Consider the following 60,889-nt stretch of genomic DNA (forward strand, 5'->3'; position numbering starts at 1 on the left):
TAGCTTTAAAACTGAGGGACTAGTTTGCGTAGAAACGGACAGACGGACAGACGGACGGACAGACGGACAGACGGACGGACAGACGGACATGGCTAGATCGACTCGGCTGGTGATGCTGATCAATAATATATATACTTTATAGGGTCGGAAACGTCTCCTTCACTGCGTTGCAAACTTCTGACTGAAATTATAATACCCTGCAAGGGTATAAAAACAATCCAGCGCCAAGTAATAGGTCAATTCGTTGTGATTGATTGAAATAAGGATCAGCGAGCGAAATGTTTTGCGGAATTCTCCATGATGTTGCATTTATATTGAATGAATTGATAATCCGGAATACTGTAAGTCACAACAGCTGCGAATGACGCTCGATAGCTGGCATCCCGTGATTGCGCAACAATATCGACTGTCTTATCAGAAATCATGGAAGACTCCTATCCTAGAAATCGAGGTTTGCGATTTTTTATGATTCAAATTTAGTTAACAGCTAAGCGAAAGGTTATGAAGTTTAGCTAAGAGACAGAATCTAAAATTGCTCGGCAAGGCATAAATGCTCCAATTCTATTTCTTACGTATATAATAGCAGTCGAAAGCAACACATAGTCAATCGGCATAGTATTTGAGGCTTTGGGTAGAGGGCTTGATAAGTGATGATCAGGATGAGATGATGCTTGAGAACATAATGCTGAAGTATATGGTAATGGCTGAGCGCTCGAGGATGGCTCGCATGATGGAGATGAAAATGAGATTGATGGTGCGGATGGGTTATGATTCATGTGTGTATCATATTCTTCCTTCAAAGTGAACGGACGTGTTTTTTTCTTGCGCTCCCGATTTGTGTAGAATTTGTCTATAAACCTCCGGGGTTTACTAACATTTAATATTTGGTGTTTCTAATAATTCCCGTTTACTTCGCGTGGGCATGCTACTTGTTTATTTTGTGCTATTTAATTCAATTTTAATTGCATTTTAGTTTGGGCTGCTGCGGTTGCTTTGCATTTTGCTCTTTTTGCATTCCCTTTTGTGCCTTTAGCGTTTGTTGTTGTTTGCGTTGCCGCGACAGCTATAAACGGTTCTACTCAGTGCTTATCTCTCGCTCTCCTGCTCTTTGCCCCCCCGCTCATTAAGTGCCGCTGCATTTAATCCCTTGCGCCCTCTCTTAAATAGTGGAAGTACAGTGGTAAGTCCTTATAATGTCCCATAATATGGTCTGCTTCGCCAAAAATTGTAAGAAAAATATTACTTACGGTGAACTCACCATCACCTGTTGGCTGTGAGACAATATAGTACATGCCATTGCATTGTGCCAGTGCATTGGCGTTGTTGAACGGACAGTAGATGACGTGGCCAAAAATATCGGCGTACGTTACTGCTGCGAGGCCTGCCGCGAGGTGGAGAGGGAAATGATGTCTTTTATGCGGCAAACCAGGGGTGGTTTTAAAGAGCTATTATTGAGTTTTCGCAAAACTCAAGATATGCTCTTGGCGCTGGATACTCAATTTAATAGCCTCAAGCTGTTAAATGAGTCTCCTAGACGCAAAAAAACCGCAACTGGTGGGCAGCATATTGGCGGATCCCAGCCACCAGTGATAGGCACTGCACAGCAGCCTCCCTCGACTCTGCCCCCGACCCCGGGACAAATTACAAGAATCCTGAGATCGAGCGCTAAAAAAGATTCGGTATCCGAATGCGTCGCGGGTGCGACCGTGCCCCCGGTGTTGCCCAGTTCCGTTTTGTCCACTGGGGGGTCCCAACTGTTGTCTCAGCCCTCTCAGAGCCCTAATCCCAGTCCCTGCCAGCCTATCAGGCCCGGACTATCGGCCGAAAGTGGTATGGTGGGTCAGCCTGTCGTGCCAAAATCCCTTTTGGCAATTCCACCTACGAAACAGTTATTTGTTTCGCGGCTTTCCCCTGATCAGACATCGGAAGATGTCATAGCTTTTATCCAAAGCAATGTAAAAGTCGTTAAAGAAAAAATTAAGGTGGAAAAATTTAAATTTTCTTATCCAAGGAACATTTCGTCTTTCAAGAGAAATGTTCCTGACGAAGTCTTTGGCACTCTATTCTCTGCCCAAACCTGGCCACAGTATGTGGTTGTCAAAGAGTTTGAAGGTAAGAAAAAAAAAAAGCGGCCTGTAGGAATTACTCTTCCTAGGCCAGATTTGCCCAATGCTCCTTCTACGTCCTTCAATTCCGTCCCAAAAAACTAACCAGTTCCCTTGGTATTTCCTATCAGAATGCAAGAGGCTTACGCAGTAAGCTTCCTAAATTGTATTCTGACAGCGTCGCATTTGCTTCCCAAGTTATTGTATTCACAGAAACCTGGTTAAAGCCGGAGATTCTGAGCTCCGAAGTTTTTCCAGCTGCGTTCACAGTATACCGGCTAGATCGGCCTATCAGACGTGGGGGAGGTGTCCTTATAGCGGTCGACTCCACTCTCACGGTCCTTTTTAAAATAAACTGTTCGGCTGGGGGGGGGAAGTCTTCCTTCAGTTTCCAGATAAGCACAAGAATTATTAGTCAAACAAATCACTCCCGCGCCGCAGTCGGAAACACCAAAGAAATCACCACCAAAATGAAGAGAAATACGAAAAAGTAGGAGGCCCGGGGGCGTGGTTACTCTCAGTGTTAAACGACCGTGGACGTGGTCTTCTTTATTTGATGTCGTAAAAGGAACTAATTTACAAGTTGGAGTGAGAGATCAGAACCGCCGATCGCCCAGAGTCGAAAGCCTCCGCTGGAAGAGCGAGAGAGCAAGCTGCGCAAGAGCGCAAGCTGAGAGCGAGAGCGCGCTGAGGAGCTTTGCAGAAGCGGGAGCGCTTCGGAGTCGCGCGGGGGGGAAACGAAAGCTCCTGACCTGAACATTCCGCCCCCCTTGCAATCACTATGGGTTGCAATAAAGTCTGCTCCTCATTACGGCGTGTGACAGGCCCCGGACAGGACCCATCCAAATACGGATCGGAGTGCGGACGCGCACGTGAGGCTCCACTTTGAAAACGAGGTCGAGCCGGACATGGGCGTTCGTTTTCGAGCCGACGGTGGCTGAACAGATCTGTTCAGCACCCACAAAGAAGTTGCCAGCGACGCGCCAATGCAGCTCATAGGCGTGCATGGGTCGATGAGCGCTGCTGTGTCGAACACTCGCGTCCCGGTGTCAATCCGCACCAGAGCGGTCGGGAGGAGGTTCACGCTGTGTCGCTGAAGCAATGTGGCCAGTGAAGGCCCTGTCGGAACTCCCTGCGTGGCGAATGCCGCGGTTCGTGGAGAGGCCGACGAATGCCGTGGAGAGGTCGAAGCGTGGTGAAGTGAGGTCGAAGCGTAGTGAGCAGAAGCTGGAGCGCGACGAGAGGGCGGCGTCAACTGACGCGAACGGCGTAAATACAGCTGCTGCTCCTGCATATGCAGCAGTGTGTGGTGCTCTCCGTTGCGGTGGACTCCGTGGCAGACTCGGCAACGGTAGGAATTTGTACCTCGTGTACGTCTGCTCTCCATTTCGACGGCGCTACGTAGACGTGGGAACATTGTTTATAATCTGGAGTAGGATACAAAAAAAACGAATTAGTATGGAGTCGAAAATATGACTTAGAACTAGCGACAGCAGCAAACTACGGAGTGAGGATACGGCTAGTTATTGAGATTTTTCGGAGGTCGTCACCCGACCACACGCCCTGATGAGGCCGTGAGGATCAAGGAAAGGATTCATGTTCTTAATAGAACTGGATGCTGGAATTGGCCGCTTTTGGCTTAGGCAGGCATATTCAAGCGCAAAGTATCTGCGCTGTGTTATAATAATTAGGAGTCGCTCAGCCGTGGAAATCTCTGTGTTGGATAGCTGCAGCTCGCCTGGAATAGGTCGTTTTTGCGAGCGCTGGATGAAGCGCTGAACATAGGCGAAAACTCGTAGTGCCTTATCGAGCTTGGAGAACCGCTCAAGCATGTCCTGCTCCGGGCATGCTAAATGGCAACGTATGGGTCGCTTCCCGATGTCACAATAGTGGAATCAGTCCATAGAAAAGATTCTATACGACCGAAAGGAATCTGAGGCAGAATTGCAGTCCACAAGTCTGACAGAAGGACGGCTCCACACAGTTCTAGACGCGGGAGCGAGACGGTTTTTACCGGAGCGACTTTGGTCTTTGACGTTAGAAGATTTGATGAAATGATTCCATCACGCTGGATGCGAACGTAAATCGCTGCGCCATAAGCCTTTTGGGAGGCATCGCAGAAACCATGGATTTGGACTTGTACACCTGGTTGAAAATGTACCCACCGCGGGATGCGAACTTGGTGGAGGAAACTGTAGCTCCGAAGGAAATCATGCCAGCGATGTAGTAGTTCTGCAGGAAGAAACTCATCCCATTCGACGCTGGCTAACCAGATATCCTGCATCAGGATTTTGGCCTGAACCACAAATGGGGAGAGCCACCCAGCTGGGTCGAACAATTTCGCGATTTGGGATAAGACGTCGCATTTCGAATAGTTTGCCTGAATGGTGACCTCTGTTGGGACGAAATAGAACTCATCCGTCGTAGCGTTCCACCGTTCTCCCAATGTCTTGGTGGTGCTGACCTCTTCGAGATCAAGAAAATCAGTCGAAAGTAGATGCTCTTTAGGAAGTGCTTTAAGGAGTGCACGTTCATTCGATGTCCACTTGCGGAGAGGGAATCCAGCTGAGTCCAGAGCTGCTTGCAGCTCCCGAATGGCTAAAATAGCTTCAGCTTCTGTATGGGCCCCTGCTAGCACATCGTCGACATACATATAATTTGAGATTATATGCGACGTCCGTGGATATTGGGCGTTGACATCGTCAGACAATTGTTGCAATGTTCGTAGGGCCAGGAAAGGGGCACAATTCACTCCAAACGTGACCGTCTGAAGCTCGAAGTCGGATATATCCCCTTGGCCATTTCGAAAGAGAATCCTCTGAAACGGAGTGTGCTCTTGGTTTAGGAGAATTTGCCGATACATCTTGGTGATGTCGGCATTGAAAACAAATTTAAACGTCCGCCACTTCAGGATTTGAAGAGTGAGATCGGACTGCAGTACTGGCCCTAGATACAGAATGTCATTAAGGCTGTTCCCATTGGAAGAAGGACTGGATGCGTTGAAAACTACGCGAACTTTCGTGGTCGCACTTTCGGGCTTAAATACTGCATGATGGGGGAGATAGAAATTTATCTTGTCGGTATTCGGAGGCACCGGCTTCATATGTCCAAGATCGATATATTCTTGGATCACTGAGTCATAAGTGTCTTTGAGAGCGGGCTCCTTCTTCAAGCGAGTCTCATTCCTCAGAAATTGTGCGAGTGCGGAACTCCTGGAATGCCCCAAGTCAATGTGCTCTGAATCTTTGAAGGGCAGGGATACTATATATTTCCCGTCGCAGGATCTGGTAGTTGTTCGGACGAAAAAGTCTTCACACAACTTGTCCGTCTCCTTTACCAGTCTACATGGAAGGTCCTCCACCTCCCAAAATTTTGTGAGAAGTGTTTCCATGGTTGCTTCGGACTCTATGGATTGGATTGGCAAGAATATGCCGTAGAATTCGAATGTTAGACTTAGTTGTGGTCAATACCGTCAACTAAAATCGCCGAAGTAGAAATGTGAGACGGTAAAAACGAAGCGAATATGGATGGCAAGAATATGCCGCAGAACTAGGATGGTAGATGGTAGATGGTAGAATTAATCAATCTCAGAATTAACCAATAAAATTCAAATCGTAGATTTATTTGCTCCCAATACCGTCAACAAAATCGAAGAAGTAGAAATGTGAGACGGTCAAAACGAAACGAATATGGATGGCAAGAATATGCCGTAGACCTCGGATGGTAGATGTTGGATGGTGGAATTAACCAATCTCAGAATTGCAAGTAAATAAACTGGAAAAAAATTTACTTGACGTAGAAGCGACGATAATCGTAAATATTTGTAGTGGAGCCAATATTAATTGGAGCAAATGCGACGAGAATGGAAAATTTATTTGTAGTGGAGCCAATATTAATTGGAGCAAATGCGACGAGAATGGAAAATTTATTTGTACAAATAACTAATTGGTGGACGGAAATGCCGAGTTGTTTATTATTTTATTATTAAAAAAAATATATATATATGGAGTACCGTTGACAATTGAGGATGTTTATCGCGTGCAAAACAACTTTAAAAAGTATTAAATGAGCAATTAATTCGTTAATTATTAACAAAAATTATTAATTGTATGGAAAAAAGTAATTCGATCGGAATGGTGGGATCGGAACACCTGACACCTTTTTTCTCAATTCAATGTTCGTTGTAAAGAATGTAAAGCTCTTGGTTATGTATGTATGTATGTATATAGCGCGCCAATAAAATGCAGAAAAAAGACGGACACTGGCTTATAAAATTTTGTTTTAATATTTTATTCTTTATTTATTATGGTTTATTTTCTTGGTTCTTTTTTCTTTTTTAAAAATGTTGTATGTCAATGTATGTGGAATGTATGTGCATATGTGTATGAGGATGAAAATATAATGTGTAATATATATATATTATATGGAGAAAATATATTCTGGATTTATAATATAATAATATGTATGTATATATATGGATGATAGCGGACTGTATTTTGACTATTAGCAATGTTTTATTATGGAATTTTATTTTCTATCGTGCTTAATAAAGTAAGCCGATATGTATGGACATATGTATGTAATTTTTATTCTTGTGTCGGAACCGTTTTGTACATTGATGTACGGATAAATGCCATTATGTAGAGGAAAGCGGACGAAAAAGAATATGGCGACGTTTAAAACGGAGACGGATTGAAAAAATTTGCCAATTTTATGGAATGGAAAATAGGAAATGGAAAATTCCTCCACTGCCGTTGTCAGGAAAACTCGCTCTTGGAGTCGACACGGAAATTAATCTTGCAGCAGAGTGACCGAAATTAATTGTTCGGACTACTGCTGAAGACCGGCAGTGAGGGGGCGACGGAATAATTCGTACTTATCTTTGGAAATATGAAATGCCGAGAACTGCTGGTGAAGCGGAGTTGGAAAATCGAAAATCCAAAAAATCCGGAAATCCAAAAATCCAAGATCCGGCTCGAAGGATCAAAATGTTCGGCTGGGGGGGGAAGTCTTCCTTCAGTTTCCAGATAAGCACAAGAATTATTAGTCAAACAAATCACTCCCGCGCCGCAGTCGGAAACACCAAAGAAATCACCACCAAAATGAAGAGAAATACGAAAAAGTAGGAGGCCCGGGGGCGTGGTTACTCTCAGTGTTAAACGACCGTGGACGTGGTCTTCTTTATTTGATGTCGTAAAAGGAACTAATTTACAAGTTGGAGTGAGAGATCAGAACCGCCGATCGCCCAGAGTCGAAAGCCTCCGCTGGAAGAGCGAGAGAGCAAGCTGCGCAAGAGCGCAAGCTGAGAGCGAGAGCGCGCTGAGGAGCTTTGCAGAAGCGGGAGCGCTTCGGAGTCGCGCGGGGGGGAAACGAAAGCTCCTGACCTGAACATAAACTATCTAATGTTCTTAGGGTTACATCTGGCGTACCGCAAGGGAGTCATTTGGGTCCCCTAATGTTTACATTATTTATCAATTATCTGCCCAAAGGTTTGACCAAATCCAGAGTACTACATATGTACGCTGACGACGTCAAACTTTGTGTGCAATATAACTACGCTTCTTGCCAGTCAGACTTCCAAACAGATCTTAAAAATTTTCAAATATGGTGCCGCGTGAACTTATTAAACTTAAATGGCTCTAAATGCAAGCTAATGACATTCTCCCGTGTCGTTCCTAAGCCTGCAACTTATACGCTGAACTGCTGCTCTTTGGAAAAAATTAATATAGTTGATAATTTGGCTGTCCGTCTGGATCCTAAGCTTGACTTTATCAATCTTATTTAGTGCATGGTGAATAAAGCCAGGGGTGTGCTTGGTTTCATTAAACGGTGGTCGAAGGAATTCAATGACCCCTATGTTACAAAATCTTTATATACTTCACTTGTTCGTCCTATCTTAGAATACGGATCCTGCGTTTGGAGCCCTCAGCATATAAGCATATAATCGGTTCAAAAGAACTTCTTACTTGTTGCTTTACGCGTTTTTAACTGGGATGCAAACCAGAGGTTACCGTCTTATTCTAGTAGACTCTTACTAATTAACTTACCCTCTTACCATGCTAGGTATTACATTATTATATAATTTAATCCGTGGTGACGTGAAAAGTGCTGACTTGCTGGGTCAGCTAAATTTTCACATACCAATAAGGAACACTTGATCCTTTTTACCATTAGTTTTGCCCCACTGTAGAACATCCTTTGAACTGCATGAACCCTTTAGAGTCCTCTGTGCGAATTATAACGATTTGTACACAATAATATCTAACGTTGATAGCCTCCCAAAACTAAAAACTTCAATCTTAACCTACTTACGCATGCAAGCAACCAATCCGGCAGTACGAAACTACTACTGTTTCCCCGCATCCTTTTTTTTAAGTCCTTCACGTTTACTAATTGCTAACAGAACAAGCACGTGCTTGGTGTCGCAAGTTCCACTTGATATTGTAATAGGCCGATACCTTAACGGCTACACCGATAGCTTAACACTGATACCGATACTTGTACACCGATACCTATTCTGTTAAGCCTATGTAAAATAACATGAGTCTGGAAGCGCATCGCTAATTCTTCCATTCTGTGTGTCGGCGTAAAAGGAAGAAGTCGTGTAATAAAGAAATCATAGTGAAAGTATTTTCTGTCTACCACAAATTCAGAAGTGGTCAAATCTACGCCATGAATGAAGCAAATTTAAACGCATTTTCGGTCATCCAGCTAAAAAGATGGCTTTCAGCGTTGGGTTTGTCAACCCAAGGTGCAAAAGCCGAGTTGATGGCCCGTCTAGGGCAAATACCGTTTGAAATTCGAGGCCAAGTACCAGACGAAGAAACCGGCCAGAATTTCGGAGAAGATGAGATGACGCCGCCGGCACTGGACTCCAGTTGGTCAACACCGATCCTGAAAATCCAGGGCAAGCGACGTCGCAGGAAGGCGCTTCCGAGAATGTTCCAGAGCATGACGAACTTCTTGGAATCATCGCGCAGCTGCGGGCAGCAATTATTGCACAGCAAAATGCGTTGCACCGAGCAGAAGAGCGCGGCGCCATACAGCAACAACAAATCGAGGAGCTCAACGCCATCCAACAAATACAAATGCAACAGCAAGAAGAGACACGCATCGACACACACACACAACAGCAAGAAGAGGCGCGCGACGCCATACAAATACAACAAGATCAGGCAGTCGGCAACAGCGGAAATTTGAGCGTCCCTGTGGACCCAATTGGAACTTTACTGAGTGGCAACACCGGCAATGTGAACGTCCCAGAATTCACCATCAGAAACGGACTATGTGGCAACGCCGACGACAACCAGGGAAAGAGACCATTTACCAGGGCTGGATCAGCGGCATCACTCTCTTATGCCAAGGAAGCTGCCATCGACTTCGAAGGAAATATTTGCGCACGCAACTGGGTGAATCACATTAAAAACATAGGACAGATCTACCATCTAAATGATGACTGCCTACGAATGTTACTCGTTACCAAATTAAGGGGGGGGTAAGGTTAATTCGGTGCAAAAAAGGACACTTTTTAAATTATTGTGGGGGAACGGCTAAAGTTAGCTTAATGAATTAAATACTATATAATAACACAACATTTGAATAATTTTTGATAAATTTTTTTTAGAAAAATATTTAGAGGTAGAGAAGTTATAGGGAATCTCCCAAATCGCCTCCAAAAAAAATTGTTTTGCGGTGTACATCCTAACAGTCCACAGGATCATCCGATCTAAAAAAATTATACCTCATTCATTAAAGGATAAGTGTCCCGAGGTATTCAGGAAGCGTTTTTTTTTTAGTTTTTTTGTGATTTTTTAGGAAATTTGAAAGTCAAAAACCCGATTTTTGACTAAAAAAAAAACGTTATTTCTTAATTTAAAAATATATAAAAATTAAAAATTAAAAAAAGGACGACGTGAACACCTGAGGAATTAGTTAAAGAATGTGTGTGCCAAATTTCAAATCGATCGGTCCAGTAGTTTTTCTGTAATCGTGTACACCGATTTGAAAAATTGAATTTTTCGGGAGAGCGCTTTAAACTTTGTGATTCCCATGCATTGAACACCAACCGACCTTCGTTCAACTCCGCATAACTTCGTCAATTTTACTCTGATCGATGTAAAACTTGGACACAATATTCTTAAGATGTTGAACTTTAAAAATAAAAAATAAAAAAAAATTTACGATAAAAAAAATTAAAACCTTACCCCCCCCTTAAAAGGCAATGCACAGCGTTGGCTACACGCCAACCCAACTCGAATGCTGGAGTCTTTCGACAGGCTGTGCGAGCAACTAATCGTTGTATTTGGAGAAACAGCGTCCAAGTCAGAGCTGCGTCGAAAGTTTGAGCAACGCAAATGGCAAAGGAACGAGCGTTTTACAATGTATTTCGAAGAGAAGGTAATGATGTCCCAAACCATCAACATGGATATGGAGGAGCTGCTGGAGCAACTCATCGAGGGAATACCGTCGGCGAGCTTGCGTGATCAAGCCCGCATCCAAAGGTTAGCCAATCCGGAGCAAATGCTACTAGCATTCGCCAATGTACGCCTTCCGCAACAAGCCGGAGTCTACGCACCGAAGAAGTCAATGTCGGCGGCGGCGGACGTCAACAACCTGCGCTGCAGGAACTGCAACTCTAAAGGCCATTTCGCCAAAGACTGCCGCAAGCCAGCAGGGCAACAATAGCAGAAACGTTCACGACTATATAAGACGGTTACAAATTTTTTTCGTTTCTTTCAATAATTTACCTATTGTTGCAGAATGTCTCATAGATTCAGGAAGCGCGATCTCATTCATTAAGCAGTCAAGAATTCCATGTGAAGTAGCATTAAAAGCAGTTGATCAAGTGTATCATGGGCTAAACAAAAGCCAACTTAAAGTTTTTGGAAAAACATTTTGTTTCATTTTAAAAGGAAAAATAAAGATTAAATTTGAGATGATTGTCGTCGCTAATGAATCAATGAGACACGATGTAGTTCTGGGAAGGGATTTTATGAATCAATATGGTCTGAGCATGAATCTAGACACCCTCAACATAAATAGAGATATTAATAATACGATTGAAGCACATGGGGAAAAGGATCAGCAACTAGCAACCGCCGTAGTAGCCAATTGCGACTCCAGCGAAACTGTATTAGAAAATGAAATTGTTATGAAAAAACTGTTAGGAAATTCAACTGTTATGGAAAATGAAACTGTTACGGAAAAATTTTTAGAAAATGAAACTGTTAGGGAAAAATTTTTAGAAAATGAAACTGTTAGGGAAAAATCTTTAGAAAATTAAACTGTTAGGGAAAAATTTTTTGAAAATGCGACTGTTACGGAAAAATCTTTAGAAAATGAAACTGTTAGGGAAAAATTTTTTGAAAATGCGACTGTTACGGAAAAATTTTTAGAAAATGAATCTACTGAAGAAAAATTATTAGAAAAGTCAACTATTATGGGAAAATTACTAGGAGGTGTAAATGTCGAAAGAAATTTTAGAGAACATGAAAGACATCACGGAAAAAGTGTAGAGAGCGATACTATTAATGAAAAAACAGAAATTTTAGCAGACGATTTTGAAACTGAGATGCTAAACATTAGCGTAGTTGATGATCAATTTTCAGACTACAACTGTGGGTGCGATGTAAGCTATGAAACGAAGTGCAAATTTATTAAGATGTTTGAAGAGTCATATGTTAACGCAAGGAGACCAGATACTCCGTTTACCAGATGCGAGATGAAAATTTGTTTAGAGAAATCCAAACCTTTCAGTTGCTCACCTAGGCGACTTTCTTTTAGTGAAAAGGAGCAGCTTCAGAAATTATTAGACGAATATTTAGACAAAGGCATAATAAGAAACAGTGATTCAGAATATGCTTCTCCCATTGTACTGGTCAAGAAAAAAACAGGAGATTTGCGTTTATGCATAGACTACCGAAAATTGAACAAAGTTTTGATAAAGGACAATTATCCGTTGCCCTTAATAGATGATCTTTTAGACAAGTTAGTGAACAAAAAAGTGTTTTCAAAGCTCGACTTAAAAAATGGATATTTTCACGTATTCGTTGGCGATGATTCAGTTAAATATACATCATTCGTAACTCCATTAGGGCAACTTGAATTTTTAAGGATGCCTATGGGTATCAAGAATGCATCAGCAGTATTTCAGCGCTTTGTAAACAAAATTTTTGCTGATTTAATACGCGAAAACAAGGTCATAGTATACATGTAGAGTTTGTATTATATAGTTTATTTAGATATATTAAGTAAGGCTGAGATGGATTACAAAAGTGTGGGAATAACATAAACTTTTAACAACTTTCTTTGATTTGACAACTGTAGGCGACTTTAGCAACTTTGACAACTGATATTTAACTTCATACGACTTTAGTAGCTTTCTTAACAATTTAATGAAATAACTCCGGAAAACACGACTGCTCCTTACGACTTCTCTCAGCGACTGCCTCTCTTCTCGTCGCGTCACTCTGCAACTCTCCCTCTTGGACTCGCTGCTCTCATGATCGGCTGATTGCCATTCGCAACGACGCAAAATGTGTACTCGCTGCCAGACTGTACCTCAATACCTTACACTCGGCCCTCCTGCTCATCTTCATCTGACCCAGATGAAGCCAACTCGTCGTCGTTATCGGCTATGTACCTCCATAGCTTCATGTTATCGCAGCTGGTACTTGTTAAGTTTGACCCTTCGACTTGGGCTGCTTTTCGAACGTCGTACCGGCCATTTCGCTTTATTTGGACGACTTCGTACGGTCCTAAATACGGACTAGCCAGCTTTCTTCCTGCGACAAATTGAGTCCTCTTGATTGCGACGAGATCACCCAACCTGTAGATATGAGCACGCTTGCGCTTTTTGTCGTAGTTTCGCTTATATACCTGCTGGGCCTCTTCGATGTTCTTTTTGGCTTCGTCTCGCATTTGTTGTCGCTCAAGATTAAACTGAGAAACAAACTCTTCATTGAGAATCTCTTGTAGACGCTCTTCTGCCTGGCTGTACATTTTTGTGCCAAACAATAGCTCAAACTGCGACAGCTTTGTTGAGGAGTTAACATGTGAGTTAATTGCCTTTTGCACCTGAGGCACATATTTGAACCACTTGCTAGGTTCTTCTGCGGATATTTTGGCGATGACAGCAAGAATCGATCTGTTAATACGCTCGACTTGGTCGTTTCCACGAGATACTCCTGTAGTAGAGCAAATGTGTTCCACTTTGTTGGTATTCAGCCACTCATCAAACGCTTCCGATGTAAAAGCCGAACCACGATCGCTGACAACTCGCTTTGGAAATCCAAATACGTTCGACCATTCATTGAACCTCCTGATGACCTCTTCCTGTCCTGTTGTTTTCGTCGGGTAGAGCCACACAAACTTGGCGAAGCCATCCACAATTGCCAGTATATATTTGTACTGCTTCGATGTGGCGTCCATTGGTCCCAAGTGGTCGATTTGTACTGTGTGCAACGGCATATCTCCTTTGGCAATGCAGTGTAAGAGCCCTTCTTGCTTTCCCAGCTTCTTACTGTAAATAATGCATTTAATACAGTTGGCTATAAACTCTGTTACCTTCCGCTCCAGGTGGGGGATCCAAAACTGCTGCTTTACGGAATGAACCGTTTTTTGAACTGCAAAGTGGTCGGCTTCGTGTGATTCTCCAATGACATCTCTTTCCATTGATTTCGGCACAACTATAAGATCGTTGCCTTCAACTGTTCGGTATAGAATATCGCCTTTCATCCAAATTCAATTTTAAGGAAAGACGTGATATATCTTCGTTTAAAATTACAATTTCTGACCAACTATTTTCAAAGGCTCTTGATCCTTCTGTGTGGCCTAAGCATGCAATTGTTCATGAATTCGAACACAAAAGTACTCCTCGTGCTCGCGGGCCTCAAACTCCCTCAACTAGGCCTCCAAAAAACTAATAGACTCTTTTGTTCTTCACTATCAGAATGTTCGTAGTTTACTTGGCAAGCTCAGTAGGCTGCACGTCAATAGTGTCTCTTTCGATGCCAATGTTATTGTCTTTACAGAAACATGGCTCAACTCCTCTGTGTCTGACTCTGAGATTTTTTCAGGGAACTATGCCATCTTTAGACGTGATCGTCCTATACGGACAGGCGGTGGTGTTCTCATTGCGGTTAAATCCGATCTGGTTTCCAATATCATTTCTAAAACTGACACTGATATAGAGTTTGTGGCGGTTCGCATCCAGGTTTACGATTATTCTATCTACGTTTCATGCTCGTATATTCCACCTAGGTCTGACACTGATATTTATATGCAGCATTTATCCTTAATTCAAGAAATTCATTCTTCCCTTGGTATTAATGACCACCTTATCGTCACGGGTGATTTTAATCTACCCTCCATTTCCTGGATGCCCTTACCTGATTCAAATGTTCTTGTTCCCACCTCACCCCACGATTTAATTCATGGTCTCATTGACCATTCATTGGGACAATTAAATTTTGTTAGGAACTGCAGTAATAACGTCTTAGACCTCATCTTTGTCTCTGAGTTTGCCAATGCCTACGTCACTAGAATTGACCCTCTTTCTAGTCCTGAGGACGCTTATCATCCCACTTTGGAGCTAACCCTCGAAGCCTCCACACCATTATTATTGTGTCCGGAAGCTGAGCCTGCAACGTTTCGTTGCTTTCGAAAAGCTAAGTTTACAGAAATGAACCACCACTTATCCTTAACGGATTGGACTTTCTTGAACTCCACAGAGGATCCCTCAGACATTGTTAAGCGTTTCTATGAAATAATGTACTCAGTTTTCGACATGTATGTCCCTTCATTTCCCTCACCAGAAGTTTCTTATAAGCCCCCTTGGTTTTCTCGTCGGCTTTCATATCTAAAAAATCTGAAATCCAGACTGTTTAAAAAGTATAGCAAATCTGGTCTTCAAGTCGACCATTCGAGATATTTAACTGCTCGTACAAATTTCCTAGCACACAATTCTGAATGCTACAGAAACCACTTAAATCGGTGCAAAATTGAGTTTCAGGCTGACCCGAAGCAATTTTACGCTTTTGTAAACTCGAAACGGAAATCTCAACAATTTCCTTCATGTCTTCATTTCGATAATGCCTCCGCTTCCAATGAGCCTGATATCGCGAACCTGTTCGCAAAGTTCTTCCAGACTACATACTCACAAACTAATTTCGATAATAACTCAGAGTATTCTTTTCCACTCCCGCATTCCAATTGCATTTTTATGCCTGTAATCAGCGAAGATTATGTTCTTCATAATCTTAGAACAATCAAACTTTCCTTTTCCTCTGGTCCAGATCTTGTACCTAGCTGTGTTCTGAGAAATTGTGCCAGCTCATTATGTAGACCATTGTCTAGACTTTTTCAGTTATCACTTCAGCATTCGTTTTTCCCCAAAGTTTGGAAAGAATCGTTTATCATTCCGCTTCATAAAAAGGGCAGTAAATCTAATATTGAACACTATAGAGGTATTGCAAAACTTAGTGCGATTCCCAAATTATTCGAATTTCTAATTACTACTCAGCTTCAGCACCAATGTAGCTCAATAATGTCCCCCTCACAGCATGGCTTCATGAAACGTAAATCAACGTCTACAAATCTCCTTGAGTTTGTTGCTGTCATTAGAAACGCATTTAAAAATAACACCCAAACCGATGTTATCTTTACAGATTTCAGCAAAGCTTTCGATTCGGTGAATCATCAATTACTGCTGAAGAAACTTTGTCTGTTGGGTTTTACGTTGATCAAGTGGATTTCTACTTATTTGTCGAACCGTACTCAAAGAGTTGCTTTCAAGGGTTCATTCTCAAACCTTGTTCACGTGACTTCTGGTGTTCCTCAAGGGAGCCACCTCGGTCCTCTTCTATTTGGCATTTTTATAAATGATCTGCCCCAAGTTATTCTCCACTCTTACGTCTTGATGTATGCTGATGACGTAAAACTATGTTTGCCTCTTGTGAATCCTGACTCTGCTCAGCTTTTGCAAGCTGATTTAAACAACATGATGTCCTGGTGCACTCACAATTTATTGTTTCTTAACAACTCCAAATGTAAATACATGTCGTTTTACCGCAGAAATTGTTTCCAGGCTAACTATTCCTTAGGCACGAGTGTTCTTCAACGTATCCACTCTGTAACGGATCTTGGTGTTCTATTTACCCACAACTTGAGCTTCACCGATCACATCGGTATAATTGTTGGTAAAGCAAAGGGTGTTTTTGCTTTCGTAAAACGATGGTCTAAGGAATTCGATGATCCCTACACTACAAAACTTTTATATATATCCCTGGTTCGGCCCATACTCGAATATTGTTCGTGCGTATGGTCCCCTCAATATGCAAAGTATCAGGATCTTATCGAATCGGTACAGAAACAATTCCTTTTGTTCGCTCTTCGGGGTTTAGACTGGGACCCACATCGCCACCTTCCTCCGTATGCCGACAGACTACGCCTTCTGGACCTGCCCTCTCTTAAGGATCGTCGGACCTGCCATGGCGTGATGTTCCTGCATAAATTAATAAATGGATATATTTTTTCCAGTAATCTTCTTAAACAAATACGCTTTTCAGTTCCTTCTAGGCCATCACGTTACTTTCGGCCTATAGCTTTGGATATTTGTAAAACTAATTTCGAGGCACACGGTCCTTTTCGCGTTTTATGTTCGCTTTACAACGACATGTACTCTCTGTTATATTTTGAAATGTCATTAGACTTTAACAAAAATAATATCTTAAGACACCTATCCTTGCCTCTGACCACCTGATGTGAGTCGGAGCATATCATTAAAAAACACTCCTTATCCGGTCTGAGGTAAGGATATGGATTTAAAATGGCAGATATTTGCTATTCTTAATAAATAAATAAATAAATAAATAAATAAATAAAGTTTTGGTATGGACGATCCTGGAGAATGACCAGAATTGCTTTGATGAAGTCATCGTTCTGCTGTGCGTTCTTGATGCGTGCTGCAACTTCCGATGCTACGATCCAAACCGACTCAGGATCAAGTGATCCACGTGCTTCATCTTGTCTCCTGGCTTGTGGACAACATCGCAGCTGAAATCCTGTAGATGCTGCAACTTCCCTCGGAATATCGTCTTTTCTGGTCGTGTCCTTAAACGCTGAGCAATCCGTGACAAGCTTGAAGTAAATGCCCATGAGGTAATGCCGAAATTTTTTGAGTGCCAAATAAATTGCCTTTGCCTCTAAAATGTAGCTATGTCTTTCGGCTTCTGAAGGTGAAGTCTTCTTACTCCAGAAGTAGACCATCAAATATCTGCAGAAGAACTGCCCCAAATCTGTCCTTACGTGCATCAGTGTGCAGCTCAGTGTACGCTGTTCTCGAGTATATGTGTAGGACCGGTTCGCTGGTCAAAATTCTCTTAAGCTCTTGAAGTGATTGTAGTTCTGCATTTCCGATTTGGAATTCGACGTCCTTCCTGAGGAGATTAGTTAACGGTCGGGCAATATTTGCGTAACCTGGAATACATTTTCTAAGGAAACCAGTTAGACCGAGAAATGACTGCACCGCTCGTAAATTTTTCGGCGTTTTAAATCTATTTACTGCTGATGTTTTTTCTTCGCCTGGCCATATCCTTCCCTTTTCCACAGTATGTCCCAAAAAATGTATACGGGATTGCATAAAGCTACATTTCTTCCATTTGATCTTCAGCCCAAACGGCTGTCTCTAGTACGCGTCTGGTTTTCCCCATGCATTCGTCGGCTGTGGATGCATATACAATAATATCATCCATGTACAACTGCATAACATCGTCGTTGATCAGGTCTCGAAATATGTGGTTGACAAATCTGATAAATGCAGCCGGCGAATTCTTAAAACCGAATGGAGTTCTGTTAAATTCATAGAGTCCTTCTTTTGTTACAAACGCAGTTAGCGGCTTGCTAGCCTCTTCCACAGCCACGTGGAAAAACCCATTCTCCAGATCGAGCGTTGAAAAAAATGCGGCCTCTTGTAGCTTTTCCAATACCTCCTCCATAAGAGGTACAGGAAAACGATCAGCCAATACCATGCTGTTAAGTTTCCTGTAGTCAATGCAGACTCGAAGGGTACCGTCTTTCTTCTTGACTACCACCACTCTGCTGGCTACGTTTGACGCTGACTTTCGTATTATTCCTTGGGCCAACCATTCTTCGACCTGTTTCTTAACTGCCTCTGCTTCGTTCGCACCCAGACGAGATGGTGACTGGTGAAATGGTTTTATTACGCCATCCGGGGTTATCTTCAGTTCGATTGGACACTGCTTTGAAGGTTTTGATGGCATCCGTTGGACTTCTTCGATGAGTTTTGTCACAGCTTCTTCATGCTGGCTGGAAACAGTAAACAAATTAGATGCTTCTACAATATTGTAAACCTCGGAGCCAAACCCATCTGCTTCTTTTTGTTCAGCTCTCAAACCTGTCAACTTAAAGCCATTGTCGTCGCAGCAAAATGTAAACTTTTTAGTAAAGTCATATCCTAGCAAAGCTCCACAATCCATCACGTCATCGGGTACAACCAAAAATTTTTGTTGTGTGAGTAACTGGTCTGCAACAACAGCAGCGGTAAAAAACCCAATCGGCTTTGTTTTCTTCTGGCCCGGACCACTTAGCAAAGACGCAGTTTTATAAATCTCAATGTTTTCAATTTTTTCAGCAAGATTCTTGATGACAAGCGATACGTCCGATCCTGTATCGATCAAGCAATCAATTTCGACTCCATTTACAGAGATCTGTTTAAAACGACTTTGGTCGACCACCTTGCGAACACTTGGTTCTACAATCGGACAATTTTTGGCAATATGACCATTTTCATTGCATTTAAAGCACTTCGTTGGAGACGGGCAATCTTTGATTTTATGCTCTGCTGAACCACACTTGAAACAAAATTCCTTTCTCTTCTGTTGTTCAAAAGGTGATGCACTCCGCTTGCTCCATGAATTTCGTGGCTTATCGTCCAACTGCATTATAATATCATACTGCTCTCTGAGAGATTTGTACGTCTTGCATGAATAAAGTATAGCCTTATACTCGTTCTTTACATCAACAAGCCCGTTGACAATGTACTGTAGCACCGCTGCTTCCTCCACATTTCCTGCCACTGCCATCTATCGTAAGTCCAATATGTACTCATGGAATGTCTCGCTCTTCCTTTTCTTCCTGCTTTGCAACTGGCGATGCACGTCGGCACTGTTGGTGCTGCAAGCGAACTCGTCAATCAGTACTCTCTTTAGCTCTTGATAATCGCTCACACACACAGACTGCAAAAACAATTTGGCCGCGCCCGTCATCTTGCCTCTGGCTTGTACATACATTTGTTTCAGGGTGAGATCGTATGCATCTGCATTTTTTTCAAATGTATCAAACCACTGCTGCACTAATTGGCCGTCGAAATCATTGACCACTTTTTCAAAATTATCAATTTGAGGCTTAGAGCGGTTATTTTGTTGTTCGTCAACTTGAATTTTTAATGACAGCAACTGCAATATGTTGTCGATTTTATTCTGCATGTCTGAAACTTCCAATTCGTTCTTTTCTTCTTTCTCTACCACTGTATTGTTCTGTTCATCTTCGACGTCTTCCAATTCCTGTACTCCTTTTCTATTTCTTGCCGGGGTTCGACGCGTCATTTTGGGACAGTTCTGTGTCTATATCCGCGTCCAAATACCGAATACCGAATTTAACTGCGCAGTTTCTTTGTTTTTGTTCGATCGTGTCTCTTCACAAATTTCTTAATGCGCAGTTTCTTTATTCTTGTTCAATCTTGTCTGTTCACTTATAACTTTAATGCGCAGTTTCTTTCTGTTAAATGAATTTCACAACTTCTGTTCCTCTTTATTTAAGACATTCACTCAATTATTTTAACTCTGTTCATTACGTTTTCCGACACTTAATTGGTTATCTCAGACCCGGCACGAGCCCCCAAATGTAGAGTTTGTATTATATAGTTTATTTAGATATATTAAGTAAGGCTGAGATGGATTACAAAAGTGTGGGAATAACATAAACTTTTAGCAACTTTCTTTGATTTGACAACTGTAGGCGACTTTAGCAACTTTGACAACTGATATTTAACTTCATACGACTTTAGTAGCTTTCTTAACAATTTAATAAAATAACTCCGGAAAACACGACTGCTCCTTACGACTTCTCTCAGCGACTGCCTCTCTTCTCGTCGCGTCACTCTGCAACTCTCCCTCTTGGACTCGCTGCTCTCATGATCGGCTGATTGCCATTCGCAACGACGCAAAATGTGTACTCGCTGCCAGACTGTACCTCAATACCTTACATACATGGACGACATAATGATATCCAGTGCAGATATAGAAGAACATTTAGAAACATTGAGAGAAGTGTTTAAAAGACTGATTACAAAGGTACACAGCCAAAAATTTCCACGAACCATTTCAAGTTTTCCATGATATTTGGGTGCTCCTGAGTAAAAGTCCCATACAAAATTATTTTCCATCACCTACAGGTTCCGCGGTATACCTAAGAATACAAAAAACCTATGTTTGCCGACATTTTGAATTACGTGGCCTATATAATTGGACTTACCTTTATTATTTTCGGTAGGACCTACTCTCAATACATCACGGCACTACTAAAAAATAGTCCCAATCGTGAACCATTGCCCATGTCTTTGGAATTCGACGCCAAAGTTGAAACTCCCAAAATTTTCAACATTTCTGTGATGAAAAAACAATTCTGAGAATTAAATCTTATATGGAACTAATTTTAAATATTCATTGAATCTATTGTTCATTGTATTCTTTAATTTCGGTTTAAAGCGTTTTCATGAGGACATTTTATTGGATTTATTAAACGAATAAAACAGCTTTTTTTGTTTTATTATCTACTCCTATTTGCTGTCAAATTTCAAATAAGTCAAGGCAACCTATAAAATAGTAGTAGATATGTTTCTTTTTATATATAATATACATTTAGTTTTATATTAAATAAAAAGGTCTTCCGAACATAACATTTTTAAGACAGCTTAGTAGCCAGCGATAATCCTTACATATTTAAGTTTAGTCAAAAAGAAAAAATGTATATTATATATAAAAAGAAACATATCTACTACTATTTTATAGGTTGCCTTGACATATTTGAATTTTGACAGAAAATAGTAGTAGATAATCAAACAAAAAAAGCTGTTTTATTCGTTTAATAAATCCAATAAAATGTCCTCATGAAAACGCTTTAAACCGAAATTAAAGAATACAATGAACAATAGATTCAATGAATATTTAAAATTAGTTCCATATAAGATTTGATTCTCAGAATTGTTTTTTCATCACAGAAATGTTGAAAATTTTGGGAGTTTCAACTTTGGCGTCGAATTCCAAAGACATGGGCAATGGTTCACGATTGGGACTATTTTTTAGTAGTGCCGTGATGTATTGAGAGTAGGTCCTACCAAAAATAATAAAGGTAAGTCCAATTATATAGGCCACGTAATTCAAAATGTCGGCAAACATAGGTTTTTTGTATTCTTAGGTATACCGCGGAACCTGTAGGTGATGGAAAATAATTTTGTATGGGACTTTTACTCAGGAGCACCCAAATATCATGGAAAACTTGAAATGGTTCGTGGAAATTTCACAAAGTTTAATTTTGTGTTCCTGTGTTAGTAACAAGTTAGAACTTCGTATGGACAAATGCGAGTTCATGCAATCCAGCATTAAGTACATTGGATTCCTTATTACTAAAGAAGGAATCAGAGCAGATGATAGAGGTATTGATGCAATCACAAACTTTCCAATTCCTGAAAAAGTGCACAACGTTCAAAGTTTTTTAGGACTATGTTCTTATTTTAGAAGGTTCATAAAAGATTTTTCTTCATTAGCTAAGCCTCTGTATGACATTTTAAAGAAAGACAAAGAATTTTCATTTGAAGAAAGAGAACTTAACTGTTTCTTAAACCTTAAGAAAAAACTGATAGAGTCATCTGTTTTAGCAATTTATAATCACAAAGATGAGGTTGAATTGCATTGCGATGCAAGCGCGATGGGTTTTGGTGCAGTTTTAATGCAAAGAAAAGGAGATGGAAAACTTCACCCCGTGTTCTATTTTTCGAAACGAAGTACTGAGACTGAAGCCAAGTATCACAGCTTTGAGCTAGAAACTCTGGCTATTATCTATGCCCTGCGTAGGTTTCGGATCTATTTACAAGGGAGTCATTTTAAAATAATAACAGATTGCAATTCTTTAACGTTGACCTTAAACAAAGTCGAACTGAATCCTAGAATCGCCCGATGGGCACTTGAACTTCAAAATTATGATTATGAACTGATTCATAGATCCGGAACAAAGATGCAACACGTAGATGCTCTGAACAGATGCAATATTTTGATTGTAGAAACCACTACTTTTGAGGACAATCTTTTAATTTGTCAATCGAAAGATATAAAAATACAGCAAATCAAAGAAGAGTTAGAAAAGAATCAGCACAAACTGTTCGAAATGAGAAATGGCGTTGTATACAGAAAAACAGATGGCGATCGTTTATTATTTTATGTCCCTGAGGACATGGAAGGTCCCGTTTTGCACAAATATCATAATGAAGTTGGTCACATTGGTAGAGATAAAATGGTAGACGCTATTTCGAGGAGCTATTGGTTTAAAAATATCAAAGACAAATGTAAGAATCACATCGAGAATTGCCTAAAATGTGTAGCTTTCTCTCCAAAAACAGGAAAATCGGAAGGTTTCCTTCACAGCATTCCTAAAGGCGATAAGCCATTTGAGCTATTACATATCGACCATTACGAACCAGTGGCCGCAGGAAGGGCGAATAAACACATATTTCTTATAGTAGATGGATTTACGAAATTCGTTAGATTATATCCAACCAAGACAACAAGCACAAAAGAAGTTCTAAAAGCTGTAACGTCCTGTCGTCCACGGGTAGTCAGCGGGACGTCCAGGGTCTGTGCAGATATATTTATTTGGTTCAGGCGTGGTTGCTGTAAGAGATTCCGACCCCGTCCCAGAGTAGAACGCTAGAGGATTATGCCGTAAATGTATCTTAATGTTTATTTACGTAAAAGGTACAATAATAATAATTCAATAATTTCATGCCGGATCTCGATTCTGGGGTACGCCGTAGTTCCGATTCGTCCTCGTCCCGAGTACGCCTGTCCGATAGGGGAATGCCGATAGTCCCGCCAGGGTATGGGCCTTTAAAGCCACCCAGTAGCGAATGCGTTCGGACTCGAAAGTCTGCAGATTCGGACTCGAAAGTCAGCTCGAAGACGTGTGGACTCGAAAGTCAGCAGAGACGGTTGGACTCGAAAGTCTGCAGATTCGGACTCGAAAGTCAGCAGAGACGGTTGGACTCGAAAGTCGGCAGATTCGGACTCGAAAGTCAGCAGAGACGGTTGGACTCGAAAGTCGGCAGTGTTTCGGACTCGAAAGTCAGCAGATTCGGACTCGAAAGTCAGCTCGAAAGTCTGCAGATTCGGACTCGCAAGTCAGCAGAGACGTTTGGACTCGAAAGTCAGCCCGGAGAAGTGCGGACTCGAAAGTCTGCAGATTCGGACTCGAAAGTCAGCTCAAAGACGTTTGGACTCGAAAGTCTGCAGATTCGGACTCGAAAGTCAGCGGAGAGAATCGGACTCGAAAGTCTGCAGTATTTTGGACTCGAAAGTCGGCAGAGATCCTAACTACAATTTATAAATAGGGACCAGAGTTCTCAAAAAGTGACTTCGCTGCAAACTACTGGGGAGGACAACTCGACCCAATCGCAGTCGGCGGCTAAGTGCTTACTCCAGGGCCGTGGTCCGCTTTATATAGGCCCTGGCGAGGCTTCAGTGTGGCCAGAGTCCTGTGCGGGATTTGCCCGAATAGTGTGGCCAGTCGTTCGGTCTAGTGTGACCCTCCGCTCGCGATCAGTGGCGCGCGCGCGCATTCAATTCAAATATTTCCATTATATCGCTGATTCCTTTTCTTATGTCGCTAATTGTTCCTATTATATTCTACCAAGATATATTGTGCGCGTACACGCGTCACACTCCCCCCCCGTTTGGGAGAAGGTGTGAAACCGCACCGTAACGTCCTTTCCCCGGTCGAAGACGCTTCTCCAGTTCGGGGTCATGCCCATCGTTCTGTCTTGGTGCCGATGTTTCTTGCTTCGTTCTTCCTCCCGTGATGCCACCATACCCGTTGATCTCCGTGCGCTCCTGGCTATCACCGTTGCTTCTCTAGCCGTGCCGTCTCTGTTCCACGATGCCCATCCTGGCGTCGTTTTCTCCTTCCAGTTAATCGGCCCCTGTACCGGCTCCTCCGCTTGCTCCGTGTCCTCTATTTCCGCCTTTATTTGGTCCTCCTGCTCTTCCCGTTTGTGCTGCTGCTCTTCTATTTGCTCCGTTATCTCGCCTGCTAGCGCCGTGGTGCTTCCACCTTCCTCTTGCCTCGATTCTTCCCGGTCTTGTTGGATCACCATGTCGGATTCCTCCAGCTCCTCGGTGCCCTCTTTCCTAACGGCTGACCGAAGGTACACCTTGGCTTCTCCACTTCCTGGTGCATTCCTTTGGTCCGAAACCGCCTGGCTTGTGTGCCCTGATCGGTTCCATGCCGTCTCACAGCATCCGATGGTTTTGGGGTCCCTTTTAACAGGCCCCCAGTCGGACTCTCTGCAGATCTCTTGGTCGAGTCTGTGCTGGGGTTGTTCGAGACTTTCCGCTTCGATAATCTCGACTACCTCGGCCAGTTTGAGAAACTCGGGCAGAGTTTTGAACCCCGACCTCCTCGTGTATAGTTTTATCTGGCTTCGGCAATTCAGGTATATGCGGTTCAACTTCTCCTCCGCCGTATAATCCGCGAACCTCATCATCCCCATAAGCTCCATCGCAAACTCTCTCGTTGGTTCGGTCTCTCCTTGCCTCCGACGCTGGATCTGCTCCTTGAGTTGCTCCTGATACCTCCGCGGTAAGAAGTACTCAACCAGCTCACCCGAGACCTTCTCCCAACTGTCCAGCTTGTTTGGTGTGCAGTTCCACCAATCGCTCGCCGCGTCTTCCAGGATGAAGGGCATAGTTTGCACCAACTGGTCGTGCCCGATGCCGTATCCAGTCGCCCAACCTTCCATCTTCCGGATAAACTCCAGCGGGTTGGTCCTCCCACTTGATCCAGGATCTCCACGTTTCTCTTCCACTCCATGATTGTATCTCTTAGCTTTGCGTCCGTCCAGCTATTACAATCCTTGACCGTTTCCGTGTGGTCGTTGCTCTGGCTCACGGTCTTGCCGCCTCTCTCTTAAATCTGCCTGCTAGCCATTACTCTTGGTGTCGATCTCTTGCAACCACTTCAACCTGTTCGGGCGCCAATCTGTAACGTCCTGTCGTCCACGGGTAGTCAGCGGGACGTCCAGGGTCTGTGCAGATATATTTATTTGGTTCAGGCGTGGTTGCTGTAAGAGATTCCGACCCCGTCCCAGAGTAGAACGCTAGAGGATTATGCCGTAAATGTATCTTAATGTTTATTTACGTAAAAGGTACAATAATAATAATTCAATAATTTCATGCCGGATCTCGATTCTGGGGTACGCCGTAGTTCCGATTCGTCCTCGTCCCGAGTACGCCTGTCCGATAGGGGAATGCCGATAGTCCCGCCAGGGTATGGGCCTTTAAAGCCACCCAGTAGCGAATGCGTTCGGACTCGAAAGTCTGCAGATTCGGACTCGAAAGTCAGCAGAGACGGTTGGACTCTAAAGTCTGCAGATTCGGACTCGAAAGTCAGCAGAGACGGTTGGACTCGAAAGTCGGCAGATTCGGACTCGAAAGTCAGCAGAGACGGTTGGACTCGAAAGTCGGCAGTGTTTCGGACTCGAAAGTCAGCAGATTCGGACTCGAAAGTCAGCTCGAAAGTCTGCAGATTCGGACTCGCAAGTCAGCAGAGACGTTTGGACTCGAAAGTCAGCCCGGAGAAGTTCGGACTCGAAAGTCTGCAGATTCGGACTCGAAAGTCAGCTCGAAGACGTTTGGACTCGAAAGTCTGCAGATTCGGACTCGAAAGTCAGCGGAGAGAATCGGACTCGAAAGTCTGCAGTATTTTGGACTCGAAAGTCGGCAGAGATCCTAACTACAATTTATAAATAGGGACCAGAGTTCCCAAAAAGTGACTTCGCTGCAAACTACTGGGGAGGTCAACTCGACCCAATCGCAGTCGGCGGCTAAGTGCTTACTCCAGGGCCGTGGTCCGCTTTATATAGGCCCTGGCGAGGCTTCAGTGTGGCCAGAGTCCTGTGCGGGATTTGCCCGAATAGTGTGGCCAGTCGTTCGGTCTAGTGTGACCCTCCGCTCGCGATCAGTGGCGCGCGCGCGCATTCAATTCAAATATTTCCATTATATCGCTGATTCCTTTTCTTATGTCGCTAATTGTTCCTATTATATTCTACCAAGATATATTGTGCGCGTACACGCGTCACAAAGCTTTATCGGATTATTTCAGGGCGTATAGCAAGCCAAAATGTATAGTTTCTGATAGAGGCAGTTGTTTCACATCTAACGAATTCGGACAATTTTTAACAGAATCAAACATTAAACATCTCAAAATAGCGACAGGTTCTCCGCAAGCAAATGGACAAGTGGAACGGATTAACAGGACAATAGGACCAATGATAGCAAAGTTAACTGAGCCTGAAAATGGTATACACTGGGATAATGTAATCGAACAAGTAGAATATGCACTCAACAACACTGTACACAGAAGTATTAAACAAGTTCCTAGTAAGATGCTCTTTGGTGTAGAGCAGAAAGGCCAAATTATTGACGAGCTTAGGGAGAAATTAGAAGAAATTAACGACACAGCCCAAGTAGAAAGTTTAGAGGAAATTCGAAGACTGGCAATGGAAAACCAAAACCGAGCACAGGCATACAACGAAACATATTATGATAAAACAAAGAAAAAGCAAAAGGATTATGCTAAAGGAGATTACGTAATGGTCAAAAATTTTGACAGCACTGCGGGGGTTGCTAGGAAGTTGATCCCAAAGAACAAAGGCCCATACATGATTGCTAAAATACTGCGTAATGACAGGTTCTTGCTAAAGGATGTTGAAGGTTTCCAAGTTTCACGAAATCCATACAAGGGTGTATGGAGTGCTCAAAACATAAGACCTTGGATAGGAAAACAAACAAAACCTTGAAAAAAAAGATAATATTAATTAAAAAAATAATGTATACTAAACTATTGTTATTGGATAAGTTGTTGAACAAATTGATACAAATAATGTCTAGTTCATAAGAAACCAGGATCAGGGGATCCGTATCGTCAGGATGGCCGAATTGTAGTAGGCCGATACCTTAACGGCTACACCGATAGCTTAACACTGATACCGATACTTGTACAACACCGATACCTATTCTGTTAAGCCTATGTAAAATAACATGAGTCTGGAAGCGCATCGCTAATTCTTCCATTCTGTGTGTCGGGGTAAAAGGAAGAAGTCGTGTAATAAAGAAATCATAGTGAAAGTATTTTCTGTCTACCACAATATGTACTGTACATAGTGCATCAACGTCTTGCATATAAAAAAAAAATACAAATAAAAATAATGAATGGTGCTTCATGCGACAATATCTGCAATGAGTCGACTTGCATTGCTGCAAACTATGCCCCTTGCGCAAACAGTTTAAGCAAAGGTGCAACTTCTTTGCTTCTCTACACCGAAGATTCGGACTCAAATTTAAAAATCGAGATCCCCTGCATCGCAAAATAAACATTTCGGTTGACTTGAGTTAGTAACAGAAGCAATAAGTGTATTTTGATTATACCATATTTGTGCAAGTATTTTCCTACCTGCTGGCCTGGTGTTTGAGTTACCAAGGCTTAATCCAAGTTTTCCATCTTCCTGCACCTCTTCTCCAAAAACTATTCCATAGCACCCCAGGTTCACAGCTCTGTGATCGACAAATCCTCTTCCCATTTTTCCCGTGTCCTCTGGTCCAACTTTCGAGTGAATCAGAAGCCCATCAAAAATTTGTTGCGTATGGCCAGGGTTCGAATTGCTTGCAAATGTGAATTCATGCAATCACTGAGCTTCCGAAGACCCTTTGACGATCCCTTCTCGACACCCTTTAAACCAAAAATTGCCTGTGCGTGTGCCTGAAAATGTAAAACTTTATTATCGAATCGATTTATCAGCAAATTCATAGCCTTATGATAATTGGCATTTAAGGGTTCGAGCGAGCGTATGGTCTCCAGAGCCACGCCGCCTAAACTCGACCGTAAATATTTGTCGGAGATAACCGTTATTTAATTTAACCGTAGTCGAGCCAGCGAGTTCTGTCCGCCTGCGCACTCAAAACGTATCTTTCATCACGTCACTTTTCCTTTACCCTTTTCACATTTTCTTACTTTTCACTCAAACGTCAATCCTAGACAATCTCTAGCTGTCTCTCTCACTCTTTCCTATTGTTGCGACAGACGAACAGACCTCACTCAGTAACAGACAGTCTACTGTCCTTTTCCTGTTACCGACTCAACTGTCATTGCGCCTGCGCGCCAGCGACACCTACAGGCTACCAATACCTGAGCATGCCGAATAATTCTGTTGCCATAGCAACAAGCTTTCCAAATTTGCACTTAGCAACCAACTCGCCGACACGGCCATCCTGACATTTCACGCGTCCTCGCGTGACGTGTCTTCTAATAGCTCTAAACATAACAGTAATTTTCATTTATTTTTCTCTCTTGTTTCTCTCTTTTGTCTCAACTTAACATTTCATTTTAATTGTTTCATTCTAGTCAAATAAGCTTTACTTTTATTTCTGCTCGCCACGTCACTCTGTATTTTCATTCTCTTCGCGTACCACAACTCTTACTTAACATCTCTTCAAATTATACTTTCAGGCTCTTGCTGCACACCTTGCAACGCTCACACGCACCTCTTGCGTCACGGTCTCTCTGGACCCTCATAGCCTTATAAATGATTCCACCACCGAGTGCCTCAGTCGGCGACCTCTCGCTTACACTTCTAGTGTCTTCAAATGTTAGTTTGGCGGGATAACCTTTCGAAACCATAGAGTACAAGCCCTCTTCCGCACAAACCCAACTTCTTCAAGTGTTAGTTTTGCAGGATAATCTTTCGAACCTATAGAGTACAAGCTCTCTTCATATTTCAAAAGGGTCCGCTTCACATATTCTGACCATAGGAATAAAGTAGGCCCTGTTTCATGTGATCCGACACGGCCTTCCTGACAAATCACACGTCCTCGTGTGTTAACTTTAAATCACAGTATTCTCAAATTTCAGTACTCGTTACATTTTATTGTTAACAAACATTTCATTAATTTTCTAAACATGAGTATTGAGGCATTTAGACAAAATAAGCATCTTGGTTTCATGATAACATAACAAATTACATCTTCATTTTAATCATAATTTACAATTCAGACTTCTCTAATAACATAGCTTTATCAACTGGTGTATTTCCTTTTACACCCACATACTGACCCCCGCCATAACAATTCCTTCTGTTATGGTGCGGCCTCCACTGACCTCTTGGGATTCCAAGGCATCAACCGTGCCATCCATATCATCATTCCCCACATGGGAATCAGACGCATCTCCACTTGAGATGTCTAAATCTTTATCAACGTCATTGCTTATTTTGTCTATTTGGCAATGCCCTCAAAAACTCATGCGCATACTTATAAAAGTTCGCTTACTTGACAGATATCTCAAAACATATCGGCCACCATCAAGCTTTTCTATAAACTGTGTTTGGTGCCGATCTTCATTTTCATTTTCCATCTTCATTTCTTTCTCTTTTCTCTCACATTCTTAACATATTTTCCATTTTCATTTTTCATTTTAAATTAATCTTGCCATATCAAAATTAGTGCTCTTCCGAACCAGCATAACGTAACTTTAAATTTCTCCTTCTTTATACTTTTCTCTGTGTCATGTGGTGGTATCAAGCCCAAAGGGTGGGTCCGATTGGCATCTCTTAAGGGCTTGCATTGGTTGCACTGCTAACTGTGCAGTTCGCCGCAAGTTGCACCCCGCCAAGAGCATCTTGCCATCACCTCTGCGGTCCTGGTATCCAGCCAGATGACTACTTTACAGCTTTACACATGATACAATTTTCAACAATCTTTAAACTTAGTCATTTCCAACAATTTTGATAAATCTTGCTGAGTCTATTTTTTCCAACCCAAATACATAACGGATTTATAACCTTGATTAATAACTATCCAACAAAATTTAAGGGACACTACTGGCAGACAACATTACCTCACACCTCTGTGTATTTTTAAGAACCCCCCTTCATAGCTCAATTTAATTTCAATTATTTTGAGTTGTTTATAAACTATATCAATCAATCCTGAATCCTGACTCTGATCATTCAGTTATTAGATTTCCATTCTAAGTTCAGACGTTTTTCTGTCAATTTATTTTTATTTATCGGAGTTGAAATCAGTCATGTGAATTCTGGACACAAAAAGAATTCCAGATTTGCCTTGCGCTTTCTCTTCCTCTACTCTATGATGCACTTCAGTTAATTTTTTTTTTTAAATGATTACATTTGCAATAAGTATAGACTAAAAACTCTCATCTGAGCAAATAATGCCAAAAATATCAGAATAATTGCACGCCGACCAATATTTCCAATTCATATAGAGATAGATATCAAGACACATAATTCTACCAATATATCCACAAGAGCTTATATCTGTTTCAAATTTTATCGGATGTTGCGAACCAACAAATAACGATTACAGGCTCACTTGTAATAATATTAAAAACGTTCGTTCCAATTTCTGAATATCGTCATTTCACTTAAAGATACTTGAAGCCAAAGAATATGTCTTATGATCTGAGAAAATCGAGGCACACGTTTTTGAAAAGACGGCAACTCGTAATTTTTTTAATTAATTATTTTTCAACAGAAACATTTTTCCTTCGCAGGGTCTGACATAAGCGGCAAAGGCCACTGTCCGAAACCATTTTCGAATATTGCTCCCGATATTCTAAGCACAACCATCTCTATTCCCATCTTTAACCAACAACTTTATGTCCAAACCATGTGTGTGGGGACACTCTGCACTATTCATGTCTACTAGGCGAATTTCTAAAGCAGACTGAATATATAAGTCTGTATTTTTGCCGAAATTGCTCTTAACCGCATTGAGCTCCCAAATCGAAGAATAATTGGAAAGGGCTCACCCGATACTGTCACTGTTGAATCACACAAATCAACTCGCTTTTACATGCAGCTGCCGCTGCCGCTCGCAGCCGCTGATACCCATCTCGTGCACACAGATGCAATGTGACCACCGTTATCACGCCTGAAGTGCGTCACTCCAGCTCTCCGCACTTCAGCCGCAGTTCCGCCAGTGTGCTGTTGTTGTTGTCTTCCATTCTTCCCCAAATTTTCTGGCCGACAATGATGACACTTGCAACCGTCCGGCTCAACACGCGACCAGTGCATTTGACTGCCTATCACGACTCCGGTGTCTCGCACCACGCGGCTGCGCAAGCTTTCGATGCGCTACTGAATTTAATATCGACCGAAAATCACTTTATCAGAATGCCCGCGAGGCTATGGTGAATCCCACTTCTGATGTCGGAGATAACCGTTGTTTAATTTAACCGTAGTCGAGCAAGCGAGTTCTATCCGCCTGCGCACTCAAAACGTATCTGTCATCACGTCACTTTTCCTTTAGCCTTTTCACATTTTCTTACTTTTCACTCAAACGTCAATTCTAGACAATCTCTAGCTGTCTCTCTCACTCTTTCCTATTGTTGCGACAGACGAACAGACCTCACTCAGTAACAGACAGTCTACTGTCCTTTTCCTGTTACCGACTCAACTGTCATTGCGCCTGCGCGCCAGCGACACCTACAGGCTACCAATACCTGAGCATGCCGAATAATTCTGTTGCCATAGCAACAAGCTTTCCAAATTTGCACTTAGCAACCAACTCGCCGACATATTTATATTTTTCAATATCACAATCATTTTCGATGACTGTAGTGAACGTCGCCAGAAAATCCGGCCACTCAGAATAAGATCCATGAAAACGAGAAATTTCCCGATTTGGCAACCGAGGCTTCCTAGACCTAAAGGAAAGATCTGGATTGTTATTAATGTCAATAGATGTTGAATTGGCAGCGGTTGAAACCGGCAATTGCGACTTGCGATGAGCAGCTAAGCCTCGGCTTAGTTTCGCCTTTACATCCATAAAAACTCCGTAAAATCCAGTCGCTCCAACGATGTCTGCGCAGAATCAAATGCCTAGTTTAAGGAATTAATCCATTCCATTCGCGCCTGTAAATCAGCTTCATCAAACTGATTGACCGAATCAGCATTTAAATAAAAATTCATCGAGTTCATTTGCCGCAAAATAGATTTGGCTTGGCTCGGTAGAAGTCAACGTCAACGCTGCCAAACAACAAAAGCAAATTTGATCTGCGTAGCAAAGCTTTGCCTCTCTTCCTGCCTTCTGCATAACACAAACTTCATCACTCTCTCGCTCTATTCTGTAACTTTGCATAGCTGCCCTTGGCCGTCCGCTAACTGCAGCAAAACTTCTCTTCTCAGGTCGTCTTCATTCGGCTTCGCCTTTGCTTGAAAGCGATCAGACTCAATTATTTTCGTAACTTTTTTCGGACCAATTCGTGTCATAAATATCCACAGCGGTAATTCGGCTCGTCTGTGCTGATAAACAATAGAAACTTATTGACTTAATAAATATTGTTCTTAAATTTAAAGTTTAAACCAAATGCGTATTTTTTGGGTCATAAAGAATTGGACGGTTTCGACAGCTATTGAAAAAGCTCAGTAGCTTAACATTTGGTGACCCCGACGTGATCTTGGATATTAAAAGACTTTAAACATTTCGGCTTATTAATTGTGCCAAGCGCGTACAACAATTTCGTTTAGTGCATTTGCTTGTGGCTGCGCTAGCCAAACGTACATATATACAAATGCACCGGTACTTCATCGCCGACTCTTTGCTCCCGTTCGCCTGGTTTGCTGTTCACAGCTATTCAAATTCGCTTCCCGCTTATTTTGTGCAGCAACGCTGACAAAATAATTTCGCTTGTGTGCGGGCATCGTTGCGGTACAAAGAAAAAATCTGCAGTGCATGTCAAACTATTGAGTGCCATTGTTATTGTGAACTAATAAAATAAAATGTCGACTGCAGAAATTCCGCAGTGCTCTTCGCCCAATCGAGTTACGTTTTTTAAACGTAAGGCAAACTCGATAGCTGCCCATGCTCAAAAAATTGCTTCTGGCCTTATTGCCGAGAGGGTCAAGGCCGTTTCTGAAGAGGAGCTCACCCTGCAGCTTGAGCTCATCAATCGAACCGAAGCCTCTTTCTCCTTGGCTCATGATTCGTTGAAGGAACTTGATTATGAGGAAATTGGCTACCAAGTCCGTGACGACTTCGAGGAGTTGGTGTTCTCCATGAGATCGGTGGTGCTTCAAGAGCTAGTGAAGCGCAAATTCCCAGGAGTTCCGTGTTCAACCATGCATCCAGAGGAGGCCATGGAGTCCGCTGCGCCTTCTCCGATAAGCTCAATGCCAATCTGCGAGCACTTCAGTACCTTGGAGGAGATAGCTGGTTGCATCCTTGTGAAAACGCTGTTGCAAAAAGTTGACTCTTTTACCCAGGTTAAGTGGGAAGAGTCAGCCTCTCTGGACAAAATACCCACCTGTACAGAATTTACTAAATTTTTTGAGAAGCGATGCCAGAAACTTGAGAATGTGGAGCATGCTGCTGTATCCGATGGTGGCCATTCGCAAGTTTCAAGGCCCAGGAAGTTCAGCAGTCATGGGAGAAATTCGTTCGTCGCCACTAGCTTCACAGCCTCGACCAGATCGTGCGTTATGTGCCAGGGTGCATGGCATTTATAATTGCGCTCAATTCGCTAGCCTTTCTCCTTAAGCTCGTCTGCGTGAAGCTAAACGGCTAACCTTATGCATAAACTGTCTCAAATCTCGACATCAAATGAGGAATTGTAGTTCGGGCTCCTGTCGATCATGTGGATCTAAACATCATAGCCTGCTACATTTTCCCTTACCTCCTGTAACATCGCCCCCACAATCAGCTGAGCCTATCGTGCCATCTTCATCAAATGGTTTTCAAATGGATCGCCAAACTCCTCGCTTACTTCGTCGTCATCACAATCCGCTGCTTTAGTCACTCAGAATCTTGATACGGATTGGGTTTACTTGCCACTGCAGTCATTAGTGTGCAAAATCGCTCTGGTTCGTAGGTTCTTTGCCGTGCCCTGCTCGACTCAGGATCTCAACTGCATATCATCACTTCTCGCCTCGCACACTCACTTCAGTTGCCGAAAGTTAAATCCACGGCCACTGTATCTGAACTTGGAGACTCTAAATTTTACTCGGGTGGTTTTTCGGAAAATATTACTCTAAAGTCTCAAGCTTCAGATTTCGTCTCCAGTATCTCGGCTTTGGTTGCGCCTGCCATCACGGACGACCAGCCTAGCTTCACCGTCAGCCCAGAGGTTGGAACATACCCTCCGATATTCGCCTGGCCGATCCACAGTTCTTCAGATCGCAAAGAATTGACTTATTAATTGGAGCAAGTCTATTCTTTAGGCTGCTATGTGTTGGCCAAATTAAGTTGTCTGATGGGCTCCCTCTGTTACAAAAAATCCGATTGGGATGGGTTGTCACTGGCGGCGGATCAGTGCCACGCCAGTCAGCGGCCTTGGCTGTCCAATCTACTGCAGGGACATTAGTCGGCGATGACGCTGGTCTAAAGAACGTTGTGCGGAAGTTTTGGAAAGTGGAAAACGTTGGAGAGTCTGGATCTCAACGTACTGTAACGAATCTCGGCCGCGTATAAGGGTGCCGCCCGAGATCACTACGGAAAGCAGAGCGGAACTTTTATTTGAAGGTGTGGCTGCCAAGAACTCTCCTCTGCCAACTTCCCCGTCTAACCCATCCAATGAACACACGCGGGTTTCGGGCGTATTTCGTAGCTTTTCTTTATCTTTCGCCAATTTGACGTGTTGCTTACGGAAATCGGGATCAAGAATAAGAGAAGAATCAGAGAGACCAGGCATCCTGGCTGTCAGATTCTCGGGACTGCGCAGCTTAGCTCGTTTTGAGTTCTGTGCCGTCAAAAACTCCTTATTGCGCAGCTGCTCGCGTTGCCAACTGGCTTGAGGATCGAAAGCTCTATTTGCGTGGCTTTCGTTACAGTACCAAAGAGGAGCTTGATTGCGAGGCTCATTTCAACGCAAACTTTCCTCGGCTGCCGTCAGGTGAATACTCGGTTCGCCTGCCAACTAAGCATAGTTGGGAGATTCATATCAACAAGCTTATCGTCGTTTCGTCAACCTGGAGAGCAAACTTGATCGTCATCCTCATCTCGAAGCTCAGTACTCGCCATCTATTCGTGAGTACCTAGATCTGAATTATATGAATTATAGGCCTCCAGCTCAATCGATTAAAAAACTTGGCGCTGGACTATGAGGCACGCCATCCATTAATATTGCCCCGTCAGCATCCTGTAACGCGCGCAATAATTCTGCATTTTCATTGGCGCAACCTACACTCCGGACCTCGCTCCCTGCTCGCTTCAATCAAGTTTTGGCCAATTGGTGGCCGCAAAACGGTTGCGAGTGCTGTGAGCAAATGCATAATTTGTTTTCGGGCCAAGCCACATGTTGCTGGCCACATTATGGCGGATCTTCCCGAGGACCGCGTCAAGGTGACCGAACTGGATTTTTGCGGCCCTTTCTATCACAAGTCGGAAGTTCGGAATAAGACACCCATCAAGTGCTACGTCTGCATTTTTATCTGCTTTTCCACAAAGGCTGTGCACCTCGAGCTGGTCCAGGATCTCTCCACTTCGGCGTTCCTTAGCGCATTGCGGCGTTTTATACTGATTCGTGGCAAGCCTGCCCGCATATGGTCGGACAATGCGACTAATTTTGTTGGCGCTAAGAACGAGTTGGCTGAGCTAAAACGATTGTTCCTGAATACCAGCCACCAAGCTGCAATAGATGAATTCTGCTTGACTGACAGCATCGAATGGCGATTTATTCTTCCTCGCTCTCCCCACTTTGGAGGTCTTTGGGAGGCAGCCGTGAAGACTGCGAAGTATCACTTCTACCGACCTGTTGGACCTGCAATACTGCCCGCTGATGACCTGCGCACTCTCGTTTGCCACATCGCGGCAATCATTAATTCTCGTCCTTTAGTCTCACTTTCAGAACACCCTGGCGATCTTGATGTGTTGACACCGGCGCACTTCTTGGGTACTGCGCCTCTTGCCTTGTTTCCTGAGCTTGACTACCCTAACTTGAACCTCAATCGGTCGGATCGTTGGCAGAAAATTTCGTTTTACCAGCAACTATTCTGGTCCCGCTGGAAAAAGGAGTATCTGACGCTTCTTTAACAGCGCTCCAAGTGGCGCACACAGAAGACTGATGTTCAACTCGGTGATGTCGTTCTAGTGAAGGACGAAAACCTGCCCTCTCTCAAGTGGCCACTAGCTCGAGTGGTCAACCTCGTCGCTGGATCCGACAATGTAGCGCGAGTAGCTGTGCTGAAGACTGCTACCGGCCTCATCAATCGAGCAGTTGCTAAGCTGTGTGTGCTGCCGAAGCAGGATGAAGTTGAAAGCCGGTATCTTCCAACGGGGGGAGAATGTCTGGTTATGCAGCCCACACCTGATGTCCCAGCTGCCAAACAACAACAATAAATTTGCTCTGCGTAGCAAAGCTTTGCCTCTCTTCCTGCCTTCTGCATAACATAAACTTCATCACTCTCTTGCTCTATTTAGTAACTTTGCATAGCTGCCCTTGGCCGTCCGCTAACTGCAGCAAATCTTCTCTTCTCAGTTCGTCTTCGTTCGGCTTCGCCTTTGCTTGAAAGCGATCAGACTCAAGGTTAGGTTAGGTTAGGTTAGACCGGACGGCCCTCGAGGGGCCACACATAGGCCAATATGGCCCATAGCTATCCGGGGAAACTCCTGGATGGACCTAGAGACTATTTATGCGGGTTTCGAGATCCTTGAATATCAAGGTGTTTTTCGCAAAGGCAAGGAGTTCACCTGACTTCCTCCTGGAGGCATCTTCTAGCGATGCCAGATCTGGAGAGCCTAGGTATCTCATTCTTGCCCTCCTACGGGCCGGCAAATGAGATGCTCCAAGGTTTCGGTTGCCTCGGACTCATCACATTTCCGGCATTTGGCGTTGTCGGTAATACCCAGCTTGATTGCATGTGCAGCAGACAGGCAGTGGCCTGTTAGAATACCCACTAACATTCTGCAGTCCTTCCGCAGAAGATGCAGCACGTAGTGGGTGAGTTTCTCGTTATGTTCTTTGCACATGATTTTTGATATTCTGCAGGTTGCGGAATTACTCCTCCACCTGCTTTTTGCGCTTGCGTCAGCCCGTCTTTCTGGCTCGCTTTGGAGCGTTCTTAGGGAGATAGGAACGTTTTCTGTTCTTTCACTCGCCAGTCCGATGCCTTCCTCTGCAAGTTCGTCCGGGGTTCGTTACCGTCTATGCCTTGGTGGCTGGGAACCCAGTAGATCCTCACTGACTTAGTCGTGCTATCTAGTGACTCCTTGCTTGCCAGTACATTTTTGGAACTGACCGCTGATGATTGCATGGTTCTTATCGCCGCTTGACTGTCTACGAACAAATTGACCGCCTCATGTGGACGGTTTATGCTCTGCGCAAACTCTGCTGCTTTCCTGATGGCGAATACTTCCCCCTGGAATATACTGCAGTAGCTTGGTAGCTTATACGACAGCCTTATTTCAGGGTCTGAACAGTATATGCCCGCTCCAACTCCTCCTTCCATCTTGGAGCCGTCGGTGTACATATTGAGATGTTGAGCAGAGTCCTGGCCTGACTTCCAGTCATTTGGTCCCATGAATACTGTTGTGTTTACATCCGGGCACGTTCTGGGTATCATGTTTTTTTTTTTTTTTTTATATAAGTTCAAATTTAATTATACGTTAATCAACCAAATCAATGATTATAAAACGTAGGGACTAACACTAACAACAAACATAACATGGAAACATAACAGTAAACGGTAAACAACAATTTATAATTTACAAAGGCATTTCAGTTATTGGTGTAGGACTCGGGTTCTTTGCCTCCCTCTTAACCAAAGGTCACCTGGATGTCGTCTCTTCAGTCTTCGTCTGGACATGGGGATGGCCAATGATGCCGCTAGGTGGTTGGTGTGGGCCAGAAGCCGTTCATTGTACCGACTTGAGTGCCTGTTGATCTGCTCCCTCACTGGTAGCATTTTGAGGTCGTTAGCGATGTCTGCATTCCTAGCAAACCAGGGTGCATTTGTGATTGTGCGCAGCGCCCGGCTTTGGACCCTTTGCACTTTCATAACGTTAGAGTCGGACGCAGTACCCCATATCTGGATGCAATAGGTCATAGCAGGAACAACTATTGCTTTGTATAGCAGCACTTTGTTGCTGAGGCTCAGCTTGCTGGTGGACTTTAGCATCCAGTTTAGCTTTCTGAGTTTTCCACGGCATGCTGCTGCTATTTTGGTGGTGTGTTGCCTCCACGTGAGCCGCTTATCCAAGATCAATCCCAGGTATTGGGCCTGAGGAGATTGAGGAATTAGCGTGTCCTGAAATTTGACCCTAGGGAGGATTTTGTGTCTCAGGGAAAAATTGCAGTGTTGCGATTTATTTCCATTTATGGATATGTTCCACCTCTTCGTCCACTCGCTATATGTATCCAAAAAGCTTTGCGTTTTTCTAGAAGCCTCGATTCGACACGCTGAGTTTGCGATAAAGGCTGTGTCATCAGCATACGTTGCAAGAAGTGTCCCCGGTTCTCTGGGATTGGGCAAGTCAGAGGTGTAAAGGGTGTATAACACAGGACCCAAAACACTCCCTTGCGGTACTCCAGCTCGACTGCTTCTAATGGATGATCTTTCACCTCTCACATCAACCATGAATTTTCGCTCCAGCAGGTACGATTTCAGAAGGAGATATTGAGCAGTTGGTAGGAGTGTTTTTAGCTTAAAAAGCAATCCATTGTGCCACACTCTATCGAAGGCTTCCTTTACGTCAAGGAAGATAGCAGAGCTGTACTGACCGTTTTCAAAAGCATCTAAGATATGCTGCGTTACTCTATGAGCCTGTTCTGGCGTTCCATGGTGATTCCGGAAGCCAAACTGGTGATCTGGAATGGCATCCTGAACACTTCTTACTGCCATCATTCTGCTAAGAAATATTCTCTCGAATATTTTAGAGAATGTTGGCAGCAAGCTTATTGGCCGGTAAGACGCAACAAGGTTCTCCGGTTTGCCTGGCTTAGGTATCATCGATATCACTGCGCACTTCCATTGTGTGGGGAAGTGGTAAATACGTAACATGGAGTTGAACAGGAGCACAAGGAATAATATGCCCTTTTTGGGCAGAGCTTTGGCAACTCTATTATCGATTCCGTCAAATCCTGGTGCTTTACTAACGTGCAGTTTTTTAATTTGGAGACAAACTTCTTCCGGACTTACATGACGAATGGGCTCTACATCTGAGCAGGAAGTATTAAGAAATGCCAGTGTTGCTTCCACGTCCTCACTCCTAGCAAGATCAAACGGCTGAAATCGACCTTCTAGTTCGTCAGCAAAAGCCAGAGAAATATCTGCATCCGATCTGCACCAAGTGTTGTCAGCACGCTTTATAGGGATTCTGCGTGGGGGCTGCCGTTTAACTGACTTTGCTGCTTTCCAGATGTTAAATCCATACGGTTTTGTGGGGTCTGCATTGCGTAGTAGATCTGAGAAATAATCATTTTTCGTCTTATGCAGCAACTTCTTTAGATCGTTCTCAGCGCGACGATATGCTCTTTTGTCGGCCGGATTTTGCGACCGCATGAATCTGCGACGCAAGGCTCTTTTCGACCTCACCAAATCCAGGACCTCAGGTTTTAAAAGAGCATGAGGTGGATCTGATGGGTTTATTGCGCCTTGTCCACTGGTTGAAGATTCGGCAGCAATGTGAATGTTTCGCACAAAGACCTCAGTGGCATCATCAATGTCTTCAGGGGATCTCAGGACCATGTTGAGGTTTACTAGCTGGTTAATTGCTGCCTGAAACCGTGGAATATTTGCGTTTCGAGGGAGAATATGTGTTTTTTGGGAGACCTTGAAAGCAGCACTTCTTAGCTCAATTAACAATGGGATGTGATCAGAACAAAGTTCCAAGCTCCCTGAGATGGATAGGAGCTCAGAGCGAATCCCCCCATATATGGCAAAATCAATTGCAGTTGGCGTACGCTGGCTGTACGGGTAGTGGGTAGGACCTCCGGTTGCAAGGACTTGAATGTCAGAGCTGAGGATATAGTTTGCCAATACTCTTCCACTGACAGAGGAATTTCGACAACCCCAAAGTCGATGGTGTGCATTCCAATCACCGGCAATTAGAAATTTGGGTCCTAGTTCCTCAAACAGTGTTCTAATGTCATCATAGGAGCGCTGGAAGTTTGGAGGACAATAAATAGAGGCAATAGCAATTTCACCTTGATCCGTATTGACTTTGACTGCGACACATTGAGCACTTTGATGTTCCATTGTTAAAAATTGGTAGTGTTTGAGACAGGACTTTATGATGACTGCAGAGCCCCCACGGTGGCGATCGGCGGGATGGTTAGATAGGTGAACGTCATATCCGTGTAGTTTGTAGTATGAACGAGAGCAGAAGTGTGTTTCGCTGACCAACATAATATCTATGTGATGTTTATGAACAAAAAGCTCTAGCTCCAGTGCTTTGTTGGCCAGCCCGTCGGCGTTCCACACACCAATTTTGAGTCCAATTTGACTCATGGTTGGATTGGATAAACTGGGAGACGTCCAGAACTTGGTTGAGTAGATCCTGGCGCGTTTTGTGATAAAAGGCTAGTGACGAGAGTCATCATTGACATCATCATCTGGAACATCTTTTCTAGTTGTGTTACGAGAACTGACATTTTTTCATCAGATCGCATGAACATTTCTTCTTGCCGCTGCCATTGCTGATTATTCTGGATATTACGCAGTTGCTGGGATAGATTTTGCTGTTGCGGTTGTTGCTGTTGCTGGGTTCCTGGATGTTGCTCTGGCCTTGGGATTGTGTCCAGCATTGGTTGTTGGGGTTGCCGGTTGTTTTCCCTACGTTGACTTTGTTGGTTCTGCTTCCGGTACCTACTTCCTAGTGGTGGGAATTGTTGCAGCTGCTGTTGGCTTGTAAATTGCTGAGGGCTAGCCTGTTGTGTTTGGCGAGATCCCCCGGCGACGTACCCGTAAGATAGCGAGGGCTCAATGCCTCTTCGTGCAGTTGGAGCCGTAACTTGTTGTTGTTGATGGGGGCTACGATGGGATGTAGCAGTTTTGCGTCGACTTACTGTCTGCTGGTATACGATACAGCCCTTATAGCTTGCAGTATGATTACCGCCGCAGTTGTAGCATTTAACTGGATGTACATCTCGTTGGCAGTCTTCAATGGAGTGTTGCTGACCACATCTTACACAGTTAACTTCCTTATGACAGTTATTTTTTGTGTGATTGTAAGATTGGCACCGATAGCATTGCACGACAACGTCCTTTTTGAAAGGAAGCTCAACTTGTATCCGTTGACGACAAAGCGTTTTAAGCTCATGTATTTCTTTGTTGTTGGCGGCTGGTTCTAATTCAACAAAGACAAGGTTGACGAGCTTTGTTTTATCGAACCGGCTTCTGGGTCTATTGATGAAGCGGATAGTATGGCCAAGTGAAGTAAGGCTTTCCTTAATATCTTCATCCGGAATGGAGTGATGCACACCTCGGATGACAATGCGGTAAGACCTTTCCTCTTTAAGTTGCCAGGTATGAAATGGCACCTTTTTTGAGGTAAGCGATTTAGTAATGGCTCTGTACGCATCTGAATCTGAAGCCAAGATCGAAACGGAATTATCTGGGTGGCATTTAATGGAATATTTGGTTGGGTGAACGACCTTATCTGTGGATCTGATAAGTCCGTTTAAGTTTTCACAATTTTTGACCACAATTGGTGGTGGTTTGTGAGACGGTGAGGTTTCGTTGTTGTCTGAGGGCTGGTTTGGACTACCATTGCAGCTAGTCGTATTGCTATTATTGCTGCTACAGGTGTTGCCGCTGTTGCTTAAATTGTTGGTTAGAGTGTTGCTGACTTGGTTGCTGGCGTTGGTGGTGTTGGTGGTGTTGCTGGTGTTGCTGGTGTTGGTGGTGTTGCTGGTGTTGCTGGTGCTGATACTGGCTTGGTTGGATCTATTTTGACCGACTGTTTGTGGTGATTTCATAATTTCATCGTCCGTGTCCATATCTGACAGATCCGAGAACCGATTGTCAGATGCTGCTGGTTTTGGGCTATTTGAATTCCTAATAATTTTCGAGCTTGAGTTGTAAGGGCTTGATCTTAAACGGCGTTTATTATTGGGACGTGGGGTCCACCAATCGTCGTCATCAGCCATAGCATCTTGCTCAGAGTCTTGAGTTGCTACTGGCCGAGCATTATTAGAGGTCGAGGCATAAATGGCGTTAAATTGGTTTATCGAGGAATTTAACGCCTCTCTCATTTTTTTCTGGGCCTCAGCCGCAATCTTTTCGATGTCAAGATCCGATTCAGCAGACATAGTGAACTTGCTTTACCGACTACGGGACCTTTTGGGAAGGCTTCACAAAGGCGATTGAGACCGAGTGGCGAATACGCGCGACCCGCAACCGGGCGGCACCCGGAACTATTACAGCTATTAGGCTTGTCTTTCGTTTCACTTTGTTTTCGCAATTGACAGAAATAGCGGAACGTGGGGGCACTGACACCACGTCCTTAGAAGTCGGATTTAGAAAAAACACAGTCGCTTTTGCCACAAAGGTGGACTTGTCCATAGACTCTTTACAATGCAAAAACGCGTCTGCACTCCACGAAAGCATAAGAAAAATTTGTATTTTCCCCTTTTTTCTTTTTAATAGCCGAAAACACGTCCGAAGCCTTTGACAACTAACGCAAAGCTCTCTGGGTATCATGTAGTCAGATGTACTGCTCATGTCTCGACCAATTGAACTGTGCCCGAAACCTTGTAGCGACCAGTTTCCTGATGCAACCAGACGTTGTGCCGCCTTTCCTGTTGTCAGTTGCGCTTGGATATCTAGGGGATATTTACCGATTAGGTTTCGAGTGCATTGGTGGGGGTTGACAACAGCGCCGCTGATATGCAGAGCAGTGCCTGCCGCTGGGTTCTCTCCATAAGCTTATTATGCCACCACACTAAGACTCCATACAGCAGAGTCGGACGCACCACCGATATGTAGACCCAATGCATTGGAGCGGGTGAGAGTCCCCATGTGCTGCTAAGCATCTTCTCTCCCTTCTCCCTCACCACTTCATAGGCCTTCGGGGTCAGGCTGGTTTTCTTAATTTTCGGGGGGATCCATTGCGGCACCTTGTATCTCTTGGTGAAGAGAATATGGTCCGTCTTATCCGCATTGATATTGAGTCCTAGCTTCTCTGCCCACTCACATATCTCCCTGAGCGTTGTTTCCATGATCGAGCTGAGGGTCGCTGGACAGACTCCCGTGATAATTATGCTTATGCCATCCTCATAAGCAGTTATATTTGGTGCTTTCCTCTCGAATCTCTTGATTAGGTCGTCTACCACCAGATTCCATAGGAGAGGCGATAGGACCCCACCTTGCGGCGTGCCTCTGTGCGCTCCTCTCACCATGGAAGCGGTGCGCCAATCTGATTGAGCCCGCCGGCAACTCAGAAAGTTTCTTATCCACAAGTTGATAGCGGGAGGCGTGTTGGTCGCTTCTAGGCGAACCACTATTGCGTCCGTGCTAACGTTGTTGAATGCCCCGGATATGTCCACGAACACTCCAAGTGCATATTCCTTAATGTTTAGAGCTCTCCCAATAATGGCTACCAGCGAATGTAGTGCTGTCTCCACTGATTTCCCCTTCGTGTAGGCGTGCTGGTTGGTCGGCAGTTGTCTCCCTACATCGTTCCTGATGTATAGGTCCAACGGCTTTTCCAGCGTTTTTAAGTAGGAATGATGAGGCTTATCGGTCTGAAATCCTTGGGGTTCAGGTGGCTGCACTTTCCTGATTTGGGCAGGAAGACAATCCGAGAGGTCCTCCATTGGATAGGAATATAGCCCGTGCTTAAACAAGCTGTATTTATTGCGTAGAGCCATGGGGTGATCACTTCCTTGGTCGCCTGCAGCATGGCTGGGAATATTCCATCTAGTCCTTGTGCTTTTATCCTCGCAAAGCAGTCTATAGCCCAGTGGATTCTACTAGAGGATATTAGATCTTTTGGGAGATGCTCTACTCCAGTTGCTAGATCCTGGTGCTTATTTGCATCGGGTACCTCAGTGCATCCTGGGCCTCTTCGCTGCCCTCAGTCCACTGTCCGTTGTCGCGTTTGAGCTGACTCTGTATGGTTGGCTGCTTCGATAGCAGCTTCCGGAGTAGTCTCTATATTGGAGCAGAAGTTTCTTCATGAGTTTCACTGCGCCTTGCGTATTTCCCTCTTGTAGTCCCTTAGTAGGACTTTGTAGTCCTCATTGAGTATATCATCTTTCGCCTGCTTGGTGATTTTGAAGAATTCTTTGAGTTTGTTGCGTCGGAGAGAAAGGTCCTTATTGCACCAGGGTGGCCTGGTCCTCTTTCTCGTGTCCGATATAGGGCATGATGCGTGGTACGCATCCAGAAGTTCTTTGGAGAGGGTCTCTAGGGACTTTTCTATGTCTTCCGCGGATTCTACTATGCCCGGAGAGATCGCGAGCCGTGTCGTGGTAGTCTTCTTGAACTTTCCCCAGTTAGTATTCCGGGGGTTCCTGAAGACTGATTGTTTTGGAGAGTGTTCGAATGCGTATTGGAACCGTATGTACTTATGATCTGAGAAGGATAGTCTCTCAAGGACTCTCCATTCTGATACCAAAGTACCTTGTCCCCTAACAGGAGTAAGATCTAGCACGTTTGAGGAGGTGGGACCTGGTGGATGGAGCAAATTGTAATTTGCGGACTTCAGTCCGGCGATGGCATTGCCTGAGGCGATCTATGGCCCCTGGACTAAAGCTATGTCGGCGGATCCTTGTTCCATGGCTATGAGGAGTTCCGCCGACGCGACCTTGCTCTTATGGAGGTTGAACTGCAGCACCCTGAGTGTCATGGGTACTGGGCTCACCTCCATACGACGGGTTGACTACTACGGTCAGGTCACCGTCCTCTCCTTCGTCGGACTCATCCAGCGTGATTTCCCGGTCGGCATCCACGATGGTTTCCATACCTAGGTCCTTCTCCACCACATCTGCCTTGTTGTGAGCATCGTTATCCCCGGAGTGGCACTTTTTGACGCGCAGGTATACGCTACCCATGCCCCACGCCATCTTCCCGTATCTGGGATAAAGGATGTCCTCTGCCTCCTTGTTTATTTGGAGGACTGCACTTTGCCCCCCCCCCCCTCCTTGGGTGATGGGGCCGCAACGTGCAGAACCTTCCAGTCCGCGGTTGGGATATCCGGGTTCTGACGCTGCAGCAGCTTCAGCGCCCGGTTCGCTTGGATTGCGATGGGGAAGAGTACCTTCGCTTTTGGAGTGGATGGGATTAGCTCCCGGTCCACCACCTCTATCTTGGCTCCCTCCTACAGCGCCTCCAACTGGCAGACCGCTTGCGTCAGCCACTTCCCCCCCCCCCCCCCCCCCAATTACCCACCCAGAGCCATCGAAGGTGGGCATGGGAGCTTCGAGATCATCCTCCATCCGTGCGTACAATGACTCAACAAGCCGCGCATGCACCATCTTCCACTACGCTTCGGTCATTTTGCCGGCTTCATCGCTTCTATCAATGAGGGCCACGATCAAGTGTCGTTTGGTCACCTCAGTGACTTTTGCGGTTTTTTGGGCTTTGTTGGCAAACGTCTCCTCCACCTTTTTGGCGCATCCGCCAGTCGAACTCATGTGGGGGAGTTTGGCGAAGTGAAGCCTCCCCTCAGCGATTTTCTCCTCAGCCCAGATAAGCTTTGCCTTCTCCTCCGGGGATAGGGCGGCTTTTTCCTGGAGCCGATCCTGGATTCGGAGGGCAACCTTGTATAGCGCCTTGGCCTTCATTCCCTCGCTTGACCGCCTTGGCCCGTCTCTGCGCTGGGAGCTGTTGCCTGGTTTCGGTGAGTGGAGAAGCTGCACGTTCTCAAGGACACAGTCTGTATCAACTATGGCACGTGAGCGGCTCAACTTCCGCTGCGTAGTTTTTTCGGCAGTAGCATTGCAACTGACATGACCTGCTCCCGTCACATCAGAGGTGTAACCGCTGGCGACACGCAGAGAGGATTGCTCCCCCCCGTGCCCGCCGGTGATAGCGGTCACGCCTTCCACCGACGTTTGGACCGGGCTAATATGTGCCCATTGCCCAGCCGGCACCCTCGGAGAAGGTTCAGATGGAGGATTTTTGCCAGGCCATCAGACCCAAATATTTTCGTAACTTTTTTCAGACCAATCCGGGTCATAAATATCCACAGCGGCAATTCAGCTCGTCTGTGCTGATAAGCAATATAAACTTAGTGACTTAATAAATATTGTACTTAAATTTAAAGTAAACCAAGTGCGTATTTTTTGGGTCATAAAGAATTGGACGGTTTCGACAGCTATTGAAAAAGCTCAGTAGCTCAACAACAGTTTTGATTTTACAGACAATTCTGGGTTAGGTCAGGCTGTCCAGGGCAGGTTCGACCCGATGCCCACAGTCCGCACAATTATGATACCGCGATATATTTTGGACGTCTCGAAACTACATCTCTACAAAAAACTCACATCACTAACATCAAAACATAAACAACAAGATTGGACGACAATTTTTGACGGAATTGGTGGCTTGGATGTGAAGGCCACGACGCACTCACCCATCCAGTGGTGCCTCCTGGTCAGCTTGGGGCATCACCCATTCTCCGGCGGACCGAATCCTATGCCAGGCGGTCTGGTGACCGACTCATCTCGCCCAGGTAAACTCCTTACCAAGGTTCATGACGCTTTAATATTACATTATAATATTTCATTTTTGCTTTGCTTAAACTAACAATTCAGAGTTTCCTATTTGGGTCCTAAGTCCCTGACGTGACCGTGACCCTAGCCAGGGATGCGCTCGCGCCCAGGCTGCCGCTAAGGAATCCAAAGAAGTGGGCGGTGCAGAAATGGCCAACAACCAAAAGTAAAAAAAAAATGCACCGTATGTACCCCTTTCCTACCTCGGGTCCCTAATGGAGCTCCAACAGAAACCACAAGGGTGGGTCAAAATGAAATCTGAAGTTCTTTCTTCTTTAAACCCTTTTTGGGACAATTTACAGCACTTGTGTTGCACCAATCCCGGACTCGTTTTCGGAGACGCGGAGGACAAGACACCATGGACTCGGTGTTATCGTAGTCGTGTTACCAAGCAAAACTACACATATAATGGTCTCTTTCAAGGTTCTAATGAAGTATCTAATTAATGAAAACTGCATTAGAGTGTCATACGGCTATTACGGTTTTATATTCCCACTCTTGTATGCACGAGGTATAAAAATATAAATTGATGTATAAATGGGAGTCGCTGAAGATAATACAAATGCTTTATAGCTTTATTTGTTTTGCTTTGCCAAAATTTTGATTTCGGAAAGTTCTAATTGATCTTGCCGAGCACGTATCCTCAGATATTTACATACATACTATGTATGTATGTACTTATATAGATACATATGCATATATGTACATTCCCAGCAGACAAAAACTCCGTAAAAAATATTAAAAACTGAAGTTTTGCGGATCGCAGGCGGACAAAACGTCCGATTTTAGGCTCAAGATCGGTAGCAAAGTAAATTACTTGTCCTGGGGTTTGTGGCAGCAAAACCTCTCATTTTCGGAGCACGAACTAATAGCGTTTGCGGACGCTGTGGCGAGACCGGAAACGGTACCGATAGCAACCCCTTTACGATACCCGAAAAAGGATCGTTTGCTGACCTGTGGCAATACCGCAGGAAGTACTGTTTGCGGACCTTTTGACGATGCGTTTCAGATACATTTTTAATATCTTTTTCCAACTAAATTTTTTTAGAATTTCGGGTTTTTTAAATGTAAATAAAACATACATTTATTTATGTTTATCATTATTTATTATTTATCATTATTTAACTTAAAAAATAAACATTTTACTTAAGATTTGTTTATTTCCTTTAAACTAATAATACCTAATACTAATACAAACCGTCCTGTGCATTCTGCTTTTGTGTCGCTCTATCGAAATCTGCGTGCTCCAACGCAAATTTGTTTATAAAAGCGGCTGTAAAAATATAAATTATTATAAGTATATAAGTATTAAAAAATATACGAAAAATATACATACCTTTGACGGATGACGTAATAAGCATCTCTCGAATGGACATTTTGGACTCTGTCCCAAACCAGGACCATTGGCGCGCCACTTCGTCGGAAATTAAGTCTCGCCAGCATAAATAAATATAAATCTAGTCAATATTAGTTCATTAGTATGAGATTGTACATATTAATCAATTTAAATTTAACACATACCGTTGAAAACACGTGCGTCTTGTAAAAAACTGTTCACTCACGTCCGCACAACTCGCCGGTCAAAAGGAAAAGAGTCGCAACGGGAAAAATTCCACAAACCAAAAGAGTTAAAAGATAATGCAATAATATTTGCTTCTCGCACATTTGCAGCGAAATAACAAAAAACAGGCAAGCGACAAAAGAAGTAAGGAGAAGAACCGTTCATCGAGTTCTAGAAATTTCGTTGACGACAAGATTTTTAACGCGTGCAGTGCGTTTTAGTGTCCGTTAGCGGGACATTTGCGGCATTTGCACGGGTCCCAGTGTTCGCCCGTTTCAGTATCCGTTTTCGGCTCAGGTTTCGACAATTAGGCAAACCTATTGCGGTAAGTCCGCTATTTGGCCGCCCACTGTACGTTTCAGTGCCCGTTAGCAATACGTTTTCGGCATATTCACGAGAAACGCCACACGGTTTGCGTTTCGTCCGTTTGCGCGTCCGTTTTTGAGCATTCCCCGAACCTAATGCGGAAACTCCGATTCTTTGTTCGCATTTAATATTTTTAGCGGACATTTCTCGGATCCATCCGCACCGAGACCGCTCTTTGTCTGCTGGGAAGTTGGCAAGGAACAATTGAAAAATTTAATTTAAAATGTGGCGCCAAAGCGATTATGTTAAAATTAACATGACCATCTGTCACTTGTTTTTTCCAATTGATAATTAAAGCCTAGTACTCTGACGAGAAAAACCCGCTGTCTAAATTAGACAGCGGAATCGCTGTTTATTTCGCTACCGAGGTAGTGTGACCAAAAAAAATTAAGGAAAATCCTGAAATGCCATGAAAATGTACTGTTTATGGTCACACTGGACAGCTGTTTGTAAACAAATATTCAAAAAAAAATATTAAAAATATTAATAAATATTGCATTAAAATGTATTTTGTGGGTTAAATTCCATATTATGGGCTTCCCCTTGACAGCCCCTATCAATGCCACCTTTTTCCTTCAACTTTCCCTCCATTAGGGATGTCTAAATAAATCAAATGAATTATTTAGACAGCGCGATATCAGCTGTTTACTATCTTGATCTGGCAACGCCATTCAATTTTCGCAGGCTTCATTTTCGTCGTCAGAGTACCGAAAAAACGAAGTGTCTAAAAGTTCTTCTTCTTTTTTTTCGACACCGTTTTTTTTATATGGAGTTTGGCCGCTGTATAAATTTAGACAGTGGTTTTTTCTCGTCAGAGTACTAGGCTTTAGGTACCAACGTTGCTCAAAACGGTTCAAACCCAAAATAATAAATAAAAATTAATCATAAGCAAGTTTAATTTTTACATATATTTACGTTATTTTGTTTAATTAGCTTCTTTATTTACGAAATAAATTATAAATAAAAAAACTTTCCGTGTTCCATTTCCCATCGTTCCATTTTAAAGTTAATACATTCTTCCCACCAGTGTTGCCAACTCTTCATGGTTTGAAAAAGCTAAACCCAATTTCGAAAAAAGATAGAAATAGCCAGCAAATTTTGATGATAGCGAAAAAATAACGGGGACAGAAAACATGTTTTTTTTGTATTAATTGTTGAAGAATTTTTGAAAAATGGTCAAGTTCCTCTATCATCACCTCTACTGCAACTGAATTTATGTATATGTATTTGGTTTGTGTTTTTTTTTTTTCAAAAGTTTGTAATTTTGTTTTTCAAAAATTTTTCAACATTTTTTTTTCAAAATGCTGTCAAAAATTTTTTTTTTTCAAAATTTTGTCCACAATTTTTTTAATAAAATTTTGTCAACATTTTCTTTAATTTTTTTTTTTAATTTTGCCATTTTTTTCTATAATTCTGCCAAAATTTTTTTTTTCCAAGTTTTGACAAAAAATTGTTTGTTCAAAAAATTTTTTTTATTTTACCAACTTTTTTTTTTAAACTTTGCAAGTTTTTTTTTTTAATTTTGTCAATTTTTTTTCGAAATTTCGTAGTAAGAATCGATTAAGAAAATGTAATGCTCTTTTGGCATATCGATGTTTTCCTTGCAATTCAAATGGAAAAATACTACGAAGTATTTAAGTGAGGCATTATAAAACATCATAATACATGAAAGATAATAATACAAAAATCTAAAATTACGGCAATTCTGCTTGGAAAATAGCTATAATTCCTGCTAGACACTAGTTCACAATATCCCGCATTTAGGTTTTGAAACACGCCAGATATAGTGGTAAAATAGCTAAATTGGCAACGCTGCTTCCCACACAGCGCATTTGTGAGGCACGGTTGGGATTTTTCGCAGATGCGAAACTCGTGTTCCCACAGGTAGTGGTAGGCTGTTTACAATACATAGTAGCAATTGGGGACACTTTAGGGCAATAATACACAAAAAAAAAAAACGCCAACTATTTTGGGTATGCTTTAAAACAGGGGTGCCCAAACGTTGCTTATGGCAGAGCAACGCACCAATACACATAAATGAAAACACAAATACATTTACGCAAAAGTTTTTTTTTACTTCAAATTTCTGCACTAAAAAAATGAAAGTAAATTCAAATTAAGATATCGAAAGTAATAAAAATACATGAAAATACATTTTAACAATGCATTGGGGCTCACCATAGCAATTTTTACAAAATAAAAAATTAGATTCTGCAATATCAAATATCTTGCCCGCAACGCAAAATACAACTGATTTTTCGCGATGTACTTTTTTCGGCGATCCAACAACAATTTACATTCGGACAAGCAAGATAACGGTGAAGCCTATGAAAGTGTTGTTGCCGAGATCAACGAAGACGTGGAGAATGAAGAGAATACACAAAATTGTTTGTGTAATCTGCTTTGCCTATGGAGTGAGCCGTGCATGCATACGGCGATTGCTCTGCCTATGCTAAAGAGCAATTACAAAAGCAATGCGAGCACAAAGAGCTATGGGCTGGGCATGACTGCTTTAAAATGTGGCGCCAAAGCTACAAGCATGCCCAAAATAGTTGTTGTCGTTTTTTCTGTATATTCTTGCCCCAATTGTTACTATTTAATATAAACCGCCTGCCTCTACCTTTTTTTTAAAGATTTTGGATGCCTATACCACCTACAGACACTCTTCAGGGATTTTGCACTTTGTTAGAGAAAAATAATTAGAAAAACTAAAATTCCTTGACATTTAATTCATTTAAATTTAGCGCGGATAAATTCTGGCGCAATCTGTGCTTTTTGCTATTGTACAACAATAAAAATTGTTGGTAATTGCTCCATTTCAAATTTGCATCTGCCAAGTCGACAGTCTTTGTTTACGTTTTCATGAGCCACAGCTGATCGATCAGCTGTTCGGTTGGTGAATGCGCTTTGTCGGTGAGTGGGACCACGGGTTTCACTTTTTTTTTAATCCCAAACGTTCCTTACAAATGCACTGTGTGGGAAGACAGTATAAGAAGAAAAAATCAGATTTAGATGCGCTTTGTTGCCGGTCCATTTGAGAAAATTCGGAACGGCAAAACCTTGTGGACCGTTTGGTCAACGGACGGTGGATGCGCTTTGACGGTATGTGGGAAGACCCTATTAAACTGGGTATTTCCTTGACGACTGGAATTAATAAAATAATCGGCGATGTATCGCGACAGTTTGCCGAAAATTATCAGGCCTGCTCCGGTAATCGAAAACGGCAAGATTCTTTAGTTTTCGTTTTTGAAAACGAGAAATTGGTGCTCCGGTAATCGAAAACGAAAGATTTTTTCGATTTAAAACGGGCACCTTTTTCTGGCCGGAATGAAAAGTAAATGGCTTTTTTTATATGAAATCAGATCTTATTTACAAAAGGAAAATAATAGTTTACTCCACCATCATAAGATCATTCTGGCAGGTAGGTATTTTATAAAAAATGTATTTCTGTCCCCACGTCAGATTTGACAACAACATTTTTGCCGTGTTCAACCAGTTTTCTCGGTTTGGCGATAGGTCGATAAGTTCACCGCAAAAAGTTATCGCCAAGGTTGCCATATTGTTGGTGGAACGAAACAGCCAGTTAAAAATACTTATAAAATATAAATGAATGCATTAATAACTTTAAAGGAGAGCCAAAATGGTTGTTTATAAATAATGCTATTTCCTCTCGAATCTCTTGATTAGGTCGTCTACCACCAGATTCCATAGGAGAGGCGATAGGACCCCACCTTGCGGCGTGCCTCTGTGCGCTCCTCTCACCATGGAAGCGGTGCGCCAATCTGATTGAGCCCGCCGGCAACTCAGAAAGTTTCTTATCCACAAGTTGATAGCGGGAGGCGTGTTGGTCGCTTCTAGGCGAACCACTATTGCGTCCGTGCTAACGTTGTTGAATGCCCCGGATATGTCCACGAACACTCCAAGTGCATATTCCTTAATGTTTAGAGCTCTCCCAATAATGGCTACCAGCGAATGTAGTGCTGTCTCCACTGATTTCCCCTTCGTGTAGGCGTGCTGGTTGGTCGGCAGTTGTCTCCCTACATCGTTCCTGATGTATAGGTCCAACGGCTTTTCCAGCGTTTTTAAGTAGGAATGATGAGGCTTATCGGTCTGTAATCCTTGGGGTTCAGGTGGCTGCACTTTCCTGATTTGGGCAGGAAGACAATCCGAGAGGTCCTCCATTGGATAGGAATATAGCCCGTGCTTAAACAAGCTGTATTTATTGCGTAGAGCCATGGGGTGATCACTTCCTTGGTCGCCTGCAGCATGGCTGGGAATATTCCATCTAGTCCTTGTGCTTTTATCCTCGCAAAGCAGTCTATAGCCCAGTGGATTCTACTAGAGGATATTAGATCTTTTGGGAGATGCTCTACTCCAGTTGCTAGATCCTGGTGCTTATTTGCATCGGGTACCTCAGTGCATCCTGGGCCTCTTCGCTGCCCTCAGTCCACTGTCCGTTGTCGCGTTTGAGCTGACTCTGTATGGTTGGCTGCTTCGATAGCAGCTTCCGGAGTAGTCTCTATATTGGAGCAGAAGTTTCTTCATGAGTTTCACTGCGCCTTGTAGTCCCTTAGTAGGACTTTGTAGTCCTCATTGAGTATATCATCTTTCGCCTGCTTGGTGATTTTGAAGAATTCTTTGAGTTTGTTGCGTCGGAGAGAAAGGTCCTTATTGCACCAGGGTGGCCTGGTCCTCTCTCTCGTGTCCGATATAGGGCATGATGCGTGGTACGCATCCAGAAGTTCTTTGGAGAGGGTCTCTAGGGACTTTTCTATGTCTTCCGCGGATTCTACTATGCCCGGAGAGATCGCGAGCCGTGTCGTGGTAGTCTTCTTGAACTTTCCCCAGTTAGTATTCCGGGGGTTCCTGAAGACTGATTGTTTTGGAGAGTGTTCGAATGCGTATTGGAACCGTATGTACTTATGATCTGAGAAGGATAGTCTCTCAAGGACTCTCCATTCTGATACCAAAGTACCTTGTCCCCTAACAGGAGTAAGATCTAGCACGTTTGAGGAGGTGGGACCTGGTGGATGGAGCAAATTGTAATTTGCGGACTTCAGTCCGGCGATGGCATTGCCTGAGGCGATCTATGGCCCCTGGACTAAAGCTATGTCGGCGGATCCTTGTTCCATGGCTATGAGGAGTTCCGCCGACGCGACCTTGCTCTTATGGATGTTGAACTGCAGCACCCTGAGTGTCATGGGTACTGGGCTCACCTCCATACGACGGGTTGACTACTACGGTCAGGTCACCGTCCTCTCCTTCGTCGGACTCATCCAGCGTCATTTCCCGGTCGGCATCCACGATGGTTTCCATACCTAGGTCCTTCTCCACCACATCTGCCTTGTTGTGAGCATCGTTATCCCCGGAGTGGCACTTTTTGACGCGCACCCATGCCCCACGCCATCTTCCCGTATCTGGGATAAAGGGTGTCCTGCCTCCTTGTTTATTTGGAGGACTGCACTTTGCCCCCCCCCCCCCTCCTTGGGTGATGGGGCCGCAACGTGCAGAACCTTCCAGTCCGCGGTTGGGATATCCGGGTTCTGACGCTGCAGCAGCTTAGCTCCCGGTCCACCACCTCTATCTTGGCTCCCTCCTACAGCGCCTCCAATTTCCCCACTCCCCCCCCCCCCCCCCCATTTAGCCACCCAGAGCCATCGAAGGTGGGCATGGGAGCTTCGAGATCATCCTCCATCCGTGCGTACAATGACTCAACAAGCCGCGCATGCACCATCTTCCACTACGCCTCGGTCATTTTGCCGGCTTCATCGCTTCTATCAATGAGGGCCACGATCAAGTGTCGTTTGGTCACCTCAGTGACTTTTGCGGTTTTTTGGGCTTTATCGCCATTTGAGGAGGGCCTGCCTCCTTAGGCCCGCGTTGCCGCTTGCTCCCCAGTGCGTCCATAGAGGCGCCTTTGTTGGCAAACGTCTCCTCCATCTTTTCGGCGCATCCGCCAGTCGAACTCATGTGGGGGAGTTTGGCGAAGTGAAGCCTCCCCTCAGCGATTTTCTCCTCAGCCCAGATAAGCTTTGCCTTCTCCTCCGGGGATAGGGCGGCTTTTTCCTGGAGCCGATCCTGGATTCGGAGGGCAACCTTGCACAGCGCCTTGGCCTTCATTCCCTCGCTTGACCGCCTTGGCCCGTCTCTGCGCTGGGAGCTGTTGCCTGGTTTCGGTGAGTGGAGAAGCTGCACGTTCTCAAGGACACAGTCTGTATCAACTATGGCACGTGAGCGGCTCAACTTCCGCTGCGTAGTTTTTTCGGCAGTAGCATTGCAACTGACATGACCTGCTCCCGTCACATCAGAGGTGTAACTGCTGGCGACACGCAGAGAGGATTGCTCCCCCCCGTGCCCGCCGGTGATAGCGGTCACGCCTTCCACCGACGTTTGGACCGGGCTAATATGTGCCCATTGCCCAGTCGGCACCCTCGGAGAAGGTTCAGATGGAGGATTTTTGCCAGGCCATCAGACCCAAATATTTTCGTAACTTTTTTCAGACCAATCCGGGTCATAAATATCCACAGCGGCAATTCAGCTCGTCTGTGCTGATAAGCAATATAAACTTAGTGACTTAATAAATATTGTACTTAAATTTAAAGTAAACCAAGTGCGTATTTTTTGGGTCATAAAGAATTGGACGGTTTCGACAGCTATTGAAAAAGCTCAGTAGCTCAACAACAGTTTTGATTTTACAGACAATTCTGGGTTAGGTCAGGCTGTCCAGGGCAGGTTCGACCCGATGCCCACAGTCCGCACAATTATGATACCGCGATATATTTTGGACGTCTCGAAACTACCATCTCTACAAAAAACTCACATCACTAACATCAAAACATAAACAACAAGATTGGACGACAATTTTTGACGGAATTGGTGGCTTGGATGTGAAGGCCACGACGCACTCACCCATCCAGTGGTGCCTCCTGGTCAGCTTGGGGCATCACCCATTCTCCGGCGGACCGAATCCTATGCCAGGCGGTCTGGTGACCGACTCATCTCGCCCAGGTAAACTCCTTACCAAGGTTCATGACGCTTTAATATTACATTATAATATTTCATTTTTGCTTTGCTTAAACTAACAATTCAGAGTTTCCTATTTGGGTCCTAAGTCCCTGACGTGACCGTGACCCTAGCCAGGGATGCGCTCGCGCCCAGGCTGCCGCTTAGGAATCCAAAGAAGTGGGCGGTGCAGAAATGGCCAACAACCAAAAGTAAAAAAAAAATGCACCGTATGTACCCCTTTCCTACCTCGGGTCCCTAATGGAGCTCCAACAGAAACCACAAGGGTGGGTCAAAATGAAATCTGAAGTTCTTTCTTCTTTAAACCCTTTTTGGGACAATTTACAGCACTTGTGTTGCACCAATCCCGGACTCGTTTTCGGAGACGCGGAGGACAAGACACCATGGACTCGGTGTTATCGTAGTCGTGTTACCAAGCAAAACTACACATATAATGGTCTCTTTCAAGGTTCTAATGAAGTATCTAATTAATGAAAACTGCATTAGAGTGTCATACGGCTATTACGGTTTTATATTCCCACTCTTGTATGCACGAGGTATAAAAATATAAATTGATGTATAAATGGGAGTCGCTGAAGATAATACAAATGCTTTATAGCTTTATTTGTTTTGCTTTGCCAAAATTTTGATTTCGGAAAGTTCTAATTGATCTTGCCGAGCACGTATCCTCAGATATTTACATACATACTATGTATGTATGTACTTATATAGATACATATGCATATATGTACATTCCCAGCAGACAAAAACTCCGTAAAAAATATTAAAAACTGAAGTTTTGCGGATCGCAGGCGGACAAAACGTCCGATTTTAGGCTCAAGATCGGTAGCAAAGTAAATTACTTGTCCTGGGGTTTGTGGCAGCAAAACCTCTCATTTTCGGAGCACGAACTAATAGCGTTTGCGGACGCTGTGGCGAGACCGGAAACGGTACCGATAGCAACCCCTTTACGATACCCGAAAAAGGATCGTTTGCTGACCTGTGGCAATACCGCAGGAAGTACTGTTTGCGGACCTTTTGACGATGCGTTTCAGATACATTTTTAATATCTTTTTCCAACTAAATTTTTTTAGAATTTCGGGTTTTTTAAATGTAAATAAAACATACATTTATTTATGTTTATCATTATTTATTATTTATCATTATTTAACTTAAAAAATAAACATTTTACTTAAGATTTGTTTATTTCCTTTAAACTAATAATACCTAATACTAATACAAACCGTCCTGTGCATTCTGCTTTTGTGTCGCTCTATCGAAATCTGCGTGCTCCAACGCAAATTTGTTTATAAAAGCGGCTGTAAAAATATAAATTATTATAAGTATATAAGTATGTCTAAATTAGACAGCGGAATCGCTGTTTATTTCGCTACCGAGGTAGTGTGACCAAAAAAAATTAAGGAAAATCCTGAAATGCCATGAAAATGTACTGTTTATGGTCACACTGGACAGCTGTTTGTAAACAAATATTCAAAAAAAAATATTAAAAATATTAATAAATATTGCATTAAAATGTATTTTGTGGGTTAAATTCCATATTATGGGCTTCCCCTTGACAGCCCCTATCAATGCCACCTTTTTCCTTCAACTTTCCCTCCATTAGGGATGTCTAAATAAATCAAATGAATTATTTAGACAGCGCGATATCAGCTGTTTACTATCTTGATCTGGCAACGCCATTCAATTTTCGCAGGCTTCATTTTCGTCGTCAGAGTACCGAAAAGACGACGTGTCTAAAAGTTCTTCTTCTTTTTTTTCGACACCGTTTTTTTTTATATGGAGTTTGGCCGCTGTATAAATTTAGACAGCGGTTATTTCTCGTCAGAGTACTAGGCTTAAGGTACCAACGTTGCTCAAAACGGTTCAAACCCAAAATAATAAATAAAAATTAATCATAAGCAAGTTTAATTTTTACATATATTTACGTTATTTTGTTTAATTAGCTTCTTTATTTACGAAATAAATTATAAATAAAAAAACTTTCCGTGTTCCATTTCCCATCGTTCCATTTTAAAATTAATACATTCTTCCCACCAGTGTTGCCAACTCTTCATGGTTTGAAAAAGCTAAACCCAATTTCGAAAAAAGCTAGAAATAGCCAGCAAATTTTGATGATAGCGAAAAAATAACGGGGACAGAAAACATGTTTTTTTTGTATTAATTGTTGAAAAATTTTTGAAAAATGGTCAAGTTCCTCTATCATCACCTCTACTGCAACTGAATTTATGTATATGTATTTGGTTTGTGTTTTTTTTTTTTCAAAAGTTTGTAATTTTGTTTTTCAAAAATTTTTCAACATTTTTTTTTCAAAATGCTGTCAAAATTTTTTTTTTTCAAAATTTTGTCCACAATTTTTTTAATAAAATTTTGTCAACATTTTCTTTAATTTTTTTTTTAATTTTGCCATTTTTTTCTATAATTCTGCCAAAATTTTTTTTTTCCAAGCTTTGACAAAAAATTGTTTGTTCAAAAATTTTTTTTTATTTTACCAACTTTTTTTTTTAAACTTTGCAAGTTTTTTTTTTTAATTTTGTCAATTTTTTTTCGAAATTTCGTAGTAAGAATCGATTAAGAAAATGTAATGCTCTTTTGGCATATCGATGTTTTCCTTGCAATTCAAATGGAAAAATACTACGAAGTATTTAAGTGAGGCATTATAAAACATCATAATACATGAAAGATAATAATACAAAAATCTAAAATTACGGCAATTCTGTTGGAAAATAGCTATAATTCCTGCTAGACACTAGTTCACAATATCCCGCATTTAGGTTTTGAAACACGCCAGATATAGTGGTAAAATAGCTAAATTGGCAACGCTGCTTCCCACACAGCGCATTTGTGAGGCACGGTTGGGATTTTTCGCAGATGCGAAACTCGTGTTCCCACAGGTAGTGGTAGGCTGTTTACAATACATAGTAGCAATTGGGGACACTTTAGGGCAATAATACACAAAAAAAAAAAAACGCCAACTATTTTGGGTATGCTTTAAAACAGGGGTGCCCAAACGTTGCTTATGGCAGAGCAACGCACCAATACACATAAATGAAAACACAAATACATTTACGCAAAAGTTTTTTTTTACTTCAAATTTCTGCACTAAAAAAATGAAAGTAAATTCAAATTAAGATATCGAAAGTAATAAAAATACATGAAAATACATTTTAACAATGCATTGGGGCTCACCATAGCAATTTTTACAAAATAAAAAATTAGATTCTGCAATATCAAATATCTTGCCCGCAACGCAAAATACAACTGATTTTTCGCGATGTACTTTTTTCGGCGATCCAACAACAATTTACATTCGGACAAGCAAGATAACGGTGAAGCCTATGAAAGTGTTGTTGCCGAGATCAACGAAGACGTGGAGAATGAAGAGAATACGCAAAATTGTTTGTGTAATCTGCTTTGCCTATGGAGTGAGCCGTGCATGCATACGGCGATTGCTCTGCCTATGCTAAAGAGCAATTACAAAAGCAATGCGAGCACAAAGAGCTATGGGCTGGGCATGACTGCTTTAAAATGTGGCGCCAAAGCTACAAGCATGCCCAAAATAGTTGTTGTCGTTTTTTCTGTATATTCTTGCCCCAATTGTTACTATTTAATATGAACCGCCTGCCTCTACCTTTTTTTTAAAGATTTTGGATGCCTATACCACCTACAGACACTCTTCAGGGATTTTGCACTTTGTTAGAGAAAAATAATTAGAAAAACTAAAATTCCTTGACATTTAATTCATTTAAATTTAGCGCGGATAAATTCTGGCGCAATCTGTGCATTTTGCTATTGTACAACAATAAAAATTGTTGGTAAATGCTCCATTTCAAATTTGCATCTGCCAAGTCGACAGTCTTTGTTTACGTTTTCATGAGCCACAGCTGATCGATCAGCTGTTCGGTTGGTGAATGCGCTTTGTCGGTGAGTGGGACCACGGGTTTCACTTTTTTTTTAATCCCAAACGTTCCTTACAAATGCACTGTGTGGGAAGACAGTATAAGAAGAAAAAATCAGATTTAGATGCGCTTTGTTGCCGGTCCATTTGAGAAAATTCGGAACGGCAAAACCTTGTGGACCGTTTGGTCAACGGACGGTGGATGCGCTTTGACGGTATGTGGGAAGACCCTATTAAACTGGGTATTTCCTTGACGACTGGAATTAATAAAATAATCGGCGATGTATCGCGACAGTTTGCCGAAAATTATCAGGCCTGCTCCGGTAATCGAAAACGGCAAGATTCTTTCGTTTTCGTTTTTGAAAACGAGAAATTGGTGCTCCGGTAATCGAAAACGAAAGATTTTTTCGATTTAAAACGGGCACCTTTTTCTGGCCGGAATGAAAAGTAAATGGCTTTTTTTATATGAAATCAGATCTTATTTACAAAAGGAAAATAATAGTTTACTCCACCATCATAAGATCATTCTGGCAGGTAGGTATTTTATAAAAAATGTATTTCTGTCCCCACCTCAGATTTGACAACAACATTTTTGCCGTGTTCAACCAGTTTTCTCGGTTTGGCGATAGGTCGATAAGTTCACCGCAAAAAGTTATCGCCAAGGTTGCCATACTGTTGGTGGAACGAAACAGCCAGTTAAAAATACTTATAAAATATAAATGAATGCATTAATAACTTTAAAGGAGAGCCAAAATGGTTGTTTATAAATAATGCTATTTAATTTGATTACTTAAATAGTCCAAATTAACCAAATAATTATTTGAGACCACCGGAATTAAAACTGTGAAAAGTGTGGCAGCATCTTAGGTGCCTAGATTTGCTTAACACTACAATTTTTTGACTTTTTCTGGCTTAGAAAAAGAGCAATTG

General features: G+C 43.0%; 2 protein-coding genes and 2 long non-coding RNA genes across 4 annotated transcripts; 3 read left to right on the forward strand and 1 right to left on the reverse strand.

The window, feature by feature from the left end:
* Positions 1-3,154: 3,154 nt before the first annotated feature.
* On the reverse strand, positions 3,155-9,058 carry LOC138928076 (uncharacterized). The gene is made up of 4 exons (XM_070284359.1): positions 8,920-9,058; positions 4,026-5,510; positions 3,656-3,954; positions 3,155-3,502 (listed from the first exon to the last, which is right to left on the reverse strand). The coding sequence occupies exons 1-4, from the start codon at positions 9,056-9,058 to the stop codon at positions 3,155-3,157; spliced, it is 2,271 nt and encodes a 756-aa protein (XP_070140460.1).
* Positions 9,059-35,773: 26,715 nt separating this feature from the next.
* LOC121503194 (uncharacterized) lies at positions 35,774-36,493 on the forward strand. Its single transcript, XM_041777411.1, has one exon. It carries the CDS (start codon positions 35,774-35,776, stop codon positions 36,491-36,493), a length of 720 nt encoding a protein of 239 aa, XP_041633345.1.
* Positions 36,494-46,892: 10,399 nt separating this feature from the next.
* Positions 46,893-47,677, forward strand: LOC138928056 (uncharacterized). Its single transcript, XR_011444542.1, has 3 exons — positions 46,893-47,074; positions 47,157-47,355; positions 47,417-47,677. It is a non-coding gene; the product is annotated as an uncharacterized lncRNA (long non-coding RNA).
* An 8,190-nt stretch (positions 47,678-55,867) lies between these two features.
* On the forward strand, positions 55,868-56,652 carry LOC108074260 (uncharacterized). The gene is made up of 3 exons (XR_001770686.3): positions 55,868-56,049; positions 56,132-56,330; positions 56,392-56,652. It is a non-coding gene; the product is annotated as an uncharacterized lncRNA (long non-coding RNA).
* Positions 56,653-60,889: the final 4,237 nt, after the last annotated feature.

This window comes from Drosophila kikkawai, chromosome 2R (assembly GCF_030179895.1).
Source record: "Drosophila kikkawai strain 14028-0561.14 chromosome 2R, DkikHiC1v2, whole genome shotgun sequence".
Classification (NCBI taxonomy): domain Eukaryota; kingdom Metazoa; phylum Arthropoda; class Insecta; order Diptera; family Drosophilidae; genus Drosophila; species Drosophila kikkawai.

Bases quoted from the DNA above. Each gene is read 5' to 3' on its own strand.
- LOC138928076 (XM_070284359.1), bottom strand. From the start codon at position 9,058: ATGCTCTGGAACATTCTCGGAAGCGCCTTCCTGCGACGTCGCTTGCCC. The intron at 5,511-8,919 runs GTACTTGGCCTC...TCCAATCCATAG, and splicing joins CTGGCCGGTTTCTTCGTCTG to AGTCCGAAGCAACCATGGAA. The intron at 3,503-3,655 runs GTGACGACCTCC...ACGTCTACGTAG, and splicing joins TCATCAGGGCGTGTGGTCGG to CGCCGTCGAAATGGAGAGCA.
- LOC121503194 (XM_041777411.1), top strand. From the start codon at position 35,774: ATGGCGGATCTTCCCGAGGACCGCGTCAAGGTGACCGAACTGGATTTT.